Raw genomic sequence first — 64,972 nt, 5'->3', positions numbered from 1 at the left:
TGGTAAGAAGAGTTGTTGCAGGGAAACAAATGAGGGTGAACAGGCAACTAAGTCCATGAAAAGTGTGGCTGGTCTGGAGAATCCAAGTCCAGAGTGAGCAGATATTCCAATGAGGATGAATTATTGCCCTCTCTACAAGGGAAGGGTCTCAACTCTAATTCCCCTCCTGGATGTGTTTATATGAAGTTGAAAGTTAATCAGCAGTGGAAGTAGGCATATCAGTCTTGGGGAGAAGTCCTTGTTGGGGCCAATGCATCATCTCTGTTTCTGAAACCATGGACACTTTGTCCATGAGGCCATTGGGTGAGGCTGGACAGGGAAGGCACGGGGCAGGCAATCTGCCACTAGCATACTTAAACCTTGTACATGGTGGAAACTCTTGACCCTTCCAGTGGTCAAGACGCAGATATTCTCTCATGGGGGGGGGGTGTTCTGAGAAGTCCATCCACATTTCTCCCCCCAGACTCCTTCCATGTTGCTCACCATCCTTTTGAACTGGTAGCCACTGTCCATGACATATGCATCTGCATCTCAGCCCATCTCTCCCTCTAGATATAAGTATACAATGTGGACCACTCCAAGTTCTGCTCCCTGGGAATTTCCTTCCTCCACTGTCCCCAGGCTTCAAGTGTGGCTAAAATAAATGCCCCAGGAGTTAAAATGCCAGCAGGTGATAGCTAAACTGGCAGAGCCATCTGCAAATCAGATTTGACTTTTCTCCTCTGTGGCAAACTGCTCGTTGGAATTCCTCGTGGGACCATGGTTGTGAGGTAGGGGAGCAGTGGGCAGAAGGCACATGGCTGCACGAGGTCTCCAGGGCTCCTGAGGCCTGTCAGCCACGGGCACTCAGTGCTGATGTACACCACTCCCACCTGATGGCGGGGGTGCTGCCAGGCTGGGCCCACTTTCTCCTGGTGGATCAAACCACAAGACGGGCAGTTTAGGTCACACGGTCACCTAGGATTTCTGAAAGCACAAGAGAGTTTAGTTCTGCTCTAAAAGCTAAGAGGCTGCAGCTGCACTTTCCCTGTTGGGAAAGCATCCACACAGCATCCAGGTGGGTCACAGACGCTCTGAGCATCATTAGATTCCCTGGATCATAAGGGCAAAGTGCAGAGCTGCTTACGGTGGGCCTGGACCAGCTGGAGTGCCCTCTCCTGCCCAGGCCTCCATTAAACACAAATGAGTCAAAGCAGCAGACCCCCAAGCTGACACAGGCTGCCTTCCCATGCTGAAGAACTCTGTAGAGCATCTGTGCCCCCTTCTTCTTAGTGGCTCTAATAGCTGCAGTTCCTACAAAGATACAGTATTGCTTTTGTTTGGCCATTTTGGTAGGAAGGGGAAGCCTAGGGAGGATGTGACCTTAGCTCTCCAATAACAGGTGCTCTGAACCCACGGCTTGGAAGCCATTGTGGGGGTTAACTGCTGAGGGGAGCTGTTCCAACTACAGCTCCAGGAACTGGGGGAATTACCACATGCTTTGTCACCGAGAAAACTGAAGCAGTTGGAAGAGAACTTCCAGTCTTCCACCAGCACATCCTCCCACCTTCCAGGATCTGCTCCCACATACAGTCTGTTCTCCTTCCCCGCGTGTTTCTGTAATGGGCATTCACTCAAATATTAGCACTAAGCAGGGTGATGATACCACTGAAAGGTGGAAATTGGGTTGGATCACAAGTGACTTTTTTACCCAGCACATTAATATTTTGCTCCACCAGGTAAGAGCAGCTGAAGGTGAAGGATTCTCCCCCCACTCCCTAGGAGGAGCTGGATGGACAAACTGAAGAATAAGGTACTTAACATAAAACCCGTGTATGGCACCTTCCTTGTCTTGGTGCAGTTTGGCCAAAAGTTCTGTCTTGGAAGTGCTTGTTGTATAATTCAGCAGCTTCTACCCTTCCTTCTACCAAATTGTAGTGAGCTGTCTTTGCCCTTTCCTTGGAAAAGTAGAACCCTTTATTTACTGATGCACTTATTTATTAGGAATATTAGGTTTAAAAAACTGTGTTTATTGGCTTTTTCGTTCATTTGCAGTTTGCAAGGTTGGATTGCCTTGGAATGGTCTGCCCCACCACTATTTTTCCCCATAAATTCTGTTATTTTTAGTGCATGAATTTGGGAATGAAAAAATGTTCAGGAGTACTTTTATCATGTTATTGCAGAAATGCCTGTATGCTTCTTCCCGTTTGTAACCATGGAGAAATTATTCATGCTCTTATTGAAAGCCAATTCCTCCAAGCATGGACTGCATTCCATTGCCTTATTCAAGGACCTGGCTCCAGTATTTATCCTTTTTCCTAGCTTATCAGTTTTTCGTCTTTCCTGGAACATTCTCTTCAACATTAAAAAAAAAAAAAATGCTGCTACTTCTCCTGTCTTAAAAAAGAAAATCCTCTTGACTTCACATCCTCTATCTACTACCTCCAATCTTTGCTCCCTTTTCAGCAAAACTAGTTGGAAGAGTTGCATACAGTGGCTACCTCTGGCTCTTTTCCTCTTTTCTATGAACCCAATCCAGTCTGATTTTACTCCTTCTCTACTCCACCAAATCTCCCACTGTCAAGGTCATTAATGACCTCCTCTTTGCTAAATCCAATGGTCAATTTCCAGTCTTTCTCTTACTAGGCTGGTGAGCAGAGTTTAATAGTTGGTCACTCCTTGCACCATATTTCTGTTCATTTGCCTTCCAGGCAACCGTTGTTTTCCTCCAGCCTCACTGGAGGAAAACAAGTTCCTTCTCAGGCTCCCTTGCAGATTCCTTTTCTCTTGACCTCTTAGTGTCGGAGGAACCCAGGGCTCAGCTCTTCTTCTTTTCCTTTCTTTCCTTCACTCAATCCTTTGGTGATCTCATCCAGTTTCATGGCACCTTTATGCTGCAAATTCCCCAATGCATATCTTCAGAACAGACCTTTGGCTTACCCTGCAGACTGTATATTCAATTGCCTACTCAGCACCTCCACTTGGATGTTGAATGGGCATGCCAAAATGAGCAAGTCAGCTTCTGATGTCTCCCACCAAGCCTGCCCCTCTGGTAGTCTTTCCCCCACCCATTGACTGGCAACTCCACTGTTCCAGGTGCTTGGCCAAAACTTGTAGTCATTCTTGCCTGTTCTCCATCTATCATACCACACATCAGCAGATCCTGCTGGTTCTACTTGCTAAATATATCCAGAATCCAGCAGCCTCTTGCCACCACTACTGCTATCGCCCTGGGGAAAGCTACCATTTTCTTTTGCCTGGATTATTGCAAAAAACTCTCAACTGGCTTCTCTACTTCCACCCCTGCCTCCCTACAACTGGTTCACAGTAGAGTGGTCACGGTGATCCTGTAAAATGTGTATTCGATTGCTGTCAGGTCAAAACGCTACAGTGGCTTTGAGTCAAAGTCGGTCTTCAAGGCCCTGTGGTCTAACCTGCCCCGGTCCCCTGACCTGCTGCTCACACTTCCTTTAACCTCTCAACCTCCCCCTCTAACTCCACTCCACACACACTTGCTTCTCTGCAGTCTTTATAACTGGCCCTTCCATATGCCTGGGACACTTTTCCATGTCCTTACATATCTGCTCAAATCTCCCATTCTCAATGAAGCCAGAGCTATTTGAGAAGAATGCAAAGCTCTTCTGTTCCCCTCCTCCTGGCCCTCCACTTGTCATCTTTTAACCTATCAAATAGATTACTCCCACTAGAGTCTTATGAGGGCAGGGATATGTTTGGTTCACTGATAAGCTCCAAGCCTTGGCAGGGAGTAGGTATGCAATAAACACTTACCATATGAACACATGATAGGCTATAGTCCACTGGGCCTACTGGGAGCTGTGTGCAGGTAAAAACTCCACTCACCCCACACTGACCACAGGGCCCTGACACTGGGCCTAAGTCATGTGCCACACCCTAGCTGGAAAACAAGTTTGAGAATTTTCCCCAACATGGGAAGGTTGTTCAGATAGTACTACAGCAGCCACAAAGCTAAGTCACTACATTAGGCTAATGAAAAAAAAAGAACTCATATTTTTTTATCAACTTCCTATTTCTTCAAGTACTGAACATAATGCATTTAAGTAATAGGTGTCAATTTATTAATACTTTTAGAAAAAAAGTAAAGTTTTGTTTTCTGTCATGTTGGGGGATACTGGCTTATTAACTCACAGGGTTATTATTCCCACTGATGTTTTATAAAATAGGGGACACAGCAAATGTACTGCAAATTAAGTTATTTTCATTCCAGTGGAGAACAAAATGACAGCTTCAAAAAATCAAGTTTAATATCAAAAGAAGTTGATACCAAAACAAAACATAAAAGTTTCTATGTTTCAGAAATTCTGATAGTGTACATATTCCCAAACTTGTGAGGATCGAGGTCTGTTTACTTGCAACCCTCTGGCACTGTCAAGATCCCAGAGACCACCCTCTTCTAGGCTGTACCGCTGACAAATGAGGACTTGAACCCGGCAGACCTGCTATTGCCCAGGGGAGTGCGACTTCTTATATTTGTATATGAATGCATCTGGTTTTCCCAGGCTAACTTTGTAGCATTCCACTGGCACTAAAGAGCCAAAGGGTGGCATTCTGTCCAAGTGTTCCTGGTTACTGGCTTCAAGTGAAGACCATGCTGGCTCTGGTACGGCAGCTTTCTCTTCAGGATTCAAGCATTCTTCACTTCCAGGTTCATCTGTGCGGCTGCCCTTGGGACACAAGGAGACGCTGCTCTCTTCACAACCTTTAAGGCGCCTGAGGTGGTCTCCACTAAGCAGCAACACGATGGTCCCGCCAACATGAAGCACTCTGTGACAAAAGATGATAATTGTTTGGGGACTTCCTCCTTTGTAGACAACAAACAATCTCACTTTGTTTAAAATATCTGGTGTTTTTAATTTGAAATTTAATTTTATCTATTTAAATACGAGGATTTTGATAATTAGGTAGTATCTCCCAGAATGCATATTCATTATGGTAATTATGGAAACACTAGTACAAATCTGCTTTAATTATCTATTTTTGCTCTATTTAAAAGGCAAACCTCAAAGTAATTTGTAGTCACAGTCTAATAAATGATTGTACAAAGGAAAAGCCAAAATGAAAGAATCCTAAGGAATCAGCATATGTGAAAGGCAGCTGGCTGATGGCAGAAGAAAGTCACCAGGAAGGAGTGAGGACATGAACAAAGAAAGGGCAAAAGGGAAGATCAGAAAAAGAAGGGAAGACCTGGAAATGTCAGCTCGTGGAAAATCCATGCTCTTAATTCTATGACCAGGGTCTGTATGGAACTTATGTAGAGAAAGTGATGTCAGGCATACTGTCCCCTGAATTGCTGAAGAGATGACTACTCAGGGGGAGAGAGAGGCAAGTAAAGAGTTAAAGAGTGTGGCAAGGCCACCATCAAGGTGAGTGTGAGGTGCGGTGGGAACAGCTCGGTTAGGGAGGACCCAAAGCCAGGCACTGAGAGTGGGGAAAATGCCCAGAGGATGAGATCCCCTATACTGGGTGTTAAGGACAAGCAGGAGTGAGCCAGGCTGAGGGACTGGAGTAAGGGGGTGCTGGATGCAGAGGAAGTCACCATGTCAGGAAGAAGCGGAGCAGGGGAGGCGCTCAATGTAGCTCAGCTGAGGGTGAATCAGTGGGGGTAGGAGGAGGTGGGAGGACAAGATCTCGGTTTGGCATGTGTTGAGGGTGGGGCCAACAGACAGCTGGACACACAGCCTGGAGGTGATGCGAAAGAAAGACCAGGGCTGGAGGTGGAGAATTCACTGTTTCCAAGACGAAATGGCAGATAAAGCCATGATGGTGGATGACAGCAAAGTGGCAGTACAGGGAGAAGAGGAAAGGGCCAAGGAACAAACTTCACATGCAAGGAGGGCAGAGGAGGAAGGGCCCACGAAGCAGAGAGCCTGAGAGAAAGTCTGGACAATGCTGATGTCATGGAAGCCAAGAGAGTACAGATTCAAGAAAGGAAAGAATGATCTCAACAGTGTCAAGTGCTGCTGGACGAACACGAAATGAGGATCATGAGAAGTTGTTAGTAACCCTGGGGCAGCAATCTCAGTCCAGGGCAGGAGCCGGGGCTGGTCTGCTGGAGTCAAGGGGGGACTGGACGGTGAGCAAGCAGAGATGGCAAGTGTAGACTCTTCTCTGGAGAAGTTTGGAGGTAAAGGCAAGGAGAAAGGGTGACAGCTAGAGGACCAAGACTTAAAGGGGACCCACACCACCCACCACGCCCAGCAAAGATGTCAGGAGCTTAGCTTTCCCTCATCTAAACAGCCAGCTCATCCAGGAGTCTGTCGCCAAACGACATCACAGATCCACCCGCTTCACTCTACGCTCGTACTCCGGCTGCACCATCGCAGCCGTCTCGGGACGGGCCTTGTTTCCATTCTTGTCACAATTCCCCCACCTCTTCTTCCAGGTTTCCACACAGAGGACAACTGTAAATCCCTGCAAATTCTCTCTGCCACTACACTTCACATCCATTCTGGGCTGCCACATGACTTAGCCTTCGCCCAGCTTTCCCACTCAGTGTCTGCTTGCTTCCCTTTGCTCACTATGCTCTCACACACTGCCCTTCCTCCTTCTGGCCTCAGGACATCCGGCCCTGCTGTTCACGTGGCACTGACACTGGTTCCCTTGTGTGCTTTCTCATCATTCAGGCCCCAGAATTCAAACATTATCTCCTTGAAGAGGCCTTTCCTGAGCATCTATCCCAGGCAGCCACTGCCTTTGTCTTAGTCACTCTCTTAGTCCTCTTTAATTTCCTTCATTGTCTCATTCATGATCTGAAATTATCCTGTTTATTATTCATGATATCTTCCCATGCTGGAGTGCCAGCCCCATGTGGGCAGAGACTCTATCCTGTTCACAGCCACATGCCTAGTTCAGTGTGTTGATATGCAAGGCTGCAAAAGGGCCCAGGGAAGGAATGGCTGGATTTGGAGAGATGAGATGAACGAACAGGTTGCGGATAAGAATGAGAAGTGGGCAGAGAACAATCTGTGAGGAGGCAGGAACCAAGGGGATAAACCCTGGTTACAGGAGAAGAGAGGGCGAGATGGAACAGGGCTGTACCAGGGGACAGAAACAAAAAACATGCAAGTATCTCTAAACACTTTTTACCTACAATGTTAACAAAAATAAAAAGACTACCGTACTCCGGATGGCAAGATTAGGGGAGAATTAGTACTCTCGAAGACAAAAACTGGTTTAACTTTTTTGGACAGTAGTTTTAGCAATAATGTATAAAAATATGAAGTATACTAACCTTTGACCCAACAACCTTACTTCTAGGAAATTATTCCAAGATGTAACAGTAGAAGCAGTAGCAGCAATAGAATTAATAGTGACGACAATGGCAGTGACAGCTATTATTTGCTCGGTGCTTATTATGTGCTAGGCACTGTTTTATATGCTTTGTACTATATACCATTTAATCTAGAGAATTCAAGTATATTCTGTTAGCATTGCCATTTTGCAGATGAAGAAGCTGAGGCACTGTGGTTTTAAGTAACCTAGTCAAATAGTAAGTCTCAAAATTGAAGGATATTCAGAGCATTGTTCTTTATTAAAATGAAAAAGTGGGAATTACCTAAATGCTCATCCATAAGTACTGGCTACATAATGGTATATACCTATAATGCAATACTATGGATACCACTGAAAGCTATGTACATTATAACAGCTAGTTAGACAGGAGATTCATGACATATTTTTGAGTGAAAAAAGAAAAGGTTATACAGTGCAGTAAACTAAGGATGATCCTATTTACGTAAAATTGAGAACATGAATCTATGTGTATACGTACATGGAACGATGTCCATTAGAATTACTTCACCATTTATGGTAAAATTTTCAAATAATAGAGGAAATAAGAAAGTAAAAAAATCGCCCAAAATCCTGCTACTCAGAGATAATATTTTTGATAAATATCCTTCTAGGCATCTTTCCATGTTCATATAAACATAATTTACTAAGAAAGCTATTCAGAAATTATAAAGCAACATTTCCTAAAACTGTATTCCTCTGAACACTAGTGTAGTATGATTGTTTCCTGTGGGGGAAAAAAAAAACACAACAACTCAACAAGAATTATGTGGTTAATAAGTTGGGGAAATTCTATTAAACAAGATAAAAGAGGTTTCTCTTTTGCATGTGGACCCACAAGACCAAGAGTAGATGATACAAACACCCAAATTATTTGAACTTGAGCATGAAGCCTTAACCTTCTAACACTAATTTCTGTTCCGAGCAGTCTGGTATACTCTGTTTTTTGAACACACTTTTTGCTTCATTACTTACTCAAGAAATACCTGCTGAATATGTCTATGTATAGAACATGGTGTGGGCTCCTTTTTTATTCTTTGCAAATTTCTGAATTTCACTGAAATCATGCTTCTTCCATGAATCCAACTCATGTCTTTTGGAGATACAGTGACTTCCTCCATCCAGATGAGCAAGCTGAATTTCTAACTTTGCTTATCTGTTTTACATGGTTATAGCTGAGAGGAAAGCTCAAATATGAGACTTAATTCTTCACAGTGCTTTGCATACAGGAAATTGTTATTCCCCAAATAAATTAAGGAAGAAATAACTGAGCTGAGAGTGCATAGCTCACACCACCAGAGCTATCGATCATCTGTCCGACAATTCTAAATTCCGACTGCATGTTCTTTCTTGAAGAATACAGTGCTATATTGCTACCTTCAGGACCCAGTTATTTCCACTGCTTATTATAAACAGGTTTATTTGGTATTTTTTATTTTTACTAACACAAGTCCCCCTCCATTCCCTTCTACTTTCTATCTACAGCCTCAAACTACTGGTAAACTACTGGGAAAAAAAGTTATGTGCACTTAGAGATATATTTATCTATATCCCCACCTACTTCCCCAAAGCACTGGAGTGGTTTATACTAAAACATCAGGTACGAGCTAACAGTTTCTGGGTGCCTTCTAAGTGTCCAGCACTGTCCTAAGACCTTGAAGACCACTGACTCCTCAAAATAATGCTATTAAGTAGGTACTGAATAAAGATGAGGCACAGAGTGGTTTAGCAGCCTGCCTATGACAGAAAAACTATTAAGTAACAGAGCCAAGATTAGAGCCCAGATATTCTGGCTCCAAAGCCTGTACTCTTCATCACTACATCATGCTACACTTCCCATGTAAAACCTCAAACCAGAAAAAGTCAAAGTCAAACCATAAAGGCTGACGGCAGGTGGCAAGGAAGCTTGGTCACAGGAGAAGGAGACGTTCCTTATGTTCAAATACATAAACTTTGAACTGACTCTATGGGCGCACTTGAATCATGTGGGAAATTCTGAATATTTTCCTAATTCTAAGGTAAATATTTAAACTTACTGAAACAATGTGAGGGCGGTCATATCTACTATTGTCTCATTTTCAGTTACTTAGAATAAAACCCAAAAACTGGCCTAGAGAAAGCCAGTATAATTTTACTGGCTCTGAAAGGCGTGTCTACGCCAAACACTGCCCTCCACTGACTTATGGAGATGTTTGAAATATGCAGCACTAGGTCATCAGGCAGGCGAAGCCACCATCTCTGTGAAGTTCCACAGTAAGTGTAAAGTTCCACACTAAGTGTAATGTGCTCACACATATTATCTCACCATGCGCTGGTTTAATAGTAGAGCTGGTGAGTAACCTTGCCAGGCTCAAAGGCTGTGGTTATTAACTCTGGCAGTACTGCAGAATCACCTCGAGAGTGATTAAGAAATACCAATGGCCAGGTTCCACCCCGGACCAATTTAATCAGAGCCTCAGTGGGGAGGAGTAGAGAACCGGCACCAGTGTTTTTCCAAAAGTTTCTGAAATCTCAGGAACGTGCTACCAGGCAGGAGCTCAGGAAATGTCTGAATTACAGGTGCTGCGCAGAGAGAGAGCCCAGTGATGTCCCAAGTTAGGTAACTGCGGAACAGGGTTATGTAAGGCTCTTGACTGGACATTGACTGTACATGTTGTCCCGCGCCATCAAGTGCTGATTAAGACGATTTAATTCGAACTGACCCCTTATCCATATCCTTTCATTCCTCTGTGTGTTCTAGGTTCTCTCCTATTATCGACTTAAATATCCAGAAAGTATACATTCAAGCCTCACTATTTGAACCTCTCAAAGAAATACTTTCACTGAATTATATTCCCTGGGCTTGACCTTAAAACACAACATGACTAGCACCTCTGCATTTTCATTTCAAATCAACAATAAAGCTGTCCATTCTGTGACTGAATGTTCTGTATGTAAATTCTGTTCTGTGGTTCAGTAGCCTCTGTGATCTTGAGAAAGAGAGTCTTTCTGGGTCTGTTTCTCTCCTATAAAGTGTAGGGGATTAACACACAGTGGGCAGGGTACGGGGAGAATTAGAACTAAATACGTAACTAGCTTAGTGACTGAAATACAGGCCACTATTTTAGATATCCAAATTTCAGCCAATAATGAAAAATTAATTTATTTCCTAAACAAAACTTATACAATGACACGGGATAACTATTTCAATTAAAAACTTCTGATGTGAAACCTTAGAAAATTAAGCTATAAAAAGTCTGGGAAATTACTAAAATGCAATCAAATCTTAACTGAACAGCTATGATAATGTTTTGGTTAAATGTCCAATCACTCCGAGTTCCTGTCGTGGCACAGCGGAAACAAATCTGGCTAGGAGCCATGAGGTTGAGGGTTCGACCCCTGGCCTTGCTCAGTGGGTTAAGGATCCGGCATTGCCGTGGGCTGTGGCGTAGGTCGCACACACAGCTCAGTTCTGGTGTGGCTGTGGCTGGCAGCAGTAACTCTGATTAGACCCCTAGCCCCGGAACCTCCATGTGCGTGGGTGCGGACCTAATAAGACAAAAAGATAAAAACAAAAACAAAAGTGCCACAGTTCAAAAATTATGGAAATAAATTCAACAACTTACCTTTCCATTTCTTGCAGAATGCTTTTGATATCTTTTCCTAACTTAAACTTTTTCCCAAATGGAATGTCAGAAATAATAATATCAACACTTTCTGAAGGTAATGGCAATTCTGAAATACAAAAATGAGAATATCCTATTACAGCAAGTTCAAAAATATACAACCCAAACATGAAAAAAAAGGATTGTTTTTGCATATTAAATAAAATTTAGGATTGCTAATATTGTTTCTAAGGAACATCAAGATCCTGAAAGGCTTTCAGAATCATTGAAGATAGATGGTATGGTTTTTGTATTCTGTTCTTTGAAAAGTGGTTTTTTAGGTAATAATAAAATATGACATAAGTTAGCAGAATTGTAAATTAACCAGAAAATTCAACTCTTTAAACACATTACATGGATAAAGAGTTGCTAGAAGTAAGAAGAAACATATTAGGCTGTCTAGAAAAACCTTTTACAAAATTACATCCTGTAATTTTCATTTCCCTTCTCATGGTTATATATAAAATTTTGCATGTGTAGATCTATTAGGTTTTTTTGGTCATTAGATAAAGGTTATTTGAATTTTCTTTAAAATTTTTTTCATCTCCATGAGCTATTAATTAGTGGGATAAATGTGGATTTGTTCATTGTATTTGGATTTTTATCAGATTTGGCTTTTTTTTTTTTTTAAAGATTTTACTGGGGGTATAGTTGACTTACGTGTTAGTTTCAGGTGTAGAGCAAAGTGAATCAGTCATACATATACAAATATCCATTCCTTTTCAGATTCCTTTCCCATATAGGTCACTACAGAGTATTGAGTAAATTTCCCTGTGCTTAGAGTAGGTCCTTGTTACTCATTCATTCCATCAACTTTCCAATTCATCCCTCCACCCTATGCTTCCCCTTTGGTAACCATTAAGTTTGATTTTGAAATCTTTGGGTCTATTTCTGTTCTGTGAATAAGTTCTTTTAATAAATTTTTATTAGATTCTACATATCTCATATGATATTTGTCTTTCTCCAACTTACTTCATTTAGTATGTAATTTCTAGGTCCATCCACGTTGCTGCAAATGGCATTATTTCATTTTTTTATGGCCGAGTAATATTCCATTGCATTTATGTACATCTTCTTTATCCATTCCTCTGTCCGTGGACATTGAGGCTGCTTCCATGTCTTGGTTATTGTAAGTAGTGCTGCAATGAACATTGGGGTGCACGTATCTTTTCAAATTATGTTTTTCTCTAGATATATGTCCAGGAGTGATATTGATGGATCATAAGGTAGTGCTATATTTAGTTTTTTAAGCAATCTCCATACTCTTCTCCATAGTGGCTGCACCAATTTACCTTCCTACCAACACTGTTAGGAGGGCTCCCCTTCCTCCATACCCTCTCCAGCATTTATTGTCTGTAGGCTTTTTGATGATGGCCATTCTGATGGGCGTGAGGTGATACTTCAATGTAGTTTTGATTTGCATTCTTCTAATAAATAGTAATGCTGAGCATCTTTTCATGTGCTTTTTGGCCACCTGTCTGTAGATGTATTAGTTTTTAAGAGAGATGCCCATAGGTCTCATTTTAAGGAGACCCAAAAGGTTAAGAATATCTATTTAAGTCCTAAGACTAGAGAAAAGGCTAAACAATCAATAATCAATAAACTGAATACCATCACTAAATAAAATGAGTGTTTAATTACTGAATCTAAATTTGTCAACTTTACATTTTATTCTTGTAAATAAGATTACCATAAGGTAATACATCCATTTAAAAAATTTTTTTTAAGGCTTACAGGTGAGGCATATGGAAGTTCCCAGGCTGGGGGTCTAACTGGAGCTATAGCTGTGGGCCTACACCACAGCCACAACAATGCCAGATCCTTAACCCACTGAGCAAGGCCAGGGATCGAACCTGCATCCTCATGGATACTAGTTGGGTTTGTTTTCACTGAGCCACACAGGAACTCAATACATCCAATCTTAACTTACACATTTTCTGAGTATACTTTTCACTTTCTACTTATTTTTCTTCCAATATCACCTACATTAAGTTAGATAATCATTTTCATTTCGGAGATCATCTAATTCTAAAGAAATGCAATATAACTTAAATAATCTTTATTCTGAATACAATACAAATTTTTGTAGGCAGGAAATTTAATCACAAAACAAAAAAATCCTGTTATTTAGGAAAGTCTAATAAACACTTGTTAATCTTTCCTAGTTATCTGAGATCAGCAGAAGAAAGTGGGTGGTTAGAAAACAAGGACCAGGATGATATTCTTTTAGGGCTAGGCAGGAAATCTTTTTTCCAAGTCATGTTTTAACTTCATGCACTTGATTTTAGGGTGCTGATATCAGACGCATTAATTTGAAAACCATATACTTTCTACCAAATTACTGAAGATGATGGACAATCAAAGCAACCATGTATAACAGCTTATGAAGAACAGGCAGTCATTTACTCTTGCGATTGAGCCCAAGTCTTCTGTCTACACACATACATTAGTTGCCCATGTTCAGGTCTGGTAACATTTCCTCCCCTTTTGGTCAGCCTCTATCTATCTTATAGTTTGCTGAACTGTTTTAAATCATTTTAGAAGTTGAAGGAAAACTTCACCTAGATAGAAGAGAGTAATTTTTTACAAACTGCTTATAACAGACAAAACTGACAAAAGTGGTGTCATTTTACAATAGAATATCATATCGTCTAAGCTTTTGTTGATATGGCTTTTCTTGTGCAGGCTCTCTTGTCAGACAGTTTGCATTTGGCTCTGCCACCTTCTAGCCATGGGACTTTGGGACATTATTGCTATTTTCTCATCTGTCAAATGGGATGAGTACTTATCTCAGGAGTTACCAAGTGAGGAATTTATTCAAAGTATTTAGAAGAGTGCCTGGGGCACACAGCAGGCACTCGGTAGCCATCAGCTATGGCTGTAGTTATTATTTACAATGTCCTCTCTGATGTGTACAGGGAGATGACAGCCGGGTGGAGACCAGTGGGTTGGGAATCCTTCCAAGGAGCTCTGTGGAACTCTGCAATTCCTTCTCACAGCGTTCAAAGGCCTAGGTGGGACAACCACTTCCCTTTAGCAGTGGCTCTCAAAGTATGGTCCCCAGACAAGCAACGTCAGTATCGCCTGAGAACTATAAACGCAAATTCTCAGGTCTCCAGTCAAACCTATTTAGTGTGATCAGAATCATCTGAAGGGCCTGGTAGACCACAAACTGTTGGCCCGACCTCCAGGGTTTCTGATGCAGAAAATCCTAACATCATGAGCATCTGACCCATAAGATTCAACACACAGTAAAATCGCTCAAATTATCAAATGCCTAACCTGTCTGTGAACAAAGAGTCTGTAACCAGAGAGATACAATTCTGAAATACATAGCTGAAAACAAGAATAATCTTTTAAAAATCTCTTCAGGATGAAAAAAAATTAAAGTAACGGTGTGTCTTGAGCAAAAGAATTGTCCTATTTCTTTCCTTCTGGGAGAAAATGAGTAAGAACTGCTTAAAGCCAGGATTATAGTCCTAAGACGTTTTCTTCTTCTTTTTTGTTTTTTTTGCTTTTGGGGGCCGAACCCAAAGCACACGGAAGTTCCTAGGCTAGGGGTCGAATTGGAGCTACAGCTGGCCGTGTACACCATGGTCACAGCAACATGGGATCGGAGCTGTGCCTGTGACCTCCAACACGGCTCACAGCAACGCCGGATCCTTAGCCCACTGAGCAAGGCTAGGGATTGAACCTGTGTCCTCATGGATGCTAGTTGAGTTCGTTTCCACTGAGCCACAACAGGAACTCCAAGATGTTTTCTTCCAAAAGGCTTTAAAAGCCTCCAGAGTGTCTATGTGTATACTTAGACAAAAGAAAGCTTGAGAAGTTTTATGTGGGCACACCCTTTTATTATTTTCTTTCATTGTACTTTCTGCTGTGTTATTCTTTCCTTAGTCCAGGCTTTTAACAATGGCATTCTTAAATTCTCAGTTGTTCAAAATTAGTTGTATGTTGATTCAATACTCATGATCAATCACATTACGTTAGCTTCTCTAGTCCTCAGTTGATTCACTTCTTAAAGGGCTGGATTTTTTTATTAATTTTTCCCTCTTCAAAAGTTCTTCTTAGTGAAGTATTACCTGAACTTTTTTATATTTGAAAATATCTCTGTAGTAAAATGACATCTCAGTTGGCTGTATTTGTTCATTTTTTTCCTTGGGGTTTTTAGGGATAGATTTCAATGTCTTGTTGCCAGTTTTGTTTTATTACCAATAACTGCACTTAATCAAAAATTTCTAAAACATAAGTTTTTCAGCACTTTGTTGAATTCTTTGATTATTAATTTGGAATGAGTTTTGAAAACGCAACCACAACTAGATAACTTGTTAAATTATAAAGTTTATATATAGCACAATTGTAAGATACTCTGGCTGATTTACAAAATAATTCTTCAAGGTGTAAACATTTTAAAGCCCAGCTACCAACACACAAGCAAATAAAGCATGTACTGTTATGCTGAATTACTTTTTTTTTTTGCATTCAACCATCTTTATCACAGACAGACTGCAGTTCAGTTACACTGTGTATATTTAAAAAAATTTTTTTAGAAGTCTATTATTTTGATAACTCAAGTTTCTTTTTCAATTCAGAACGTCACAGCTTATTTGGGTACCACATCAAATTCCATGTACCTTTCTGCTTCATAGGTTTATTTAATAAAAATATTAATTTTCAGCATGATGCTGTGGTCCACCAAATAATGTATAAACAGATACATGTGCAGCGCTGAGCTGAATTTACAGTAGCACTCACTATAATGAAAAATGTCTCATCTCTGACAGAAAAAACTTTCTAAATTTTCAAGAAGGGGGGGAAGCTAGACTGCTACTGGAATTGATTTAGCTGATTTTCTTTTTGGAGCATCAGATAACACTGATAGAAAGCGGGCAATATTTAACTTTCTGTGGAGGTCTTCTGCTAACGGAGCCAACATATTAATAGCTATAATTTCATTTTGTTTACGTAACTCAGAAAACTTGGAATTGAAAATGAGCAAAATTCATTTAGAAGAGTGCTCATTTGATGTAAATGAAAAGTCATGCTTCCCAGAGTGATATTTAAATGCATTTCCTTCAGCTGTGATATTACCATAGCTCTCACAGTGGATGACAGATGTCAATAAACATTTTACTCAAGTTGTGTTCATCAACAGCTTTGTTGAGAAATGGTACCTCAGTATTAACTTTTTCACTAAATATGCACTTTTAAAACTTTACTGCTGCTGAAAGAGTCTGTTACAGAATAGCAGTGTTACCAAACAAAAAAGGGATTTATATTATATGATAAATGATAAAGCCATTGCAGCAAAAACACTCAAACTCTCTATGGTGAATTTCTTATCCTGCACATATTTCATGTATACCTAACCTATCACCTCCTACACTTCCTTCCAATTCCCCAAATGCCAGGGCAGCCTGGCAGCTTCATGAATCTTGCGGAATGTGGTATGGGCCAAAATAGATGCCTGGCTGGAACACCAGGGGCCAGGCCAAGGGGCAGGAATAGCATTACAGGAAAACCCACACTAATATGAAAGAAAAGGCAACCACCACATTACGGAGAGCTTACAGGTGTGTTTAAAAAAAGCATGCCGTGCATCTACAAGGGTAGAGATGTGCCTGAGACCAAATTGTAGTTGTTATCAATAATCTTATTATATATACTCCTTCAATGAATGTGACAGGCTATAGAATGTCTAAAACTGGAAGGACTGAAAATATTCCCCTTTTCACCTGCCTATAATTTTGTCATTTTAGCTAATCATATGTGTGTTTCTTTTACTCAAATCTGCATATATATATCATACTAAGAATGTAAATATATCTGCAGATTTTTAAAATAATCCCAATGACTAATTATTTCCTAAGATAGCCTGCAACATAATATTCATTTGCTTCCCAATTTTCATGATGATGAAAACCTGAGAACACATGCAATTTCTGCATGTTAAAGAATCATCTAATTTTATATTAGTAGAGGGTCATAAGATAGAGTATTACTAAAAAAGTAGAAAAAAATAAAGCCATTAAAGCACACAAAGAGGATGAAGACATCAATTATGCAGTAGTGTAAATTACGGTAGGAGTTTTACTAACATCCTAGATATATCCATGCTTAGAGAAGTCTTTAATTCTTGCTGTAAAAAGGTGTGAGATCCTTGTGTGGAAATACAATTCTAAATTGTATTTACGATGAGAGCTTTTAAAAGTAACACCAAGTTAAGGAAGAAAATCAACACTTGTATCTAGCTGGAATGTCTACCTCTAAAGTAGAGGTATGCATTAAAGGGCTACTGATTAAATAGTTAATATTGGCTCCTATGTACACAAGATATGTAATTCCCCCAGACTTCCAATCTTAAAAGGCTGCAGTGTTGAAACAAATTTAAACAGTGTTTCTTTCCTCCAGAAGGTTATCTTGAAAATAAGCAATTAATTCATAAAAGAAAAATCTACAAATGATATAATGTGAAAAAAGTTTTGCCTTACTAGTAATTAAAGAAAGGTAAATTTTATAAATTTTTATCAAATTGGCAAAGAGTTTAAAAAATTGTAATGAAATGATAATATCCAGTCTAAACAAAGGTTTAGGGAATGTGCACTAATGGCCATACCTGTTCTGGTGTGACCTGTTACCACTTCCATCCTCATGTGCTCAGCCTTCCCTGACACTGGGAGTGCCCGCCCCACACCTGTGAGCTGCGTGCCATGCTTTCTTGGGGACGGTGGGAGTATTGGATGAGCAGTTTTCTCTCTCCTACAGTGTCAAGTAGTTTCCCCTGTTAATCTGGTCATTCTCTTTAGCATATAGGAATGTTGTACTTTAAAAAAAAATGAATTCTAATTTTTTAAGGGCTGCATCTGTGGTATATAGAAGTTCCCAGGCTAGGGGTCCAGTTGGAGCTGTAGCTGCTGGCCTACCTATACCACAGCTCACAGCAACGCTGGATCCTTAACCCACTGAACAAGGCCAGGGATCAAACCTTCATCCTCATGGATATTAATCAGGTTCATAATCCCATGAGCTACAATGGGAACTCCTGAATTCTAATTTCTATCTTCAAAAAATCCAGGCTTGATCCCTAATCTTCCCTGTTTCTCTGCTCACTTTACCAGCCAAACTGCTCAAGAGGATGATCAGCACTAGCCATCGTGAAGTTACCTTCTCCCATTCTCTCCACCACTCAGGCAGGCAGGACTTTGTTCCTGCTGCTCCATGGAAATGGCCAGGCCTTATTTTGCTTTACCAACTGGCAATATCTGACATAGCTGATCATTCTTCCTCAGATTCTCTTATTATATTGCTGGTTGTTCCTTTACTAGATTCTCACCCTCCAGACCTCTAAGCATCTCATCCTCAGAGGAAGCCTTTCTTCTTTACTTCTACTCATTCCCTAGGTGATCTCATGCATTTAAATGTCATCTACACCAGTGATGGCAACCCTCTCCCCTAAATGCCAGATGTGTATATCAAACTAATACCTCGACATCTCCTGCGCGTGGTGTCTAATTATCATGTGGAACCAAATGGGCCCCAAACTCTAATCTGTTCCCCCTGCAGTTTTCCTCAACTCAATAAAAGGAGGCCACCTTCTAGCTGCCCAAGGCGGAGAGCTCAGGGTCATTCTTAGTCTTTTTCTCACATTCAATCCACCAACAGATTGTGTTGGCTCTACCTTCAAAATATGTATATATCTGACCTCTTTTCAACACCTCCGACAATACCACTTTGTGTCAACCCATCATCATTTCTTACCTGGATTATTGCAATGATCTTGTAACTAGTTTCTTTGCTTCCATCTGTGCCCTACTCGTCTGTTTTTAACATGGTAGTTAGAGCGACCTTTTTAAAAAAATGAGGATTTATTTGGCTATCTGGTATCACAGAGAACTTAAAAAAAAAAACTTAAAAAAATCCAAGTGAGCACTTAGGCTTGTTTTTAAAAGTAAAATCTTATGGGAAATGCCCAAAACATAAAAACCGACAAAAGTGGAGTTGGTAGTACAGCCAAGTTCTAATGGCCAAATCAGTACTTCTTCCTCATGCTGCCAAGGCACTCTTGAGACTGTAAAGATTTTGAAAAACCACTGCTCAGGAATGATTTATAGAGCTATTCCATCTTTCCTGAAGTTCTCACCCCCCCAAAAAAAAAACTTTTCTCAAGAAATGAGGGTATATGAAAACTTGCTTTCAGTGTAATCACCCCCGACTTCCTCTAGAAACTTGTCTCTTATGCATAGAGTCTTTATTAAAAACCTGGACTGAAAGTCTGAAAGGACAGTCATTGGCACCAAACAACTATGACATCTCAATCAATAATACCATTTCTTCTTTGAGGCTGCGTTGTTACACATTTATACAAAAGTTATCCTAACATTCTTTTTTTTCTTTTTTTTTTAGGGCCTCACCCACGGCATATGGAGGTTTCCAGGCTAGGGGTCGAATCGGAGCTACAGCTGCCGGCCTACACCACAGCCACAGCACACAGGATCCGAGCCACATCTTCAACCTAGACCACAGCTCATGGCAATGCCAGATCCTGAACCCACTGAGCAAGGGAACTCCCAACATTTTCTTCCTGAGAGTAACTCATCTCTACCAGTTTCCCACTACAATAAAAAACATTTTTTAAAATGATAGTTTGTTCCTCTACATGACAGCTTCAGTATTGGGACTTAGCTATCACCCAGTCTCACTGTGTCAAAAGAATACAGTTGTCTTGGCTGAAATTAAAGGTGGTCACTTTTAAGGGAGAAAGGGTACACTAAGGGAAAGAAAGATGGAATGTGAGGCTTTTCTGAAACAGTCTAAACACCATGGGCCTTAGGAAAATAATATTTCAGACTTCACAGACTTGACTCCTTGTTATGTTTCTCACTGCTGATTTTCCCCTCAGTAAAATGGGAGTGATATTTTCCTTCTGCCTCCCAGGGTGACCAACTGTCCTGGTTTCCCCAGAATCTCCCAGTTTTAACACTCAAGTAGTACTGGTTTACTTTTAAACTGGGATGGGTGGTTACCTTATTCCCTATATCACAGGAATACTGTTTAACTGAGGCAAGGAGAAGGTAAGATAATTCAATATATTTCATATAGTTCATCTGAAAGAAATCTGAAGAGCTATTATTATTATTCTATTCTCTTTATGCCTATAATAAGTGATCCCTGGTTATGAGAAATGGTTCAGATGCAACAAACACATCTTAAAAAGGCATGGTTTTATTTAAATGCTTAGGCAAACTACATAAATAATGTTCTAGAGCATGAATCTCTTGAAAAATAAAAGTTACAATAACGGAAGTAAACTGAGTATTGGCCCCACAGGTCTATTACAAGGTACAAACAATTCAACTTTTATATAGGAAAAGGGAATCTTGCTTATTGACCCTAAATACATACATATTTACAGATTTACAAATATGACCCTACATATTTACAGATGTTCATTTTCCCGAATGTTTGCACTTTTCATATCTTACCTATAACAGAGCCTTTAAGTAACTCGATTTTATCCTTAAGGCCTGCAGCTTTCAGATTGTCAGACGCACCTAGTAACTGTGAGTCACTGACATCAGCACCCACATAATACACATCCTATGAGAAAAAAAGTCATAAGTATAAATAAAACCATCATAAGTTTATGCAGTAAAAACCTACTTGTATTTTTCCAAATGATGAAAATAAAATTAATCTAATTTGGTTAAAACAAATTTTAAAGGCTACACCTGTGGCATATGGAGGTCCCCAGGCTAGGGGTCGAATTGGAGCTACAGCTTCTGGTCTACACCACAGCCACAGCTACATAGGATCCCAGCTGCGTCTGTGACCTCACCACAGCTAATGGCAACGCCGGATCCTTAACCCACTGAGCAAGGCCAGGGATTGAACCCTCAACCTCATGGCTCCTAGTCGGACTCTCTTCCGCTGCACCATGACAGGAACTCCTAGGAGCATTTCTTTAAAATGGCATTCAACAGCAAAAACTTAAAAACTTTTTGTTAAAAATTTAAAATCTGTTAATATTTTACAGTTACAAATGACTAAAATATTTAGGGAATTATACCATTTAAGTCATGACTAATTATTGGAATTCTGCTGTATTTTCCTAAATTTATCATAGTACTTAAATAACACAGCAATTTAATTAACCCTTCACTGTCTATTTTGACTACAGTAAATAGCAACTCATATAATTAAAAAATAATAATCCCTAAAGAGATAATCTACCTGTAAATAATTAGTAAGTGAGCGCACACGCGCGCGCACACACACACACACACACGCACAGAGAGATTAAAGTAAAACACTGCCTGGTTTACCAAACTTTAGAACTTACTGGCCATTCTTTTGCAGCCTCCAAAAGTATTGTTCCAAGTCCACACATTGGATCTAAAACAAATGCACCAGCCTAGAGAGAGAAATATTGACTTGACATCATTAAATCTCTTCTAAAAGGCATTATAAAAGAAACCTAAAACTTGAAGAATCAACATTTCAGGGTAAAGACTCTTTCTATTCTTTATTAGGAATTTTAGGTAGTCAACACCCTAGGGCAGGAGTATATTTGGCACGTTTAAAGATTAGGAAGGAGACCAGTGTGGTCAAAGCACAGTGAGTGAGAGGAAGAAAGTAGTGATTACTTCGGAGAGGTGGCCAGGCAGCTCCATTCAGATGGGCTGCACTGTGCTGCATGGAATAATAACCCCCACGATCTACAGGTTTAAACACCATGGAGCTCAGGCTATATGTCCAGAGTATGACATCTGGGGCTTCTGCTTCTCACTTGGGAAGCCAGAAGTGACGTGGTCCCCACCTGGAACTCTGCTGTCACTGTGGTAGAGGGGAAAGCATGACAAATTATATATACACTGGCTTTTAAAGGTGCCATCCAGAAGTGAGATACATCACTTCCACCAACAGTTAACTGGTGAGAGCATGTCAGTCACATGACACATACAATTTTAAGGGTCCAGGAACCTGTCACCTTGTCTGTACTTGGAAGAACAGGAAATCTGGGGAAAAAACTACTAGCTCTCCCATCTAGGGGAACACATCACATAAGATCTTGTAGGTGTTATAAGGATTCTGATTCTGTTCTGAAGGATGGGAAACTATTGGAGGGTTTTGAACAGAGGAGAGTAACATGACATTACAATTTCAAAGGGATCATTCCGGCTGTTCTGCTGAAAACGGACCACAAAAGGATAGGAGTATTAACAGGGAAGTTAGTCAGGGAATCCAGCCTGAGAAAAAGGTGTTTTGAATAAAGAATGACATTGGTGGAAGTGGTGAGAAGTAGTTGGGTTCTGGGTATATTTTAAAGGTGAAACCAACAGGATGGATTGGATGTGGAATGTTAAAGAATGACAACAGTCTGAAGTGACTGAAGTTCCTGACCTTAGCATCAGGAACACCAGCTACCTGTTACTGAGTTGGGAAGCACTGTGGAGGAAAAGCTACAGAGGAGATATTCTGAGGCACCTCTTAGGCCAAGCATGTCAGGTGAGTCACTGGACTCAAGCGTTCAGAGGAGAGGTTTAGGCTACAGATATAAATTTGGGAACAGTGGTTGTTAATCAGTTTATAAATGGTATTTAAAGCATCCTAACTAGATGAACCATCTAGAAAGAGAAGTTAGAAAAGTCTGGGGGCTGGATGCCAGTGACTTCCTAGGTACAGATGTTGGAAGGTGAATTCAGTGGTGCACACTGACAGCAGCACATCCTGACACAGGCAGAACCTAGAGTGGTCCTGAAACAAAGCGGAGACATCCATTCCTAGAAGGAGTGATGATGCTGCCCACGTTCTGGTAGGTTAAGTAAGATGAGCAGTTCAGTGGTATTGGTGATGACAATCTGATGGAAGTGGGCACGAGAGAGTGGGAAGAGAAGCAGACACCAAATACGGACAGCTAATTTTAAGTTTTGGTGTAAAGGGAAGCAGAGGGGGTAGAAGCTGATGGAGCATGTGGGTTCGGGGGAAAAAATTTTTTTTTAAGTTGCAGGATATTACACATGTACATGCAGATGGGAATGACCCAGTAGAGAAAAAAGTCCTTAAGTAGGCAAGAGGGAGTGAAATCCAGTACATACGTAATGGAGTGGAACAAGGACAGCTCACTTATTACCATGATGACAAGTCAAAGTACGTGGGCGTAGATTGCAATGTGTCAGAAGACTTGGTGAGGAGAGCATGTTCAAGTTCTCTTCTCATTCCAAAATTAAAATCGAATAAGAAACAGGAGAATTAAATGTATAGCGAAGGAAGTATCTGTAATGAAGGTCTCGCAGGGAGGAGTAAAGGTAGGACAGGAGAAGAAAAAAAGGACCCTAGAGGTTTCATTTCACGATAGGGAAGAGGGGCCAGAGGGGAAAGGTCAGAGTGTCTTGGTGTAAAAACAGTATCTTGGCAAAGAAAAGAGTTGATGTCTTGATTGAAGGTAACGATAGAGTCCCATGTGTTAAACTGAGAGAGCCGGGGGAGGGAACCATTCATGGAATAGAACATAAAATCCAGCCTCAGGGAGAACAATGGAATGATTAACTTGAGATCACACTAGCAAAAATAAAAAGAGTAAACTGTAAGAAGTTATAATCAGAGTAAAAGAAGAGGAATACAATCGGGTATACCACGAAAAAAACAAAACAAAACAAAACAAAGCAACACACACTAAAAAATGAAAACAAAGTTGAGTTCCCCAGGAGCTCAGCAGGTTAAGGATCTGGTATTGTCACTGCTATGGCTTGAGTCTGATCCCTGGCCTGGGAACTTGTGCAAGCCGCAGGTGTGGCCAAAAAACAAAAACATACCTGCAAAGCTAAAAATAAAGCAGTGTGAAAGATTCACTATAAAGAAAAATGCAAAGAAAAAGATGAAAATATTAACACATTGTGAAATTTAAGTTGAATTCACAAATCAAGATAATGAAAACTTTATGCAGCAATAAAGATGCACAGTTCACAATGTAGCAGTCATAAGTGCATATATATTAAACTACATGGCAGCTGAATGAGGTAACAGCTGATAGAAATGCAAAATCTTAAAAAAAAGTAGTAACATAATAAATTTCAAAATACCTTTCAGAACTGAGCATGTAGTAAAACAGTAAGTAGAGATAATTTCTTGACTAGAAAATAAGATTTTCTTCTGTCCATGGAAGATTCACAAAAATTGATTAAGATCTTGGATGTACAGCCTACATGACTGTGACAAAAAATCAGAAATAATAAAACATAGCTATCTTTTTTTATATGGCTGCACCCATGGCATATGGAAGTTCCCAGGCCAAGAGTTCTTGTTGTAGTTCAGTGGGTTAAGACACAGACGTAGTCGGAGTTCCCGTCATGGCGCAGTGGTTAACAAATCCGACTAGGAACCATGAGATTGTGGGTTCGATCCCTGACCTTTCTCAGTGGGTTAAGGATCCAGCATTACTGCAAGCTGTGGCATAGGTCGCAGATGCAGCTCAGATCCGCTATGGCTGTGCCTGAGGTGGAAGCCTGCAGCTGCAGCTCTGATTCAACCCGCAGCCTGGGAACTTCCACATGCAGGGGGTGAGTCCGTAAAAAAAGAAAGAAAAAAAAAAAGAAAAGAAAGTTCCAGGCCCAAGGACTGAAACTGAGCCACAGCTGTGCCAATGCTGGATCTTTTAACCTACTACATCAGGCGGGAGATTGAACCTGAACCTCTGTAGTGACCCAAGCCGCTGCAGTCAGGTTCTTAACCCACTGTGCCACAGTGGAAATGCCAAAATGTAGCTATCTTTTGACAGAGCTTTTTTGTAGCCAAAATGCTCTCAGAAGTTCAATAATATATAAAGACCTATCACTGCAGTTCATAAGTATAACGCCAAGAAGAAAAATGAAAAAGCAAACAAGATGCCTGTCAGTAAGAGAATGAATAAGTTAATTACAGAAAGGACCTTGCTATTATATTAACAGGAATGAAAACATTTTCCTTTCCTTAATTTCTGCAAGAGACGCCATTGCCCATGCTATGGTGGATCTCAGTCCAGCTGTCTTGATGTAAGCTCTGCTGGCTAAAGGAACCCTACAAAGAAAAGAATACCCAGTATTACTGTATATTAAAGAACATGATATAAACAAACAAACAAAAAAAACCCCATTGCTATCTCTATATCAGTTTAACATGTTCATACAATATGCACTAAGACATTCCCTAAGTTAGAGAGTATTTAACCTTGTTGCAAAACTACCTTCTCAAATTGGCATGCTGTCAACCAGCCAGCATGGTATTTCAGAAAGGTAAATTTTTTAGACAGCTGAAATTTAAACCCTTATATATTTAACTTACAATAATGTAATTACATGAGGGAAATCTTTCTAAAGTGTTTATATACCTCCCTGACTTTCCATACGGAATAGACTTTTTCTTGCTGATCTGAAGTCATCAAGAGGAGCACACTTTTGTGATATAGCACAGGAAGCAGGGTTTAATGTACACTGACCCCTGAAATATGTTTTCTATAAAAGGTTCCCTTTGTAAATTTGCTCTTTGCTCATTTGCAAATTTCTCAAAGGACGGAATGAAGCACGACACTGCATTGTCGAAGACAATTTATTGAATGAAAGGCTGAAAGAGACACCTCCCAGTGAGTTCATTGGTCTCCATCATGTACCACTTTACACTTTTACCTCATCATTGCTACTATCAGGGTTTCTAGATTTGATACAAATTTTCAAAATGTTGTCTTCTGTTTCTCGCAATGAACATGCATTTCCTTGGAAATTTCAATGCACTTTGCTATTTTATTTATGCAATTTGTTGGAAAGATATGACAGTATGATCTCAAGAATCAGTGTGTAATAGTTTTAAGGGTAGGCTTGTTTCAAAGCCACATATGAGGGTTGTTTTACTTTTTTAAAGGTTTTTCAGGAAATAAAATTTCACATTGTAAATAGTACTGTATCCATTGATTTGGAATCTGGGATATAAATTTTGCAGACAGCAAGACTTATAAAATATTTGGATCAATGGCTTTTGCTTCTGCAGGCTAAGCGTAACAATTACTTTGCTACAAAACATTAGTTAAAACCAAAATTGAGAGATTATTTTCATACTAGACACACACAAAAAGAGAGAACTGTTATGGAAAACCGTCTGTGTCTAAGCACTTTTCTAAGTGTCAGAGATTTTATGTAGACCCTTTGAAATTTTTGATCATTACGTGGATATTTTTACTAACAGAGGTTTTATTTTATGGGAACCAATTCTATGAATACACAGCAAAGTGGATGTGTTCTCATTGTGCTTAAACCTGGGCAAAAATAATCTGCTATTACTTCAATGAAAGGGCCCTATTACATCAGTGTAATAACATTATTTCAGAGGAAATGTTCAGAAACGAACTCCTTGAAAATAAGTAATTCTCTGCTTTCACAGAATCTGGCTGATGTGTTTAACCAGAGTTTAGATGGCTTTTCCCCCTAATACAAAAGTAAATGTGGTTCTTGATCCTCTTTTCTACACATACGCATTTCTTCTTTATTCTCTTACATAATGTCTATCACCAAGTTCAAGTCATTCTCACCTACATCTCTAGCTTCGATTCGTCTCCTAAATCCCAGATTTTTATCTTTAAATGTGTTTAGACATCTTTCCCGGGAGGTTAAGTACTGCAAAATTGTATAGATATGAACTAGGCAGACCCTCCTTTCCCTGTATTTCACATCTTGAAACACTTCTTCATATTCTTAGGCTACTTACTATCTATATATTCGGTATCCTAATCTACATACCAGCTCTAGACTTGTCACCTGAACTCCAGAGCTATAACTTTTAACATTCGAGTTCTCTGATGGCCTAGGAATGAAAGGATTCAGTACTGTCACTGCGGGAGCTTGGGTTGGATCCCTGGCCTGGGACCTTCTGCATGCTGTGGGTGCAGCTGAAAAAAAAAATCTACTTGGACATTTTTCACTGAACACACACACTACCTCTTTCTCCCCAGTTTATACTTCAGAGACTGACACAGTATCTCTTATGTGCCAAAATCAGATATCTGGAAGTTATTCTAGACTCCTTAACTTCTTCTTGAATCTAGGGCCTCCTTTTTATTACCCCCAATTTCCTTTAGTTCAATGCTTCATCATTCACTGCCTGAACTATTAAAAGAGTTTAACCCCCTTTTTCTTTTGATTTCTCTTTCATGTTAAAATACAATTTCTTTGGTAATTTTTCAAAATCGCAAGTCTGATCACACCACTCTTCTGCTTCAAATTCTTACTGCTTCCAGAATAAATTCAGAGTTGTTTAACATGGCTTACAAGACACTTCATGACTCATTCCTAATCATTCAATCTCATTTTCTGCCATTGTCTCTGTGCATTTTGTCCCATCTACACCAAAACAGTCTGCTCTCTCCCATATAGCTCAAGCTCCTCCCACCTCCAAGCCTCTGCCAATGCAATTCTTTGCTCACTTAGATTTCTTCTCTCACTTGTCCCCTTGAGATCCTCTTATTATTCTCCATTTAAGTGGTGCATTAAGTGGTACTCCTCCACGGTTTTTTGCTCACCTGTCCTCCATCAGTAAGGTCTTCTTTTCTATCTCTAGCATTGATCACATATCTGTTCTGCCACAAGACTGAATTCCTCGTGCTTAATAGCCATCTCACTCATCTTTGAACCTTGGATATCTAGCACAATGCTTAGCACAGAGTAAGTACTCAAGAGCTAATTTCAACTGAAATTAATTGAATTAATTTTATTAATTTTATTCTGATCAATGCTACTCCCCCACCCCCAGAGTTGTTGATGTTAAAAAAATAAAAGTTGGGGAGTTCCTGTTGTGGCTCAGTGGTAACAAACCCAACTAGTATCCATGAGGACATGGGTTCAATCCCTGGCCTCGCTCAGTGGGTTAAGGATCCGGCGTTGTCATGAGCTGTGGTGTAGGTCGCAGATGTGGCTCAGAACCTGTGTTGCTGTGGCTGTGGTGTAGGCCGGCTGCTGCAGCTCCAATTGGATCCCTAGCCTGGGAACTTCCATAGGTGGCAGGTGCGGCCCTGACAAGCAAAAAAAAAAAAAAAAAGAAAAAAAAGAAAAGAAGCTGAATTTATTCAACACTCACTTATCCTAAAAACAATCTCATTTTTACGTGTGTTAACTGATTTAATCCCAACCACAAAGCTCTGAGGTAGATATTGTTCTTTTCCTGATTTTATAGCAGAGGAATGTGATTACATGCCCAAACTTGGTTGTTTTGTGGAGAGGGTGGAAGTGAAGTCCACGGTTCTTATCCACTATGCTGTACTGTACTAGGTGATGTGCAGAGCTGGATGCAGTGAATGCCTATGGAGCTACTGATATCAAGCGGCTCTTTACTGCAAAGAAAGAAGAGCTCTGTTATGTACAATGTCTTTAGGAACGACTGAGGTATACATTTTTAACCTAATAGCTCCTCTAGCCTCTGTTCCATTATTCTGATTTTCTTCTCTTGCCAGGGTCACCAGGGGGCAGTTTCTGACCTCTACCACCACTTTTCTTGCCCACTGCTATCTGCTGTTCAATTCCCCCTTTTCCTCACACACCGGTGAATTGTTCTTTTTAGGCAACACATCCTTTGCTGAGATAGCCAAAGTGACTAATCAATCACAGAGCATCTAATGCAACTTATCTTCAACCACTGTTCATTCAGTGTTTGAACCTTAATTTTCAGATATATACCTTTCATGTGTCAACTTTTAGGTAAAGTACCAGGTATTATTTGAGATGCCATAAACATTACTTCTTAAGTGTTCTAGCAAGCCTTAAATAAAACTGTGCATCTTTTAAAAACATTAATATAAAACATATATATATATATAAATAATAAAAAGCATGAAATTTAGCATTTTTACATATAATTACAAATTAAAAGTGAGTTTTTGGTGCCCCAAAAATCTAAATACATTTGGCCTGTGTCAGTCAGCACTGCTGGGGAAGAAATGTTCTTCATAAATCAATATTCTAGACACTTCAGCTCAGCTTTTTAGGGACCAAAGTGTTAAAAAATGTTCAGCTGCTTTATGAATCCTTCTAAAAATTTCGTATTTTACTGCTTTACTAGTCTTTCTTACCCTTGTCCTGGTGACTATCAATAATTATACCAGGTTAAAATATGGACATCTTTCAGTTTCCCTCACCTTTTCTGTCAATGAAATTAAAAAACCCAGGTAGGCAAAATAGTTTTTAAAAAGTCAAACAGTTTTACAAATATTCTGCAGGGGTGAGGGCCTGGGACTGACTTCAAAAGTCACTGAAGAAGGGGAGCCTGGACATGCTTTAGGTGTAGGGTGTAAAGGAGTGGGTTGGTTTGGTCTGGGAGTTTGTCGGATATGGATACTGGAGTAGGCGAGGCCAAGGGAAATCAACAATACATTGAGGCATGTGATCACCTCGTGTGTTAAGGTTACAAGAAATATTACTTAGCTCATGATTTTTATAATGTGGAGGCCAGTGGGGCTACCATGTCACTAGCACATAGTAAGAACTCAACCATTCAACAGTTCTTGAACATCTACAATGTCCTTGGCACTGTGCCAGTTCTACTGCTATAGCTCATCATTTGAGAAAAGCTATTACAACAAATTTAAATATTCTCTTTTACATCCTGATGCAGGCTTACACATGCACAAATGTGAGGTATTCCCAGAGGACTTTTATAATTGTAAAAACATTCCATGCCCAGAATCACTTAGGAAAAGGGTACTGAAATCACTCTATACTATGTAAACAGAGCCATGCATATAAAATGTTTTGAAGATGCCAATAATATTAACATGCTCCCAAGAAACTAAAAATCCATCCAACAAGCTCTCTTTACCCAACGTATCTAGAAAAGTTTCTGTTGTATGATAAGCATTCAATAAGTATAGCTGAATAAGAATGAATCATTTACTTTTATTTGTTATGTAGTACCCATCATAACTAGGGAGAAAACCTGAGGAAGACTTGAAAAACTGGAATTACACTCCACAAAATAATTGCCATAAAATCTGGAGAATGTTCAAGGTGAATTTTAAGAACTGTGCTATATTTTCTTTTTTAATCAACTAGTCAGATCAAATCACATCCACTAAGCTCCAAGAAAACACATTACTGGCTCAAGCAAAGAACACAAATGCTTTGCCTTTGGCCTCCTCCAATACAATAATGTTTCATACTATAAAAGCATAACATTCTTAATTTTACAAATTCTCCTAAGGGACAAACCTGAAGCTTAGAAACAATACCTGAAAACAGGAATTCCCACCACAGAGTAAATGTCACTTAAATGTATAAAGATCTGAAAGAACAAATATAGAAGTTAAAATGGAACAAGATATGCATTACCAAATGATTGACAATTTGAAAACTTCCATTTTAAACCTATACAACCTATACATATATATATTTTTTGTTTTTTTAGTGTAGCACCTGCAGCATATGGAAGCTCCTAGGCTAGGGATCTAATTGGAGCTGTAGCTCCTGGCCTACACCATAGCCACAGCAATGCAGGATCCAAGCCATGTCTTTGACCTAGACCATAGCTCGAGGCAATGCCAGATCCTTAACCCACTGAGTGAGGCGCGGGATCAAACCCGCGTCCTCATGGATACTAGTCGGGTTCATTACTGCTGAGCCACGGCATGAACTCCATAACCTATATTTTAACAAGAAATTCCAAAGCCTATTTATCATGTCTGGAAAAATGTTCTGTAATTTTTTTTCCTGAGCAGAGGCAAAGTAAATTTTAAATACATCTCAGAAAATTCTGAGGTTAATTTGGTATACTAGTTATATTGAAAATCAGATGAAGAATTCAAGATGAACTTTCTTCCCAGAGATTCTCTGAATTAGCCTAACTAAATTAGATTTTTCAGCATTTTAGGTTAGAGACAACTGCCTAAATCTACCCTAATAATAATCTCAAATAAGACTTGATGCCACAGTTAACAGAAAGCTTTCTTTAGATGAAATATAGCAAGTGTGACCTTTTTTTTTTTTTTTTTGTCTTTTTTTGCTATGTCTTGGGCTGATCCCGTGGCATATGGAGGTTCCCAGGCTAGGGGTCTAATAGGAGCTGTAGCTGCTGACTTACCCCAGAGCCACAGCAACGCTGGATCCAAGCCGCGTCTGCAACCTACACCACAGCTCACGGCAACGCCAGATCGTTAACCCACTGAGCAAGGGCAGGGACTGAACCCACAACCTCATGGTTCCTAGTTGGATTCGTTAACCACTGCACCACGACGGGAACTCCTATTATAGCAAGTGTGACCTTTTCCTTCTTACTGTCTATAGGGAAGCTTTTTCCTTTCTATTACCTTTCTTCTGTTATTTCCCCCCCAGTTTTATTGAGAACTAAGTGGCATACATCACTATGTAAGTTTAAACTGTACAGCATGAAGGTGTGATTCGCATATACATATATTGTGAAAAAACTGCCACAATAGGCTCAACTAACACCTGTCTTCTCATATAGATACAATAAAAAGAAAAGAGAAAAAGGAAAAATTTTTTCCTTGTGATGAGGACTCTTAGGATTTATTCTCTTTTAACAACTTTCCTATAAATGATACAGTATTATTAGTTATAGTCACCATGATAGGCCATAATGAGGATTTAAATGTCTCAAGTTGTAATTAATAGCCCATATAAATTTCAAAGGAATCTTACTTCTGTAGCCTGATGATGTTTATGGAATATTCAAACTCTGCTGTTTGATCTCAAGAACATTTGATTCCTGACACTTTCACCACCAAAGTTATTTTAATTTAATCAAAATTATTTCAATATTGATAAATTTTTAATAAGAAAAGAATAACCTGGAATGATCTCCATTTAGTAAGTTTAATTCCTTGATCACTGAAGCTAAATGTTCCAATTTTTTATATCGTTCATTTCAGTAAAACTATTGACTGGGATTCTCTTCTATTTAAAATTTATATTAAAGATATGACATGCTGATATATATACACATACACACACAAACATATATATATATATAAAATGTTAAAGAGTAGCTTTTCCCACCATAAAGTTTTTTCTATTAATTGCATAACAAAAATTGTTAAGCTTTGATTCTTCCTGTCAATTTTGGTCACACAGGACCAAAACTGGAGGTCCCAAAACTTCATAGGAGTTCCCTTGTGGCTCAGTGGGTTACGGATCTGGCATTATCATTGTAGTGGCCTGAGTTGCTGCTATGGCGCAGGTTCGACCCCTGGCCTGGGAACTTCCACATGCTGCCCGTGCAGTTAAAAAAAAAAACAACACATTTTTTGTTTGTTTGTTTTTTTGGTCATATAAATTTTATTATGTGTGGTTCTACTGTTGTCACCTTTGCCTTGTGTTGATTATTTCTACCAATAACTATTATTCATTGCATTATATGGGTAATAGAAATTCAATTAGATATGTTTATTTATGAGCTAAACTATGAGAAAACTGTAATTCTGAGAAAGTGAGATAGAGTCAGGGAGAGACAGCGAGGAGGAAGCCAGGAGAGTGGAAGATAAGAGAATTGGAAAGGGAGACGTGAAGGAAGACACCCTTATGCCAAAACACCCTTGGGGATAAAATATTTTGTATTAAAGCAATAAAGGATATATGCCAGGCACTACTTTTTAAAAGCAAAAAATATCAAATGACAAAATTGAAAAAACAACACAAATCTTCTGATTTAAGCTGTATAACAATAAACTACTAGTTAATGAACCATGAAAATGACTCTGTCAAATTTATGAGATGGTTTTCAAAATACAGTGACTATTTTTTTATAGCTAAAATTTGTTTCCCATGTGTTTACCTTGTTCCAGTTAAAAAGTATGTAACCTCACCTTTTTTTTTTTTTTTTTTTTTTTTTTTTTTTTTTTTTTTGGTTTCTTTGTCTTTTTAGGGCTGCGCCTGTAGCACATGGAGGTTCCCTGGCGAGGAGTCAAATGGGAGCTGTAGCCACTGGCCTACACCAGAGCCATAGCAACGTGGGATCCAAGCCTTGTCTGGGACTACACCACAGCTCACAGCAACGCTGGATCCTTAACCCACTGAGTGAGGCCAGGGATCGAACCTGTGTCCTCATGGATACTAGTCAGGTTCACTAACCACTGAGCCACAACGGGAACTTCTGTAACCTCATTAAATCACTTTTAAAAATAAAAAAAAGAAAAGAAAAATAATCCCGCAACCCTAAGAAAGCCACTATTAACATGCTGTTGAACTTTGTGCACACTTAAAATTTTTTTTTCCTTGTAAACCATTAGCTAGAATTTATTAGAGACTTGTTATGTATTATAGCGATTACAGAGAGCATCTCTGCAACCCTGTAAAAATGATTTTTAGTTCCACTGTTACTGCACAATTCCATTCCAAACGTCCTATTATTATGAAACATTTTCAGAGTAAAAACTACTAGGAAATTATCTGCAATGTTGCACTGCTAAAGAGAAAACAGACTGCTGGATCCATATAGACATGATTTTCAAAACTCTAAAGCAAAATTGAAAAGCACAGTAAGAATAGCTGACATTGCAATAATACTGTAATAACTCTGTACAGGAACAGATGGTTATTAGACTTATCAAGGTGATCATTTTTGTAAAGTATATAAATGTTGCATCACTATGTAGTTCACCTGAAACATATTTTATGTAAACCATATTCCAATTTAAAAAATAATAGTTGGCATTGTCTTCAAAGAATTAGATTATAAGCATATAAAATAAAATGAACATTTAGTACCTCTAAATTTGGATTCCTCAAATCTACTTTCCATCCAAACTGTTTCTTAAGAGCAATTCCAATTACTCTTCCTATCTCCTGGAAAAACAGTAAGTTACAGAAAAGATAAAAATATTAAAAGAGAAAATTTTAACTTTAAATTGGGCAAAAACTAACAGAGCCTGCAGAAAAATCAGGTCAGGCTACCTGATGGTAATTTAAGGTTATGACATTAAAAAGTTACACTATAGCATTTTCTCTTCAAGGTAATTAGGTTGCATTTTACATCTTCCACCATCAGTGCATCCTATGGCATTAAGGTTTATGCATGTGTAAGAGATTTAATTATATGAGATTAGGTCTAGGTATTTGTCTCAAGGCCTGCTTATAAATTCTATGAAAGGTTTTCATCTCAATTTAGATCTAAGAAGGAAGTAATTCTTTTAGAAAATGGGAATCTACTCTGGGAGGTAAGTGTACCTGTGTCGTGAAGGTCTTTGCAATGGCTCCACTGCAGCGACAAGAAACTCTGAAAGTCAAGTGCTTCCCTTTAGTAGGAGTATCGACCGCTTCCACTGCATCATTCTGAAGTTCTTCTTCTTGAAGTTCTTCTCTTTGAGTGATACAGTTTCCTTGCTCCAGTGTTTCTTCTGTTTGTTTTTCTCGCTGGCATTCCTTATTCTCGTGTATCTCCTGCACTTGTTCTGTTTTTACTTTCTTAGCAATGGTATTATCATCTTCTCCCACTTTTCTTTTTAGTGAGTTAACATCTTTTTGAGAAAGTTCTTCCTCTTTTGCATCAAATTCAAGAAGATTTTTCCAGATTGAAAGAGTATTCAACCAATTTTCAGGATCATCGTTTATAAGTTTTTCCATTTCATTAAATATTTGTCCTAAAGAAATAAAATCTCGGTTTGTCCTATATTGAAGCTATTCATCACCCCCAAATTCCATTACCTTTATTTCTTTAAAATAAGTTTTATTAAACTGCTATGTAAATAGTGACTTCTCTTTCATCTGGAATTTATGTAATTAAGGGAATATTGTGCAGAATAAAGTTCATTCTTATATCCCATACTTAACCTCAAAACAGTTTTAAAATTCCTACAAAGTTATCATATACTTTTTCTATTTTTTTAGTCACCCTGTGGCATATGGAGTTCCCAGGCCAGAGATCAAATCTGAGCCACAGTCACGACCTAAGCAGCATCTGCAGCAACACTGGAGCCATTAACCCACTGTGCCAGGCCAGGGACTCCCAAGCACTCCCAAGACGTCACCAATCCCATTGCACCACAGTGGGATCTCCAGTTATCATATACATTAGCAAGAACGTTTGTCCTGTGGTAATATATTAATCTCTTCAATATACACATAGACTTAGAGTGTGCTGATCTTTGAAATAATGCTAATCTTGCCTATAAAAATTAAGTTGAAAAAAATAATAAATTTCAAAACACAGGGCTCAAAAAAAAAGAGCGAATGAATCTTGGGACGATTTTAGACCATACAGTATCAGTACCGATCATAAAATAAGTTTCTGTAAAGTAACACTCAGATGCACAAACCACTCATACCCTAGGGACTGCCAGCCATGCTTGATAAAATGAATTTTTTTTCTTGATGAATGAGGGCCATCAAGATGCCCCAAGAGTAATTACCGTAGTTCTTTAAAGATGAAAGTGTGTGCAATATTGGGATGAAATAATGCTGACCGCACAGTATAATTAATACCTTAGGATTTACTTTAAAACCATTTTCTTGCCCTATCTCGATTTTTTGCTATTTCTATCTTTCTTGACATGGTTTATTATGGACTGTATGACGACATGATCTCTTGTGCACAAGTGGCAATCAAAATGAGGTTTAAGGCAATGTTTAATCCAGCTGTACCTTATTATTTTTCTCTTGGTTTTATCAAGATTTTTTTAAAAATTTGTTTATTATAGTTGATTTACAGAATTGTGTCAATTTCTGCTGTACAGCAAAGTGATTCAGTCATATATATATATGTTCTTTTTCTCATCTAATCATTCATCATGTTCTATGAAAAGTGAATGGATATAGTTCCTTGTGCTATACAGCAGGAGCTCATTGCCTATTCACTCCACATACAATAGTTTGCATCCACTAACCCCAAACTCCCAGTCCATCCCACTCCCCCTCTCTCCCCTTTGGCAACCATGTTCTCCCCATGTCTGTGAGTCTGTTTCTGTTCTGTAAATAGGTTCATCCGTGCCATATTTAATTAAATTTTGTCTTTTGTCTTTTGTCCTTTTAGGGCTGCACCTGTGGCATATGAAGGTTCCCACGCTAGGGGTCTAATCGGAGCTGTAGCTGCCGGCCTATGCCAGAGACACAGCAATGTGGGATCCGAGCCACATCTGCAACCCACACCACAGCTCACGGCAATGCCAGATCCTCAACCCACTGAGCAAGGCCAGGGATTGAACCCACAACCTCATGGTTCCTAGTCGGATTCGTTAACCACTGAGCCACGACGGGAACTCCTGTGCCATATTTTAGATTCCACATATAAGTGATATTATATGGTATCCGTCTTTCTCTCTCTGAAAAAGTAAAGACTAAATGTCTTTACTTCACTTAGTATGAGAATTTCTAGTTGCATCCATGTTGCAAATGGCATTATTTTGTTCCTTTTTTGTGGCTGAGAAGATCTTTATTTCAGCAGCATCTTTATAAAATTAGGGAGTGGATAGGAAATATCTTAAGCTCTCTCTAACTCTAATGCTTTAGAACTGGGTAAAAGTTTATTTAAAACATTTAAAGTCCCCCAAACAGGACATTTTACTATGTAATATTTTTCTAATTATATCACTCAGCAGTTAAAATTTTCATCGTGACAGTTTTGATCAATTTACTTGTCTTTTTTTTTTTTTTTTTTTTTTTTTTTTTTTTGGTCTTTTTAGGGCTGTACCTTAGACATATGGAGGTTCCCAGGCTAGGGGTTGAATTGGAGCTGCAGCTTCCAGCCTACACCACAACCACAGCAATGTGTATGTGACCTACACCACAGCTCACAGCAATGCTAGAACCTTAACCCACTGAGTGAGGCCAGAGATGGAACCTGTGTCCCCACAGATGCTAGTCAGATTTGTTTCCACTGAGCCATGTCAGGAACTCTGATCAATTTATTAAATCAATGCACTTTGGGTTATGACATGCTTTTAAATCTAAATTAATGCACTGACCATTCATATTTCTAGAGGTGTCTGATCATAATTCTCAAAGAAGAAATGAGACTTAGGACACCAAAATCTGAGAACAAAGGCAGCAGATTGCAAAGAGAAGAGACACAATTGGGTGATAATATTCAGGAAATACAGAAAATACCTAATTAACGATCCCACAGGTATGAACGAATTTTAAAAATGGAAAATGGCTACATATTAATTACCAAGCAGAGAACTCTGGAGTACAATCCATCATGTGGGTAAAAGCAATATGTATACACCATACCTTTACTTACAGAAGAAACATTAAATGGAAACTGCTTTTTAATCAGCAAAAATAATCTTTCAGCAGATTTTAATCTTTTCAGCATATTCAAGTCACAACAGGTGGTGAAAAAAACTTTTCCTGAAATATATTCAACCTAGAGATAGGAAAAATAGGTATTAATGTAGTCCTGTGTCAGAGTAAGAATCATTTCCCTCCCCGCTTAGCGAATTAAAACATAGCATCTAGACCAACAGTAATAAAAATGACCATTTCTAAAGTATCTACTATTTGCCAGACACTCACAAAAACGCACCCAGTGTATTTTACCTCTCATTCTTATAACAACTCTCTAAGGTAGATTTTATAATCTGTTTTACAGTTTAAGAAACTGGAGGTTTAGTTTAAATAATTTGTATGAAATCACACAGTCAGTGAGCAGGATAACCTTTCCATTTTACGTTACCTTTTCTATATATAAGCACACACGTACTACTAGAAAAATAGAAAACAAAATACTCAGTAATCACATTACCAAATCTCACACACTGTTTAAAAGTGGGCAAGGGAAAGGAATAATGGATAGGAGAAATTAGATGTCTAGCCCAAAGGTAGCATTATCAGCAGGCATTCACTGAACACCTATCTTGTGATAGACAAGGAAGCACTCAGTATATATCCTAAAGATGAATAAGAATGTAATAGGCATACACTGACATACACATTAAAATGTACGATTTATAAGACAATAACTTGTCTTAAACCCAGAATAAAACTAAAAAATTCATAAATACACTGATAAGTTGGAGTATTAGCATTAACTATGTAAGCCGTTGTTAGTAAAAGTCTAGGGTGGGGGGAAATCCTATAAAATCTGGGACAAAGAAGAAAAGCTAAGAACACAGAGGCGGGAGTGACAACCGGGCTGAAGTAAACTGTAAGTCAGCACAGCAACACTTGCTATGTTATGCTGACTGACAGTGTCAGGTGGTGGATGGCGCAGCCCAGGCCAGCTTGATGAATGGTCATGAAATCTGGAGTCCAGAGTTCCCACGGTGGTGCAATCTGGCTGCAGTAGCTCTGGTCACTGCGGAGGCGTGGTTTCCATCCCTAACTTGGTGCAGCAGCAGCAGCAGCAGCTGGAGCAGCAGGTTAAAGGATCTGGTGTTGCCACAGCTCCAGCATAGGTCTGGGAACTTCCATGTGCCACATGTGTGGCCATAAAATTTTAAAAATTAAAAAAGGAATAACTGGAGTACCACAGATGGTAATGGTCAACCATTATAGACTTTTGATGAAAACTGCGACAGCACTATAGCTGGCAAAAAAAAAAAAAAAAAAAAAAAAAAAAAAATCACTTTGATGGAGTTCCCTTGTGGCACAATGGGTTAAGGATCTAGCACCGTCACTTCAGCAGCTCAGGTTGCTGCCATGGTACCTGTTTGATCCCTGGTCCAGGAACTTCCACATGCTGTGGGCATGGCCAAAAAATTACTTTGAGGTGTAAAGGACTGAGTGTTGAATGTAATGCTGGAGGGAGAAGTAGATTATTGAGGAAGAAATAATAAGCCACTTGGCTGTTGGAAAGGGAAAATGGTTAGAAGCAAGAAGTATGCACTGAACAGAAAGAGGCCTTGGAAATAGGATGGCTATGTAATAAAAGCCAGGGAAGAAAGGCTTAGTCAAATGAGATAGGGCAAATGGTGCTCAAACCTAAGGCTTTCCGGTAAACCCTAACCCTTCAGGTCAGGATGGATGTGCATGGTCCTAGCATGCTCCTTTTAGCAGTGGCCATGGGATGACTAACATTCTAAGTCATCTCCTAGAACCAAGGCAGCCAGAGAATTTGGGTTAGGCCATGTGTGTAGGCAGCTCCCATTCAATGGGATCTTGAACTCCAGTGTTGTATTTCTGATCTGACCTGGTCTAAAATTAAGCTTTGGGGATGGTAATTTCTGAATTACCACTCTAGTGTGATGAAGAAGAATCTTTGCTGGGGAGGCCTTAGGTTGATAAAAATTAAAACCCCTAGACTTCCAGTTATAAGATTAACAAGTTCTGGGGCTCTGAAGTACAGCATGGTGCTTAAAGCTAATAATACTGTATTATATAGTTGAAAGCTGCTAAAACAGTAGGTCTTAAATGTTCTCACCACAAAAAAGTAATAGTAATTAAATGAAAGGATGGAGATTTTTGTTAATGCTACAATGCTTATCATCTGGCAATACATAAATCTATTAAATCACCTTAAACTTACATAATGTTATATGAAACAACTATATTCCAATAGAGCTGGAAAAACAAATAGACAAAAAAATAACACCCAAAACAGCTTAGGTACTAGCAATACAGCTGACCAAGAAAGATGGAGAAGTAGGGAATGAGAAGAAAGTTTAGGAATCAATATTTAAGGGGATAACGAGGTAACCAAAACAAGTACTTCTGATTTCTACAGTTTACTTCTTTCTCATTATAAAGGTGACATGTCTCCACAAAAGTCAAGACTAAATATATACCACGAGTTCCTGTCGTGGCTCAGCGGAAATGAATCTGACTAGTGTCCATGAGGATGCAGGGTTCGATCCCTGGCCTCGCTCAGGGGGTTAAGGATCCAGCGTTGCCTTGAGCTGTGGTGTAGGTGGCAGACGCGGCCTGGATCTGGCATTTCTGTGGCTATGGTGTAGACTGGCAGCTGCAGCTCTGATTTGACCCCTAGCTTGGGAACATCCATGTGCTGCAGGTGTGGCCCGAAAGAGCAAACAAAACAAAACAAAACCCTAAATATATACCTCAAAATGTTTAGTACTTGGAAACATATTTTTAAAAAGTAAATTTTTAAAAGTTTTGATTTTACATTACTTTGACCTAAAAATATAGTCAATATTAAGCCATCACAAAAGTTAACAGATGTGAAATACCTTGTCTTATGAAGATTCTGGGGAACTGAAAAAAAATATTTTACCAGAAATGTATGGCTTTAAGATTCACACTTACAAACAGATAAAGTGATGTGAACATGTAGACCTGTGATAAGCAGTCAGTGATGTAGACATTAAGTTGATTGTACACAGATTGTATCTTTTCTCACTTACTTGAATATCAAAAGAAACAGTTTATAAAATGAACTTCCTCTAAAAATATCTTTATGAGGGGGGTTTAGAAAACAAAAAACTTGACTGAGAATCAAGTTTATTAAGAGGAGCTAAAAAGATCCTTTAATTTGTGTGGGTCATTCCATCAGTAGAGAAAATCTTCAAAAAACAAAACCAAAAACCTTCACCCTTGTGCAATCATTGCTTTAAAAGAAATAACTATGAAATAACTTGACAATCTGCTTAGCTGTATCCCACTACCCTCTATCATCATGACTGCACTAAAAAAGTAAAAACTGGCTTGCTCATTCAGGACTTGGGTTAATAGTCTTTGCTAGGTGGGTTTATAAAGGCCAAATAATCAACCGACAGGGTCTTCTGGCTAGCTGGCATTAGGGACACCTCTACTATATTGAATTTTATCTTAAAAATTACTGTTCTTACCTTTATTGTTATAACAAATAACAGTGTTTAATAATTAAACATTATTACAAAATAAAACTCAATTTTACCCACTATATTTCTTTAAGTACTCTATACACTATAGTACATAGGATACTTATATGCTGCAAATTAAATATTTAAAAATATCCAGGAACCTCTAAATAGGCTTACCCCAACACTAGGAGGAAAAAAGTCAAACCTAAATATGACCAAGCACTAGATTAAACCTACAGGACTCCAACACACAGGAAATACAGAGGATAGAGGAACATATGAAACTATACCATGGAGATGCAACTGGCAAAGACTGAGAAAAAGAAGAGAGCATCTTTCTTTCTTCTAATAATGCAGCGTAATCAAATTGGGTCAAACCTTCTATTCTTCATACCAAGAACTCTAACATTTAAAAAATAACCAGTGTAGCATGATGTCATGGCCACACAATGGTCAAGGAACTGATCCCAGGTGTCAGTTTGCCTGGGCTCGATATGATAACACATTTGTGCCTGATTTCACAGAAAGTTGGGTTTGAACACCAGCTATGCCATTTTCTGGTTCCATGACTTGAATAACTTACTGAATTTACCCATGCTTCATTTTCCATTTTTGTTAAATGTGGAGCCTACCTCACAACATACGGTTGTTATGAAAACTCCATACACGTTAATTGCTTAATCCATACCAGTAATTGTTATAGCATTGCTATTTTAGATTAACTATATTTAACACTCCCTGAAATTCTCTGACCAAAACCACAAGTGGCAGGTAGTCTAATAAGACTGATGCCATTCTTTATTCTATCCTCCTCTCCCCACCCTCTCATCACAGAAACTCCTTTGTGGGCTTTCAATACTGCAGGGGTCCTGGGAGTGGAGTGGTCAATTTCTTTGAATAAACTTTCACTTCCCCAAAACATATCATTCACACCGTCATATATACTCCATCTAGTTACTGGAGACTTTTTCTATTTTTTTCCTCTGTTTTCGAGAAACCGGCTCAGCATGTCCTAGAACCTAAATTTACAACTTTCATCTCGTTGAAATTAACAGCATATAAATACCTGCAAATGTTGACTTCCCCAGAAGTTGGTCTCTCACGGCTCTAAGAATTAAATTATTTTTCTAGCTACTCTTTACTGCCTAAGGTGTACTTTACATATCCTGTTTCATTTGCTCCTCCCAACAATCCTATGAAATAAATAGGAAACTGACAAAAGTGGCTGAACCTTAAGATTATATTTGCATTTAAAGGATGGAGAAGAGTCTCTTGACAGGTCTAATTCTAATTACAGGCATTATCGAACGTTTTCTTTTAAACAGTGTAGGACATAACTTGCGTCAACCACCCCTCCCCTGTTTTGGCCCCGCCCACGGCAGGAGGAAGTTTCCAGGCCATTGATGGAACCCGCACCATAGCCGGGACAATGCCGGGTCCTTAACCGCCAGGCCACCAAGGAACTCAAACCCGGCCTTTTAAAAAAAACTTCAGCTGAAACAGATGTTTAGGAAAAATGACTGGCGGTTCTTTCCAACAGTAATTAAAGGACATGCCAGCAGAACTGCGAAAGCGCGGGTTTTCGCGTCACCTTCCGGGGTCTGCGACCGCCCCTGGCGGGAGGGGCCACGGCCAAGGGCGGGGACAGGGCCACCCCACTTCTTGCCTAGCACGCGGCAACGCCGACTCACCTGCGTGGCCCTCAGCCGCGCCCGCACCTCCTGCAGCAGGAAGGGCTCTAGGCCGCGGCTCGCGGTGCAGAAGAAGCGGGCGCCCACTGCAGGCCCGAAGCGGGGATCTCCCGTCGCTACCGCCATGGCTTTCAGGGTCACGTGGCCTCGGGCGCGCGCGGCGCGTCCCCGCAAGTGGCGGGCAGGGGCTGGCAGGCAGCTGGTTGCCGAAGGAGACCCGGGTGGGAAGGGTAGAATTACCTGGAAGGAGGGGCCCCTGTGGGTCTTTGACTAAAGTCAAAACTACTTCAAGATGTTTAGAACTTGGGAACACTTCTAAAGAGTAAATTTTTAAAAGTTTAGATTTTATATTACTTGACCTAAAAATAGAGCTGATGTCAAGCTATCACAAAACAAGTTAACATACATGAAATACCTTGTCTTGTCAAGATTGTGGGGGAACCGAAATATTTCACTGGAAATGTATGGTTTTAAGGTTCAAGTCTTACAAACAAACTGATGCGAACATGTAGACCAGTGATAAGTAGTCAGTGAGCTAGACATTACATTAGCTATTTGTACAAAGATCTTTTCTCACTTGAATATCAAAGGAAAGTTTATAAAATGAACTTCCTCTAAAAATATCATTATGGAGGGTAGAAAACAAAACAACTGAAAAGTCAAGTTAATTAAGAGGACCTAAAAGGTCCTTTATTTGGGGTGCCCAAACATTAGAATAATATGGGTTGGGGCATTAAACTGCCAAATACACTCTCAAAATCAAAAGCATCATTATTCTCTTTATTAAAAAAAATTATCATTAGGCCTACATTCCTTTTACAAGTGAAGAGCATGTAATCAAAAGTAGTTTACAAAATTGTAGAAAGCCACTGTGAAAATCATATACAAGAACACACTTTAAAGATTAACCCTTTGTGAAGATAAAGTATCATGTCTTGAAGTAGTAGAAAGAAATGCATTTTGGTATTTATAATTTCAAACACTGCTGAAGCTACTGATACTGTTTTTCTTCACTTTATTGCTTTTAACTGATGCATATTCAATTACAACACTTGGGGAGAACTGTGGCATTTTAGAATATTTCATCCTAGAATTTATTACTTGAAAATTTATTTATATATACAATATGCTTTTTCCATTTGGAATTAAACCATAACAAAGTGTCTAAAGCCAGCTGATTTTATGTCTAACACTTCAGAAGATAAAATAACAGCCTTTATTAAAGTAAAAACAGCTTTATTATCCGCTAACATGTCTAAGCAGTTAGCATTTTGCCTTTCTTTTAAAGTTCAGGTATTCAAGTGTAACACAAAGATGAAAAGCTTAAGCCCAGGCAAAATCGTAATGTATAGTAACATAAGGAGATACCGAATTTTTCCTTATTCTACGGATGCCATTTAATTTCGGAATTAATTTTAAAGTGCTAAGTGAAGGGTTGAGGTGGTGTGTGAGCTTTTTTGGTTCATTTTAGGAGAATTAAAAAATATATTTTAATTCTTAAAAAGGTATCCAGTCTACGAGGAGCAGAGAATCTTCAAAAAACAAAACAAAAAAACCCCCAATAAACTCTTATGCAGTCATCCCATTAAATAACTAAGAACGTGACTATCTTCCTAGCTGAACCCCACTACCCTCTATCATCATGACCCACTAAAAAGTAAAAATTGGGTGGCTTATCAGGACTTGAGTTAATGTTATCTTTTCTAGATGGGTTGATAAAGGTCAACTAATCAGACAGGGCCTCTGTCCAGCTGGCATTAGGGACACCTCTAGTATGTTGAATTGTATCTTAAAAATTACTGTTCCTACCTTTATTATAATAAGTAGCAGTGTTTAGTATATTAAACATTATTACAAAATAAAGCTTAATTTTACCCAATATATTTGCTTAAAGTACGCTACACACTATATACTACAGCACATTGGATATTTATACGCCAGTAGAACTCCGAGGGCTGGGACGTCGCCTCGGTGGGTTCGGAAGCCGAGCGCGCGGTTCTTCGCGTCATTTTCCGGGATCTGAGACGGACCCGGCGGGGAGGTGCCTTGCTTCCTGCCCGGGCACGCGTCGATGCCGACTCACCTGCGTGGCCCTCAGCCGCGTCCGCACCTCCCGCAGCAGGAAGGGCTCCAGGCCGCGGCTCGCGGTGCAGAAGAAGCGGGTGCCCGCTGCGGGCTCGAAGGGGAGATCTTCGGTCACTGCCGCCATGGCTTTGGAAGAGGGGGGAGGTCACGTGGCCTCGGGAGCGCGCGGCGCGTCCCCGAGGCCCCGGAAGTGCCGGCAGGGGCCGGAAGGTCAGATGTCGTCTAAAAAGACCCGGGAAAGGTCCCGGGAGGGTCAGATTGGCTGGGAGGGGCGTCTTTGGATCTCCTTGGTTAACTGCGTGAAACTTCCTTGATTAGGCATCTGGAATGATTTAGAATCAGAGGTGAAAGGGAAATGATTGAGATATATAATTGTGTTATATAAAAAGGATGTATTCACAGAGGGTGGCTGAATTCACTTTAGAATGAATAAAACCTGCCATTGATTGTTAGGTACTTGGCAAATGGTATCATGACATAACTTTGCCTCAGATGCTCAGGGCCTCACAGTGTTAAGAAAATGAATGATGTCAGTAGGGAAGCAACATAGATTATGGAATACCGCAAAGACTGATGCATTACTTAAAATATCCAATAGGTTTCACCCTAATTCCCTTCCTGTAGTGAGTAGGAGATAAGATGATTCGTGCTAAGAGCAAGATGTATGAATAAGAAATCCTATTCCAACTGATTAATTGTTGGCAAATGAAAAGAATAACCTGTTAAAAAAATGTTTTCAAATTAACATCTGTAACTGCTACGCTTAAAAGGAGTATAACAAAATCAAGATACCTGAGTAATAGGCCCTTTTCTTGTACCTCAGAGAAGACAGTTCATCAGAAGTCAGAACTTGAATAATATGGCATCATAACATGTGCTCTCATTTCTACCCTTTGACTACAATAATGATAAAAACAAGCAATAGAAATCAAGCATGCTATGCATAAGCATAGCTTTAAAACACATTATATCTCTGATATCATTTAAAAATATATAGTCATGAAAGATTTTTTTAAAGGGTGTATAATATCATCTCATTCATCTGTCTTGTTTTTCAGATTGAGGAAATTGATACCTAGAGAAGGCAAGGGACCATGGGTTAGTGGCACAGCTGACACTGGAGCCTAGCCATCTTTATATCTAATATACTGAGCTTTATTTCCTTCTTCCCAACTCCCTCCATTCTACTCCTTCACCATTTCCCCTACTCTTCTCACATTTGAAGCCCTGCTCTGTCCTCACCAAGCATTACACCCAAACTGGGAATCCTCAGGCAAAAGAGCAGAAATTCCTGCTCTCCAACGAAATGTGTTTATGTTCACAGGTCACATTTCATGCACTAAATTAACCATCAGGGTAATGAATGTACATTCAGTCTGGGCCACCTAATTTGATTAACTCTCTTTACAGTATTTAAAGGGATTCTTTAAAACTCTGAATTTTAAATTGACAATGAATATGTTACTTGGGGAGAACAGAATTCTTATAAATATTATAAAATGAACAGCATTGAATTAACTCTGTAGTTGTATGAATCAGATATATAGACACTATCAAATGTATGTCTCTGGCAAGTGAGTGAAATGACTTATTGGGGATGGTAGGGGTGGCGGTGTAGTAGTGGTGTAGTGTTTTAGGTAGATGGAGCAGCAGGTGCAAATGTGAGCGTGTGTGTGTGTGTGTGTGTGTGTGTGTGTGTGTGTGTGACAGAAAGGCTATAATAGCAGTTAGGTATTATTAGACCATAAATTAGATGAGGTCATGAGAGATAAAGGTAGAGAGGTGGGTAGGAGCAGATTAAGGCAGTGCTGCTCAAGGCAGATTCAGAAATAACTTCTCCAGCCTTGGGCTGGCCACCAATTCCTGGACAGAACTAAGGCTGAGTTGAGACTGCAGTCCTCTAGAGCCAATATTCCTCTTACCTCTCCTCACTTTTCCCTTCTTCTGTTGTCTTGGTCCCCCTAGGAGCCTTGGGTCAGCAAGGTGAGGGGCTACTTTTGTTCCAGTGGGGAGTCAAGTGCATTTACTCACCTTTGGACCCTGCTGTAGCACTGGCCTTCCAACTATGCTTTTCACACCACGCTTGAGATGAAATAGGTGGAGTGTTGCCTCCTTAAGGAGAAAATGACTGGTTTTCTGAGAGAACGTTTGCCTGGAATTCTCCTCCTATTATGCAAATACCCTTTCCTCCATCATTTCTGCTTCTCATTAAAAAAATGTCTCAGAGACCCCACTGTGGCTCAGTGGGTTAAGAACCCCACTAGTGTCCATGAGGATATGGGTTCCATCTCTGGCCTCATTCAGTGGGTTAAGTATCTGGCATTGTCACAGGCTATGGAATAGGTTGCAAATGGGGCTCAGATCCAGCATTGCTGTTGCTGTGGCATAGGCTGGCAGCTGCAGCTCCAGTTTGAACCATAGCCTGGAACTTCCAATTGCAGAGGATACAAAACAAAAACAAAACAAAACAAAACAAAACAACAAAAAACAGTCTCTCTTTTTTAGAAGGAAAAAAAGGGTCTCTACTGAAAAAGAACTGCAGGAGTTCTCATCATGGCTCAGCGGAAAACGAACCCGACTAGAAACCATGAAGTTGCAGGTTTGATCTCTGGCCTCGCTCAGTGGGTTGAGGATCTGACGTTGCTGTGGCTGTGGTGTAGGCCGGTGGCTACAGCTCCAATTAGACCCCTAGCCTAGGAACCTCCATATGCCAGGGGTGTGGCCCTAAAAAGACAAAAAGACAAAAAAAAAAAATCAAAAAAATTCAAAAAATAAAAAGAACTGCAGATCCCTATAGTTGTATAAGTATCCAGTTGAGTTTTGGTATTTGAATGTTGCCCATTCAACATATAAGAAGTTGAAAGTTGGCAGGAGCAATTTTAGAGGACAGATACACTTTTAATTGGGGTGTTTTAGAAATTTAGGGCAAGATTTTCTGCTTCAAGATCTCTCTCTATTTTGGTGCTGTTGGCAATTCCTTTAGTTCTTAAAAGCATTTGATGTATGTACTTAGATATTAATGCAAATGCTTTAGATTATGAGATCCTTGAAAACGGGATGACATCATTCATCTGGGCATCCACAGTGAGCCCACTGGCTTGTGTGTGGTGGCTCGCAGTCAATGGTTGCTGAATTGGATGGAATTGTGACTAAGTGGGAGGCCCCCTCAGCTAGGAAGGATTGCTATAACCACCATATCAGGAGGGGTCTTTGTGAGTGAGACACCAGGGTAAGGGTAGATTACTGATGCCAGTGAAAGGAATTAAGGGGACAGGAGGACCCAAAGATAAACTTCTTCGCAACTTTGCCTGTTACTTCTTCCTTCCTTCTTCATCCTCTCTGTCCTCCACACACACTTTAAAAATAATGTTTATTAACCAGGAACATGCCTCAGACTGACTTGGGGAGTCTTTTCAATATGTTGGGCTTGCGATCCCCTTTCTCCCATAGTCCGGTACAGGTGGGTGGGGTCGGTGGCGAGCCAGGGCCCCTCTCTCCAGAAAGGAACCATTACTGTACACCAGCCAGTGCAACTGCTAACTTCTCCAAAATGCTCACTCTTTCCCCCTGTCCCAGGCCTTTGCTTGTACTGTTCCTTTTGTCTAGAACCCTCTTCTCTTCCATTTCTTTTCTTTAAGGTTAAGCCAGAATGGCACTTCTTCCATGATGCTCTTCTTTCTGCCTTTTCTACATAACATTTTCTCCCTTTATCATTTATTTATTCATTCATAAACATTAATTGAGTCCCTGGCAATGTGTCAGTTGATAGGACAAGGTCCCAGCCTTTGAGAATCTTTCAGGTTAATGGGAGATAATGTGATGGCACTGAACTGCCAAGAGACATATAAAGAATGACAATACAATGTGATATATAGGAAGGAAAGGAAATCAACTGGGCCTGGCCTATTGTAGGCACTTAAAAAATAAGGTTGAACAGATGAACTTGTTCTGAAGTTGAATGAGCATTTGTGACTCCTTAGCTCCTTTTGAGCATCTTTGCCAAGTTGGGATATTCTCTGCCTTTGGAAGCTCATCTTCTCAAGATAGATAGGGAGCTGCTAAGCACCGTGGAGGTATGATGAACTCCTGTTTACACAGCCCAGCACAATAACTTACAAGGAGTAGGATTTTAAAAATTTTTTAAGAATTGATTTGAATTTCGGCATTGTGGTAAAATGTCAGATACAGATGCAGAAGTCTATTGGACACACACATTCCAACCAAGTCAGTGCAGGTTGTGAAAGAATCAACCTATTTTGTATGTCTGCAACTGCAAAAGCAATTTGGGAAAGAGCTACTGGTCACATACTGATCATCTGAACCACTTGCATGCACACAGTAATCATTTTGAATGGTGCTTTTTTGAATGTACAGTCAAAAAAAGAAATTTAGCAGAAAATTGTTGCATTGTATATGTAAATACTGCCTTTAAAACATTATTTATTCATTAAAGTTTATATCACTGCAGTTTAAATGTAGCATCAAAATTCAAAAGATGCAACCAAAGATAATTTGATCTAGAGAGACAATTCTTTTATAGGCATTACCTTCCTTTAGTTAAGCAGTGCATGAAATTATTATTTTGATATATAAATAAACCTAGAGCATCCAGTGCTTTTTCAGAAAAGCTTGCCGTGTATTTAATGGATATTCCAAAACACTAGGGTATTTGATGTGATTTTATTTGTTTAAATGTTTTTTGAGCCCATAAACCCATATTTATATCTGATAGACCCTTATAATGCCCCAGTTTGAAGAGAACATGGAAATTATTTCTTCTGTATATTTGCTGACTGAATGAATGACTGAATCTATAATTGCCTTCAATTTATTTGAATAAACTGTGTTATCCAAATAAAATAAAGGCATTTTCTATTGGCAGTTAAGTTCACCTCACTCTGATTGCTGGTTTAATATTCCTTTTCTTGTATTGCATTTATGGGTATGTTTACTATGAATTATTTTCCTTCAGAGATTTGCTATTTCCTATCTTTCATAGTCCAAAGAAAGCTTCAGAATTGCCTAAAACTAGCTAGGATGCCCATATTTTGATATTTCCTCCTTTCATTTTCCTGTAAGTCTTCCTGCTTTTTCGTAGATAGGCTTTTATTTTTGCCTGCTTTATCAGTGGTAATTTAAAAATTCACCTTAAAACTCAAGCAGATGTGATCTGCAAATAACAAAAACAACCAAGGGACAGATTTTATTTCCTCCAAAAATAGACTCATCCTGTTTTAATGTGGATGGTATTTGGCAGAATAGAATCTGGAGACTTTATTAAAATGTAGGCTTAATTCAGTCAATTTTTTTCCCATCGTTGGTGTGAACAGTTGAAAGTGGACTGTAGAACAAGCAAACTTTACTATGTATTTGTGTCTTTCTATTTTTCTTTTTGTTGAAGTGTGGTAATTCTTTGCTGCCCATGGCCATTTTTATGCTGTTTGGAAAAACACATTTTTTAGCACTTTGGAAAGTTCTTTCTGGTATATATATGCACATATTATCGGGCATGCCTTCCAATAATTTTCTTTAAAAAACTTTAAAATTTAATAATTAAGAATATTCTATTTACATTTAATGCTATAATTTTTAATAATGGTGTTAATTACTTGACTTAACAGAAAAAACAATATAGATACAATATAAAACATGCAATCTGTAGCACCAGCTTGGGCAATCATTTGTTTCTTTCACAAAATACCTTCAGAATAGGATGTAATGCCAGAAATTACTTGGAGGAGCTTCTAGATTCTGTACAGACAATAATATTTGTATCTTTAATCACTACACATAGATTGCTTTATTGCCATGTCCCTCTGATCAACTTGGATGACACAGATCTTCTGCCTCACAAACTTCAAAAGCTACATGTAGCCAGGTTGGGAAAAATACTCTTAAAAGCTGGCTTCAGCATTCATCCTAGGTACATAACAGTCTGTTTAAGAAGATACCTTGATGGAGTTCAGTGAGGCTTCATGTCATTGACCAGAGAAATATAGGGATAAATTAAACTGTTCTGCTTAAGAAGTCAAAGGGAGGTGGCGACTATGGTGAGGGGGAAAGATCAGATAAGAGAAGGGGATTGTGGAATAGCAGTGGGGAAGCCGAGGCCAGTGGGGAGAAGCAGCCCGTGAGAGATCGCCTATGGTGGGTAGCTGAAGGACTTTTAAGAAGGATGTTCAGGAGTTCCCGTCGTGGCGCAGTGGTTCTGGCGTAGGCCGGTGGCTACAGCTCCGATTAGACCCCTAGCCTGGGAACCTCCATATGCTTTGGGAGCGGCCCAAGAAATGGCAAAAAGACAAAAAAAAAAAAAAAAAAAAAAAAAAAGAAAAAGGATGTTCAATACTCAACTTAAATTTGTTTCTAGTGCTGTGTTAAACCCTCTCCAGTGGCCCAAACTTTCTGTAAAACAAATAGACAAAAACAGCTTTTTGCCTCAGGTATTTTAGGATTCAAAGTTATCAGGGTGTTTTGATGTGGAAAAGGGGCGGCGCCCTTAACATGGATTGTGGAAATCTCTTAATTGAGTAAAGTCAGCAGGAGCAAGAACTCAGAGCAGAGCCCATAAAGGAAGCCAGAGTGTCTGAATTTATCCCTCACCTGCAACAATAGATTTTACATAAACCAAATATCTAATACTTAAGTGCTTATTTCTTATTATTGACAGGTGCAGACATTGCAGTCTTGGGGTGACCCAGGGCAGATTAACTAATGGGGATTATAATAAAAAGTTGGGCCCAATAGTCTCAATTATATATATATAAATATACATATATTTTTAGGGCCGCACCCATGGCATATGAAGTTCCCAGGCTAGGGGTCAAATCGGAGCTACTGCTGTCAGCCTACACCACAGCCACAGCAATGCCAGATCTGAGCTGTGTTCATAACCTATACCACAGCTCATGGTACTCATGGATAATATTTGGATCCATTACCACTGAGCCATGACAGACACTCCCTCAATTTTGTATTTTTGAATGATCATTTTCTTCTAGTTGTTTTTTTTTTTAAATTTAAAATAGTGCTAGCTTTGCACTAGCACATGGATTAATCATGTTAATCAGACTTGCTCAGATTTGTTATCTGGACATCACATGTGTTTTTTAGTGGATGTTTGTATTAGCTGTTTACATTGGATGTAGATTGTAATGCAGATTTTCCAGACTTTTTGGACTTCTGTGGTACACATACTCTTTAAATTGGAAGCATTCTTCTTAACTGTGAGCTTGGATTTTTTTTTTAAAAAAAGGTTCTTAAAGTTGTATGAGTGTGAGGGTGTGTGTGCTGGGGGAGGGTAGAAATGCTGTTATGAACCCTGAGACTCTTTGTGGGCTCAGAATAGCAGCCATAGTTTGGGAGAGATGGATTTCCTGGGATACTGAGTATGAGTGAGAGGAGTTGGAAGACAGAGAGAGCTACAATGAATATCAAAAACCATTGTTAATCCAAACAATTCTAGATAAACTTGACACCCATATGTTTTAAATGTATGGCCTAGGTGTGTAAGTAATGGCATTTGCTATTTTAAAATGGATATAGACAGAATTAAAAACATTTATATACATACCTTGTTGAAAACAGTGTTATGTGATAATTTGATTTGGAAATTCTTGGCTTTTCTTCAAATTATAGTTGTCTCTCTACCCAGACACTGACAGAGATGTTCAAAAACTTGAGAAAAAAACTCAGTAGTAAGATAAATCTGATGGAGGCAAATGCAAGGAAAAAATGGGGAACAATTGGCTAGACACAAGTTTAATCCAAATGTAGCTGTGATAAGCCTAAATCCTAAAAGTGGACCCCCAAACTGACCACAAACTGTGTACTTATTTATTTTTTTCATTGTTAATATGACAATTTTATGTTTCCAACAACAACCAATGGACTTCCCCACACACACATGTAGTACATTTGGCATCTATTCAATTATATTCTAAATTCTCCTAATGAGGTCTATGTGTCCTTAAGTTTTGCTCGTAATCTCTGTTGTATCAATATTGAGAAAGTGACATTGACACATGCCATAGTGTCACTTGAGTTTCCATTTCTTTCTTTCTTTCTTTTTAATTTTACTGGAGTATAGCAGACTTACAATGTTGTGTTAGTTTCAGAGGTACAGCAAAGGAATCAGTTATACATATATCCATTCCTTTTCAGATTCTTTTCCCATATAGATTATTACTCAGTATTGAGTAGCTTTCCCTATGCTATACAGTAGGTTCTTATTACTTATCTATTTTATATATGGTAGTGTGTATATGTTAATCCCAACTGCCTAATTTATCCCTCCTCTCAATTTCCCCTTTGGTAACCATAAACAAACTGTGAATTCATTAACACTTATTTAATGTAGCATTTCTGGCATTTGTTAGAATAACTTTATTTTTGACATGGATATGAAGAGAAGTTTTGGAAAAAATAATAGAGGAAAATCTTACATGGAAGGTTATAAGGAGTTGAAGTTGTTTTGTTTGCTGAAATGAAGGAAGCTTAAGAAAAGCCTTAAGTATCTTCAAATGTATGAATGGGATTGTTAGGGGGATACTGGTGTGTTTATAAAAAGGAATGAAAAAAACACATGGACTCAGCTCTTTAAAGCCCTTTGAGACTTCAAGTGGCATAGACTGATGTTCTGGCTTTCTAACCTACTGATGCCTTTCCCATTAAGGTGTCTTCTAGATGGTCCAAAGTCTAGCCTTTGCAGTTTACTATTTTTTGATCACATTCTAAACAAGGTAAGTGTCCCAAGATCAGGTTATAAAGGGTGAAATTAACGAGTAGAGAGATGGTTACTGAAAAGAATAGTTGGGTAATTATTCACTTCCGAAGATTTTGATAAGTGAAAAAAAATCCTTTGTTCTCCCACAAGCTCTTTAGCCTTATCCCTCTATTAGGATTGTTTCATTTAGTCTTTGTTTTTTTATTTTTATTAAAAAGCTATTTTTAATTTTTTAATTTTTTTGCTGAATCCATGGCACTCTTGGACCAGAGATCAAACTCATGCCCCAGCAGCAACCCGAGCCGCAGAAGCGACAACACCAGATCCTTAACTCACTGAGCTAGCAGGGAACAACCTGTTTTTGTTTTTAAAATTGTGATTAAAAACCACAATAAATAAAATTTAGGCATCTTAACCTAAGATTAAATTAAAAAAATTTTTGGTGGCCCTATGGCATGTGGAGGATCCGAGCTGCAGTTGTGACCTACTCTGCAGCTGTCACAACACCAGGTCCTTTAACCCACTGTGCTGGGCTGGGGATTGAACTTGTGTCTTGGCACTGCATAGATGCCACTGATTCTGTTGCACCACAGTGGGAACTCCTTAACCATTTTTAAGTGACAGTTCAGTAGTAATTATATTTATGTTGTTGAGCAACAGATCTCTAGAATTTTTCATCTTGTAAAACTGAACAACTCCCTATTTCTCCCTCTTGCCAGCTCTGGGAACACTGGATTGGATTGATTTTATTTTTCTCTTACGCGTTTATCTTCCTCATTCATCTCTAAGTGAAGAATTTATTTATATTTTGTCCCTCGTGCCTTCAGTTTAGAGGGAACTTAATAAATGTCTTCTCAATGAAAGCAAGAATGAACAGTAGAGTAAGTCTTTTCAAGTAGAATTGTGGTAATAACATTAAGTTAATGGATGTGGCTGACACTTCTTGCTTTCCTAACCGATCCTCTTTACTTCGTCCCTTTCGAACAAAAGCCAGTTTTCATTCCTGATCACAACGTGGCTGATTCTAGCAATGACTCTAGAATGGTCCAGGCTGTCATACTCATTTCTGCATGCACATGACAATCACTTACACTGCTTTTAAAAATAAGGATTCCTGTTCCCCTCTCCATGATTCTGATTTAATGAGTTTGTGGTGGGGCCTAGGCATAAGCATTAAAAAAAAATCTCTTACTAGGGTAGAGAACCATTGTCAGGCAATGCTGTTTTTTGCCAGATCTTTGCTTTTCTTGGCTTTTTAATCTCTGGCGTTGGCCATGTGACCTAGTTCCAGCCAATGCATTTCTACTGTGTCTTCTGGAATTCTTTTTGCTTTCCTGATAAAAAGGAAGGTTACTGGAGAAGTCAGTGGTATGGCATCTTCCTCTTTTCTCTTTTGGATCTACCTTGTGCTATGGTAGTCATCTTACAACCACAACACCAAACCAAACCAACCAACCAAACAAAGCCCCCCAAAACAAAAAATTGAGAATGGGGAAGTAGAAAGTTGGAAAGAACTTGGGTCTTTAATAACATTATTGAACTCTGGAATTCTACTCTTTCTTGTTTAGTAAACAATAAATATCATTATAATTTAATCTCCCTAAACAGTGACTCTTCTGTCATTACCTGATTACAAAAGCATTCTCAGTTGCAACAAAGGGTACCTTAGATGAAAGACTAACTGGATACAGATAAATCCCTAGGATAAAATGCTTTTCAGAAAACCTGTGTAAAACTATTTGGAGTTCCCTAGTGCCTACTGGTTAAGGATTCAGGGTCATCACTGCTGTGACATGGGTTCAATCCCTGGCCCAGGAACTTCCACATGCTGTAGGCGCAAACAAAACAACAATCATTCTAAAAGTATTAGCCTGAATTTACAGCTACTATTACCAAAAAGTTGGTGATATTTCCCATAAAACATCCCCTGGTGTGACTATTAAAAACAAACCAAAGTTGGGTATACTTTAATTCTTACTCAGTTTTCAATTTATGTTTTTTTATTTCCAGTTATTGATGTCAGCATGGTATAATGGCATCTTTAATTAAAAAAACACCTTTACTCATTAAACAAATATTTATTGAGCATCGACCCTATGCCAGGCATGTTTTTAGCTAAGCATATTGGAAACATTAGTGGACAAAACAAAGAACTGTCTTGAACAATACACCTGTGACATTTATATTCTCATCGGGGATTGAGAGAGGCAAGGAAAGAAACCATCATCATAATAAATAAGATATGTGGAATGTCAGAAAGTGAGAAGTGCTATAAAAAAATAAAACAGGCTAAGGTGGGTTAGAAGTGTGGAAAGAGCAAGACTTCAGTGAAGAAAGCAGACCCCTCATTGACTTTACTTTTGACACAACATATCTTTTTTTTTTTTCTTTCTTTTTTTTCTTTTTACTATACCACCTGTGGCATATGGAAGTTCCTGGGCTAGGGGTTGAATCAGAGCTGCAACTGCTGGCCTACGCCACAGCCACAGCAACACAGGATCTGAGCCATGTCTACACCGTGTCTAAGCCACAGCTTGCTGGCAACGCTGGATCCTTAACTCACGGAATGAGGCCAGGGATCGAACCTGCATCCTGGCGGACACTGTGTTGGGTTCCTAACCTGCTGAGGCCCACCAGAAATGCCAAGATGATATATCTTTAAATACTCAGATAAAAGCATCATTACAGAGAATGAAATACAACCTTAAGTATGAGATTTGTTTTCTGAATATGTACTGTAACCAATGTGTACTCTGCAAAGGGCTGGTGATGTTTATATCTGGTGGCCACAGATCAGGGGAAAGGGGTAGATCCTTGATTTTGTGGAGATTGTACATCCTCCTGTCCATCTTCTCATCAAATGTCTTATGGTGTATAATCTTTGGAACACAAAAGTTGGCATTACTTTCTGTAGTTTGAATTTACAGAATTAAAAACGATGGTTCTGAAACATCATAATTACGTCTATTCTTGGGGCTGGGAATATGGCCATGAACCAACCTGAAAAGGCCTGTGCTTACGGACTTCACCTCCTAAAATAGGAAGGAAGTTCATTTGTCAGTTAATAAGCATATGGGATTTCCCTATGCTTTTTGGGTTCAGTTTATTTTAGGAATATTAGACCTAGCAGGATGTTATGATGGCAGCACATTGCTCTATTTGGGAATGGGGAAAGGATGCAACCAGTTGTGGGCATTCCTTTCCAACCCATGGCAGGTGCCACTTTTTTCAACTCTCTGCTCTCCAGTTTGTTTTGGTCGATTTAGTAGCAATTTAGTTAATTCCCGGAGAAACCCCACCAACCAGGAACACAAAGAGGGGGAAAGAAACAGATATAGGAATTAATCTCTCCTATGAGTCTTCCTTAGATTTTACCTCAATTAACAGTTAGAGATATTTATAAAAATCAGATACAGAAATTATTAATTTTTATGTAAAGAGTTTAGAAAGCTTTTTAAAAAATTACTTCTGAGACGATGATGGAAAACTAGTTATTTAAAGAAATACCTAAGAGTTCCCACTGTGGTGCAACAGAATCTGTGGCAACTTGGGAACCCTGGGACACAGGTTTGATTCCCAACCTGGCACAGTGGGTTAAAGGTCTGGCTTTGCTGCAGCTGTGGCTTAGGTTGCAACTGTGGCTCAGATCTGATCCCTGGTCTGGGAACTTCATATGCTGTGGGGTGGCCAAAAAAAAAAAAAAAAAAAAAAAAGAAAAGGAAAAATGCTATCAAGATCTGTATAGAGTAGGGCTTGAATATTATTGGTATTTAATTCTTATGAACTAAATATAAGGGTCCTTACAGGGATCCCAGTGGGGAAAATTCTTTGCTAGCTACCTCTTGGCTTGTTTTTCTAAAGAAAAGCCTTTTTCAATGTACTTGGGGCAGAGCATGTGTGTGGGGGCGGGCAGGGGCAGTGGCTAGGGAATAGAGAAATTACTGAAATGAAAAGCAAGGAGAAGGCTGTCTTTTGCAAAAATATCCATGGAAAGGGACACAGTTTCACCTTTAGCCAAATTGCAGCAATGTATGGGGATTCTCATGGTCTCTTTTAAGTTACCTGATAATCATAAGATTTTGCTTATTAAAAAATTTTTGCAGAGCAAGCAGATCCAGAGTTGGTTGATGTTTTATAGCCGTGTGGTTTTAGCCCAGTTTGGTTTTATGAAGTGAGAGAAGAAAAAAAAAATGTTCTGTTTGGAGTGCTCTGTTTTATTTACCTTCCTGAGTTATTGTGATGGCCTTCTATGCTGAAGTTTTATGGCATCAAATGAAAACTCTTTATTTTACCCAGGCTTCAATATCCAACAGAGGCAAATCATCCAATCTTACACCTTGGATTAAGTGTAAACAGAAGTGTGATAAGATACAACCTGAGGAAAACATTTTAAAAATAGTAATCATCACTTAGAAGCAGTTTTTATAAGCTTTTTCTGTTTATCTCACAAGATTGAATTAATACCAGTATTGCCTACAGAAATGAGATCTTTTGATGTGTGTGACATTATTATTTCCTTTTTTTTTAAAAAACTGTTCTGATTGAAAACAAATATTTCAGTAAATGTCAGAAGAAAATCTGTATCAAATTTTAAGTTGCTTGGTGGTGTTTCTATGATTTGAAAATCAACATGGCTATATATTTTGTGTGTGGTTAAGCCTAATTAAATGAAAATATTTGAAAACCAAAGAAAATCTTGTTCTCATATATCCTAGGAAGAGGAGGATCTGTAGGCGGATTGTTAATGAATTTATTTTAATTATTTTTTCTTTGTGATTGATAATATAATTTTTTTAAATATAAGTTTTAATTCAGCCACTCCAACATTTGAAAAGAACAACGTGATACAACTCAAGCTATTAATTTTTCAGAATTTTAGTTTGGGTTTATTTCTAAATAATGTCTAGATGAAAATGACCAATTGTGTTAATTACTGGTGAGGCATGAAATGATAATAGGGTAAGTTACTGCACTAAAAGGATTTATACGGGCTCAAGAGGAAACAAGTCTTTAGAAAAAAGATTGGTTTAAAGTTTTCCAGTTATCACTTAAAAGATTCCTGCATTTTATATACAGGATCTCAGATCACATCAGGTACATGCTACCCAATATCAGCTGTTAGTCCAACAGTCCTATTTATATAAATGATAATATTCCCAATTAGAGATTTCCCACAAAAGAGACTCATGATCTTGTAGGAAACTTCACCTAAAATGGTGAATGTACTCTAGTCTTCCTCTCTAGGCTTATTTTGTTACAGAGGTTATGGTTATGCTTTGAATTGTCAATGTTAATAATAGAATAGCCAGTTATTTTTCCAGCAAAAGTGAGTTTACTTTCAGAAATAGCCAAAGGAATTACAGTCTAGGATATGTGAACTATGGTGGACCATAGGCCATTTGGAGAACACGGAAGGCAAACTTACTTTTATAGGAAAAAGGGAGGAGTTAGGGAGTGGTTGTAATAACTGAAGAGACCATTGGAAGAAACTGCAAACTGAGCTGCTACAGTCTTTGGCTGGACTGTTGGTGGGCTGAATGAAGTTTTCTTTTTCCTGTTGGACAGCAAAATAGGCAACACCTTCCTGTCCAGATATAGGCATAAGTCTCTTCCTCTTTGGAGTAATTGATGATACATGGTGGTGCATGAGCGCTCTGCCTACAGGCTGTACCCACTCCAATTTCAGCTGAGGTTTTTTAAATTCTACAAAATGAATATTCAAAATGTTTATCTAATATGCAAAGTTAAAATTTTCCACAAAGCATCATTAATGATATGTTCTAGTCCAAATTCTGCTATGAAACCAGATCTTTGAGTCATGAGCTTTGCTGGTTTCTCTGGCTCTGTCTTTATTTCTGATGACTGTATAATAAGCAATTAATCCCCCTAAGTTTTGGTGAACTTTCATTTCTCTTGAAGTCTGATACCACTGCCTTCTATATCTTTTTAGCCCTAATCAGAATGAGATATATAGTTTTTTGACCTACAGCATCATGGTTATAGTTAGACCTAAGAGAAAATATCCTTTGGATTTCCGTCCTTTTTTTTTGTTTGTTTGTTTGTCTTTTTGCCTTTTCTAGGGCTGCTCCCCCAGCATATGGAGGTTCCCAGGCTAGGGGTCTAATTGGCGCTATTGCTGCTGGCCTGCTGGCCTACACCAGAGCCACAGCAGCAGGGGATCCGAGCCGCATCTGCGACCTACACACAGTTCATGGCAATGCTGGATCCTTAACCCACTGATCAAGGCCAGGGATTGAACCCACAACCTTGTGGTTTCTAGTGGGATTTGCCAACCACTGAGCCACGACGGGAACTCCTGGATTTCTATTCTTAAATATTGGTTTTTCTATCAGAGAGGAACTTGGCGCTAACCTCTTGCTTTCTAGGGTACCGATAATTAAAAAAAAAATCTCTGGCTTGACCATTGTTCATGACATTTATTATTAGGAAATATTCACAGAACTAAATACAACATAGTCTTCTAAACGTGGATTTCCTTACATATTTAATCTATTCTTCCTTTAGTACATATATCAGAGTCTTCCCCTGCCCATCCTCCCCAATGTTCTTATTTCTAAACTTGGATATTCTTAGTGAATGAAAGCAGATGATAGCAGCAACCTCTATTCTCAAAATATGACTAGTCCAACAGATGATACAACAGGAAAAAAAATGTTTTAAACTTAATTTTGTAGTACATTGTTTATGGAGTCATGGCAGTTTTCCAGTTACTAATTGAGTGATATCCCAATTACCAATAGATTGAAAACTTCCTATGTGCTAGGGACTATGCTAAATCCTTTTCATTTACATCATTTCACTTACTACTTCCAATAACTCTATGCTTAGGTGGATACTGTTACTTCTTACACATCAGGAAATTCAGCCCAGAGTGGTTGCGTGACTTTCCCAAAGACTCACAGTGCTCAGGGGAAGAGCTGACAATGGAATTAGTGCTGCTTGGACTCAATGCCCAGGCTCTTACCTTCTATCCTCACTCTTTCTCCTTCAAGGGATGTGTAGTTGATGATTCAAGTAACTGTACAATAATGCTTATTTTCAATTTATTGGCTAATACTATTGCATTGAGAAATTTGACTAATCTATTCCTCTACACTCATTTAAATTAGCACTAAAGTTCTGTGCATTTGATTGTTAAATTCAGATGCCTTTTCTTTTCTTTAAGGGCCACACCCACTGCATATAGAGGTTCCCAGGCCAGGGGTCTAATTGGAGCTGTAGCCACTGGCCTATGCCCCAGCCACAGCAATGCTAGATCAGAGCGGCATCTGTGATCTATACCACAGCTCACTGCAATGCTGGATACTTAACCCACTGAGCAAGGCCAGGGATTGAAACTGCATCCTCGTGGGTACTAGTCAGATTCGTTTCTGCTGAGCCACAATGGGAACTCCCAAATGCTTTTAAGGTGTTGATTTTCATCTTATTTACCTGGTCTTTATGTTTGTTTTATTCTCTAATATTGTAATTGGGGTTATATTTTGAATATCTGTGTTTTTGTGCAAGGAGGGTGGAATCAGAGCTTTAAGGTAATGAATTTGATACATTGTTTGGGAGATGTGTAGAGTCTCTTCTCCGGGTATACAATGTTCTGTATATCACTGTTTGAACTAGTTAATTTTGTTGTTTATATCTTCTATGGCAGGTGCTGATAAACTTTCCTTAAAGGGCAGATAGTAGGAGTTCCCATTGTGGCTCAGCAGAAGCAAATCTGACTAGTACGCATGAATATGCAGGTTCGATCCCTGGCCTTGCTCAGTGGGTCTGGGATCTGGTGTTGCAGTGAGCTGTGGTGCAGGTGGCAGATGAGCCTTGGATCCTGCATTGCTCTGGCTATGGTGTAGGCTGGCAGCTATAGCTCTGATTTGACAGCTAGCTTGGAAACTGCCCTATGCTGTCAGTGTGGCCCTAAAAAGACCAAAAAAAAAAAAAAGGACAGATAGTAAATACTTTGGGCATTGCAGACCGTATAGTCTCTGCCATAACTACTCAGTTCTGCTGTTGTAATTCAAAAGCAGCCATAGAATTTATGTAAATGAATGAGTATAACGGTTTTCCAATAAAATTTTATTTACAAAAATAGGCTGCCAGCCTGCAAACCATAATTTGTTGATCCATGTTCTATGACTTTGTTATTGACCCAATCTATCAATTTCTGTAGGGTTTGTTAAAATTTCCAAATAAGTTCATGATATTCTTGATTTATTTCCTTAAAAATCTGTCAGTTGTTACTTTGTAATTTAAAATATTAGCAAAAAATAGAGGTTGAGAATGTAAACTCAGAGTCAGTTTGAGCTTGTCCTTGTGTAAAACTCTTAAACCTCTGTGTCTCAGTTCTTTCCTCTGTAAAATAAATAATAACATTTATTCTATAGGGTTGTGGAGGATTGAATGTGTTAATCCATGTAAAGATCTTAGAATATTGCTTGGAATATGATGAGCACTAAATGTAGATAAACTGTTGTTTGAGATGTTAAGTACATTTAAGAAAATAATCATTTTATCTTTTGAGTTATATCTTTTAATATGTATGTAATATTCATATTTTCCCTGTTATATTGGCCTGGTATTCACTTTCAGCTGACATTAAAATTGCTTGTCTGGCTTTCCTTTGGCTCACACTTGACTATTACATCTTTTTCTTTCATTTTCAACTTTTCTGTATCTGCGTCTTCTGTAGACAACTTATTTTTGCATCTAATTTTTTGTTGTTAAGCCAATCTGATATCCTATTTCTTTTGGGTTGTGGTTAGTTTAATGATTTACATTTATTTTAGTTATTATCATGTTTAGAGTTATTGAGACCATCTAATTCATCTTATCTCTTTGTCATACTTTTGTTTGGTCAATTAATTTTTCCTTTCCTTCCTTTCAATCAGGAAATCAAATCTTCTTATGCTGCTTAGAGAGTTATATATTTTTAACTTTAATTCATCTGGTGGTTACCTAAAATTTAAGACCAGCTTTTACTTTTTTCCCCTTTCATAAATCTTGATTTAATCAGTATCTATATCTTCCCCTTGAAGACTGAAATGAACCATACTGCCTGTATTGAATCTGGCTTTGTGTCCTTGTACAAGTTTCCTTAACCTCTCTGTGCCCCAGTTTTCTTGTCTGTAAAATGATGTCTAACTTCTGATGTCAACATCTACTTTTCTACTTGTTTCTTTTCTGAAGAAAGGCCACTTAGTATCATTCTCTTTTAACTCTGGATTATTATGTGTGTTAATTTTTTAGTATTTTGCTTTTTTGGGCAAAATAAAACTTGTAAATTATTTACTGACCCTAAATTCCTTTATATCAGACTTTGTATTTTTTCTTTCTGTTAGGATGTATCACAGCAGATCTGTGTGGTAAACCTGCTGAAGCTTTGCATACCAAGAATATTGATTGCTTTCTTATATTTAAATGAGCAACTACTGGATATAAAATTTTAACTTCATGTTCTTTTTAAAAATTTACATATTTATTTATTTTTTGCCTTTTGAGAGCTGCATGTGGGCATATGGAAGTTTCCAAGCTAAGGGTCCAATCAGAGCTGCAGCTGCCAGCCTTCGTCACAATCACAGCAAGAACAGGATCCGAGTTGCATCTGTGACCTACACCACAGTTCACAGCAACGCTGGATCCTTAACCCACTGAGAGAGGTCACGGATCTAATCTGCGTCTTCATGGATAGTAGTCAGGTTCATTACCACTGAGCCACAACAGGAACTCCATTAACTTCATATTCTTCTCTTGAAATACTTTAAAAATATTTTTTTCATTGTCTCTAGTACAGCTGTTGAAAAGACTAATCATCTGAATCATATTCTTTGTAGTTGAATTGCTCTTTCTTTCTGGAAGCTTTCAAAATTTTCTCTTGGACTTTGAAGGCCTTTAGTTTTCCTTCATTGATGCCTAGCTTTTGGATTTTCTTTTCCTTCTCCCTCTTCGATTGGCTCTTGGTACTCTCTGTTCCTTCTTAATGTGAGGGCTTTCATCTTTAATTCTGGGAAATTGTCAGTCATTAATTCTGCAAATCTTTACTTCCTTTTGTTTATTCTCTCTTTCCAGTAGACTCTTGAACAACATGGGTTTGAACTGCATGGATCCATTCACATGTGGGTTTTTAAAAAAATAAATATGTGCTACATTACTACATGATCTGTGGTTGGTTGAATCTGCAGGTGCGGAACTGCAGATGTGGAGAGAAGGCTAAGGTTATATGCAGATTTTCGACTATGTGGAGGGTAAGTGCCCCTAACCTCTTCGTTAAGTGTCAACTGTATACTGTTGTACCGATGGTAACACTTTATTTTTGATATCTTTTAACTATATTCATAATATCCCACATATATGCCATCTGTTAATTCATCCCTGAATTCTGGGATGGTTCTTTGCCTTGATCTTCCAGCGAAGTTAGTTTTTCACTGTATCCAAATTGCCTTTCATGGTTCTTCACGGGTTCTTTAAAATTCTTCATTCTGTGTCATGTCACCAATACTTGATATTATGCTTATTTTAAATTCTTAATCGGTTTCTTCCATTACTTCAGCTTTGTTTGCTGTATGTTACTATTTACTGTCTTTTGTTTTACAGCACTTAGGTTCTTCAAATGCCATTTTTCCTTCTAAACTTATATTCCTCTTTGAGTATCTGCTACCTTGACTTTTAATGAGTACCCAAGGAGAGGCATCTGAAGCCCAGGCCCTGGTTTGTAGATCTCCTTAGGAGACTGCCTTTTCCTCCCCACTTGAGGTCATAACCACCTTATAGATCTTCAGGAGACTCTTACAGGTTTTATGTTAGCTTTAAAAATGCATGTGATTCCCTCCTGGTTTTTGGTTTGTTTTGCTTGTTTTTGCTTTCTTTTGATTTTTGCTTCTTTAGGATTGGGTTCAGGAGTGGGAGATAGTTCATTTTTATGCCACAAGTGTACATACTTTGTAATATTACCAGTTCTCAAGTTGTATAACTGTATTTAAAAAGGACATTGTATACCACTGCTTCTTCCCAAATTCAGTAATTTTAATAATCATTGTGTATTACTGTATAATTGACTTGGCCATATCCATCACTGTCTCTGGGTATGAGATTGCTGACATGAGTAGAATGATGTGTTGGTAGTACACAGATTTGGCTCAGCTTTTCTTGATGAGGCGGAAAGGGCCAATGCTCTACTTTCAAGGGTATAATTTATGTACTTGAATGATGATTCTTGGTTCTACCACTAGTAATTTTTACCAGTCTTGATGATTTACTACAACAGCAAAGTCACATCTTAAAATTTATGATATTTTAATAAAAAGTTTAAATTGAATTTTACTTTCATTGATTTCCACAAAGTCAAGCAATTCACTTCAGCATTATAAATTCTGCACATACACCACCTCTGTCAAGCAGTGATAAAGAAGACTGATGCTTTTTCTGTTCTTTTCATTTTTATGCAACTTCCTACTTTTGTAAGGCTTCTTATGGGGAGGTTTGCTTAAGAGTTCAACAGAGCATCTTACCACTAGCCTTATGGAGCTTATACAATATTTTCCTGGAGGAAAAAATTAGATTTAATTTGTAGATTAAATTAATTTATTTTTTTAAAAAATATATTCCTATTAATGTCCTGAATGATAGTTAATTTAATTGATAAAAAGTTTGAATTAAGTGTTGAAATTAATTACTGAGATGGCACATAAAATCTTTCTCTGGAGGTCTTTAAATATAGGGCACATTTTTATCTTTCCAGGGTGCCTAGATTAAGGGTATTTTTAAAGACAGAAGGAATGAGATAATATCTTTTCTATCTGAGCCCTTTGACTGAAACTGC

At 38.8% G+C, this 64,972-nt stretch overlaps 1 protein-coding gene across 7 annotated transcripts; it reads right to left on the bottom strand.

Moving 5' to 3' along the window:
- Nucleotides 1–4,237: 4,237 nt before the first annotated feature.
- THUMPD2 (THUMP domain containing 2) lies at nucleotides 4,238–44,570 on the bottom strand. 7 transcript variants are annotated; one of them, XR_014842090.1, is made up of 12 exons: nucleotides 44,422–44,570; nucleotides 42,339–42,578; nucleotides 37,139–37,274; nucleotides 34,139–34,551; nucleotides 33,680–33,757; nucleotides 30,190–30,242; nucleotides 24,919–25,004; nucleotides 21,292–21,365; nucleotides 20,435–20,549; nucleotides 11,925–12,091; nucleotides 10,914–11,022; nucleotides 4,238–4,782 (listed from the first exon to the last, which is right to left on the bottom strand). XR_014842090.1 is itself a non-coding variant. In XM_085019472.1 (11 exons), the coding sequence occupies exons 1-11, from the start codon at nucleotides 44,545–44,547 to the stop codon at nucleotides 4,458–4,460; spliced, it is 1,755 nt and encodes a 584-aa protein (XP_084875598.1). In that variant the 5' UTR covers nucleotides 44,548–44,570; the 3' UTR covers nucleotides 4,238–4,457. The 7 variants fall into 7 exon arrangements, 4 of the variants coding, with proteins under 4 accessions (XP_084875598.1, XP_084875599.1, XP_084875600.1 ...); XM_085019472.1 differs by lacking the exon at nucleotides 11,925–12,091; XM_085019473.1 differs by lacking the exons at nucleotides 11,925–12,091; nucleotides 33,680–33,757.
- Nucleotides 44,571–64,972: the final 20,402 nt, after the last annotated feature.

The sequence above is a fragment of the Sus scrofa genome, chromosome 3, assembly GCF_054392235.1.
Source record: "Sus scrofa isolate SSC_HxYL_T2T_F1_AM1 chromosome 3, Sscrofa_HxYL_maternal_Yorkshire_Landrace_v2.0, whole genome shotgun sequence".
NCBI classification, from domain to species: domain Eukaryota; kingdom Metazoa; phylum Chordata; class Mammalia; order Artiodactyla; family Suidae; genus Sus; species Sus scrofa.
This window is presented reverse-complemented; position numbering and strand designations above follow the sequence as displayed.

Coding starts and splice junctions, on each gene's coding strand:
- THUMPD2 (XM_085019472.1), bottom strand. CDS start 44,547: ATGGCGGCAGTGACCGAAGATCTCCCCTTCGAGCCCGCAGCGGGCACC. Junction 42,579..44,421: donor CGCGGCTGAGGGCCACGCAG/GTGAGTCGGCAT, acceptor CCCTCCTTCCAG/GTAATTCTACCCTTCCCACC. Junction 21,366..24,918: donor GGCGTCTCTTGCAGAAATTA/AGGAAAGGAAAA, acceptor ATTTCTCTCTCT/AGGCTGGTGCATTTGTTTTA.